Below are 71,466 nucleotides of genomic sequence, written 5' to 3'. Positions count from 1 at the left end.
TTTTTTTTTTTTTTTTATTAGTTGACTATCAGTTTCTTTTTGTTAACTTGCTTTTTGCACATCAGTGAGATTTCTGTAGTTCGAAGGTTCACTCTTGTTTCTTTTCTCCACCACAGTCTTCCTTGTTGCTTGTGTAAATCCATCTGTGTGCTCTTTAGTTTGATACAAACAGCTGAACGTGTCTGTGCATCAGATCTGCACCTGAAGAACTGACCCAATACAACACTGACTTTTGTTGAATATCGCGATCATATTCTCCAATCAGGAAATGTATCCAAGTGGAATCTTCTTGTAATCAGTACACCTTGTCTGAGATCAGCTTTTTTGTAGTTTGTGCATCTTCTCTTCAACATGACAACAACAATGTTGTGTGGTGTGAGCAGGTGTCAACTTTCTCAGATGTGAAAAGCTGTCTAGTCTGCACACAGAAATAACAATCAAATCAAATGAAATTTCAGATTGTATGTTGTGAAGTGATCAAGGTTCCCTTTTTGATCCCAAAACATTCTGTAGATTTGCAGATATTTCATAGTCCAGTTCAGTATCTTTCACCTAAATGATTAACAGACAATAAAATGATGACTTCTTGTAGTAATAGTAACCTGGTGTGCATGTAGTAGTTTTAAAATGTTCAGAAAGAAACAGGGGGCGATTCTACGATCCGACCTTTAGGGGGGGCTCAGCCCCTAATTAGAATGTGACACGGATACAGTGCCATGCAAAAGTGTTAACCCCCCCCCTGCTAAATCAGTAATTTCATTAGCCGATAATCTCTGAGCTAGCTACTGGAAAACATCAGCTAACAATTTTTGACACGATTAACACTATTATGGAAATAAACCTGGCACTGTATAAGTCACAGTAATAATGACCAGTTTGACACAATGATCTAACATTCAGCAATTTTTTATTAATTCTTTTGGGCATTTTAGGCCTTTATTTCTATAGGACAGCTTAGACATGAAAGGGGAGAGAGAGGGGGAATGACATGCAGCAAAGGGCCGCAGGTCGGAGTGGAACCCCGGCCGCTGCATTGAGGAGTAAACATCTATATATGGGCGCCCACTCTACCAGGTGAGCTAACCAGGCGCCCACATTCAGCAATTTGAGTTGCTTATGTTTTCAATTTTGGTTCTAATCTGCGGCATTAAATGACCAACTTCTTCTCAGTGGACTACCAATGTTAAACTTCACAACCACACTCCTGCTCTCCCTCTGACAGATCAGATAGAGACTCGGCCAAAAGCGGGAGTCTGGCACAACCATCTCCAATTGGCCAAAACTACGTTTCTGTTAACCCTTTCCTGGACTGGGTTACAGGTTCATAGCATTGGCGACAGCGACACAGGATATTAAACCTGTTTCAAGCCCTTTGAACCTGTAATTGTTTGTCTTCTGTCACTGACAGACAAGTTTGCAAACTCTAACTTGAAGCACTAAAATTGATAATAAAAATTAAATAAAATGAAATCACCAATGGAAAGAAATACAGTGCAATCAAACAGTTGTGTTGTTTGTTCATGTGTCAGGCACACAGTGTGTAGTGCAGGAGCAAAACAAATGCATTCATATGCATCACATAGTATAGTTCTTTAATGCAGCTGATGCACAGATCTGCTCCAGCAACCGGATATTAACAGTGAAATTGTGCAAAAGTCTGCTCTTATTTTTCTCTGATCTTTGTCTTCTGAAGCGTGAGCTGAGGGCTGAGAGACTGACACCGCAGCAGCAAGAACCAATCGGCTATACCTCAGCTGTTCTAGCTGTCCAATCGGCAACTCCCCACCCAGGCTTTCATAACCATATTGTGTGTACAGTGTATTATATATGTGTATTTCTTATACTTTCATTGGTAAAATCCCAACTTTATGTTCAGTGAAGTCACTCACAGTTGACCAAATTGCAGCAGTCAATTCTTGAATTATTAGAATGTCATGATAAGGTGACAGTGAATCATATATAAAATCCTCGTCTATAAAGCAAATGATAAACTAAAACAGGGTTTCTTAAACTTTCAACCTCATTTATAGGGTCAGGAATTCTCATTAGCACCTATTAAACAGATGTCAAGTTGTCATGTGGGATGGAGTCGGGTATTATTCAAGTGCATAGGGCATCAAGTTTTGTATTTCACTTTTGCATACAAATGATGCTAGCCAAATAAGAAGATATGAGTAAAAGAAATGACCAATCACCTGCCTGGACTGGATTTAAAGCAGCCCAAAATGGGCTCCAGACCCCAAAACTTAGATAAGCAGCAGCTCTTTTATGTTTTGTGGGAAACTGATGATTGTTTCCACCGTATTATCCACACTCCTCAAGATGAATTAAGATAGATGGAATAAGAGGTAAAACAATATGTATTTAATCCTCAGTGGACTCTGTTCTCATCTTTCATTATTGATTTAACATCTGACTAACTTTAGGGACTTGCGTTAAAGGCCGGCTAGTCTCGCTTTGCCAGACCTAGGGTTATTGTCATTTTTTTAAACCAATCACAATCGTCTTGGGCGGTACTAAGCGCCGGACAGAGCCACCGTGCCGCTGCAAAATAGCCTCGGGAGGGAACTTGTTTTGGTGGAACAGGTGTACGTTCAAAAGTTGTTTTAGTCGCGCGACAGAAAACTCAGATTGGACAGATAGTCTAGCTAGCTGTCTGGATTTACCCTGCAGAGATCTGAGGAGCAGTTAACCATAGTCCTCAGAAATTCACCAGTTTAAAATTCCAACAAAAAGAAAGCGGAAGGTGAAGGACATCTGGCTGAAAAGAGTGAAATCCGGCGGAATTTCCGGCCGGCAACAGAGCGATCCCGGAAGTGGAACGTCGTGGATATAGACTAAAGGCCGGCTAACCTAAGTCCCCTAAATGAATCAGCTGTTAAACCCACAATCAGGATGAGAGCGGAGTTCACCGATGATTTAAATACATATTGTTTTACCCCTTCATATTTCTTACGTACATCACCTTCATCGTCATATAAAATGTTTTCAAAAAGTGTTGAAGTTTAAAATGATGGGATTCAGAATCTGAATCCGAATCAGAAAGCAGTTTATTGCCACAGTAGTGGAACTACTTGGAATTTGCCTTGGTAATTGGGTGCATACATACAAACAAACAAATAAGCGTATTAAACATGAATAACAAACAATAAATACCAAAACAGAGACAAATATTTACAAAATAGTTGTTCCATTCCATTCTGCTCCATCATGGTTGTTGTTTCCAGTCTTTGTGCTAATGTAGCTAACTATGTCTTGGCTAAAGCTTCATATTAACCGTACAGACATGAGAGAGCTATATTAAATTTAGAGCTATAGGGGTGTGCATATATAAAGAAATTATTTATTTTAGCTTTATTTAAGAAAAGATGAACTCCTAAAAACACATCCTCTTTTACTGCAGTTGAGCTTCGGATAATATCCACCATAATGTAACCCTCGGACATATGTAGAAAAGTAGAAAAAAAAATCTCATTACTGGTTAAAATGTGGGTAGTCATTGGATTCACTAATTCTGTCTAAGCACCTGCAGTCCTCGCTGACTTCCACCAGGTGGAAACGCTGCACAGCATTTGGATGCTGACAGTGGACATTACGTAAGCTGAGATTTCCCCCAAAGTGCTCTGCACAGTCACTCTCTGACCTCTTTGTGGACTGTCACGTCCTTCCGGAGCCGCTGAGGCCATTAGCATCTGTCAGGATTAGACAGCAAAGACTCTGAAGCTTGTCACACACACACACACACACAAAAAAAAAACATACAAGGGAGTGTTTTCTGCTTGAGACACCCATCCCACTTTAAACTCAACATTGTGGCTGTCCGCATCCAGCCTGAGCAACTCATTCAATTCAATTCAATTTTATTTATAGTGTGAAATCATAACTGGAGTTATCCCAGGACACTTTACAGATAGAGTATGTCTACATCACACTATAATTTGCAAAGACCAAACCCCCCCACCCACACACACACACACACACACACACACACACCCCCAATCCACCCACTCACCCCAAGAGCAAGCATTTGTCCACGCAGCAACGTCTGTGTTAATGTCTTTTCCTGGATACTGTTTATTGTAAAGCCTATTGTTTTGCAGAATATGCTACCAATTTAGCATCATAACAGTGTGTTTTATATTAAGATAATAAAATATCATAAAGATCACTGTAAACTCATCGTTGACCTCCACTGATGTCTTTCTGAGAATGCTCCTTTTTTTCATTGTTATAGCCTATTTGTGATTATGAATCAATGTACTGACATAATCTATGAGGGCCACACCTTTCTCCTCATCCGCTTGGCACATTTTAGCCTATACCTGGAGGATTGCTATGGCAACAGGTTGCCAGTAGCGACTACATCCCTGCCTGTGTGTCTGCGGGGATGAGCGGCGCGTCAGGACGAGAAGAAAACAACAAGCGGAGCAGCAGAGGGTTTGGTCTGCGCGGGCTCAGTCAGCAAAAAAAAAACAGAAAAATAACCACTGTCAGGCTTTTTTTTCTGTCATAAAGTGAGGAGCCCCGCGGCCAGCAAGGACGGTCGTTGTTGTTGCTTCGAGTCTGGAAACAGAAAGGTCGGATGTGCCAGGATGGAGAGCCACCGCTGACGGAGATTCCCGAGCTCCACTGATAACAACAGGTTAGTGTTTACAGACTCGGGGACTTCCACCTGCAGCCGATGCTCTCACGACCAGGTCCCCCTTCACCTGGAAGCCTTTCCCCCCCTTAAATATGTGCTTTTTATGACTTGATTTAGCGCTGTGAAGGTGTGAAAGGTGTGTTCAGACGCACCGGAGAGGAACACGATAGTCTTTGGATGCGTTTTGATGCATCCACGTGTGCAGCGGGGAGTCCGACTGCCTGTGTGCGTGTGGCTCATCATGCAGCCTGCCGGCTAATTACAATGTAATGCTGACAACGTGCAGCTGGTTTGGGGCCAGTTTTTGACAGAAAATATGCAGGTTGTATTAGCCTACGTTCATTTAAATGGCGGCTCTTCATTTTTGCATTGTATTGTTCTTGAGCTTGAAGCCGCGCGGATATGTCTACCTTTAATCACAACTGGATAAGATGCTTTTGGATGGATCAGGCAAAAGAAAATAGCCCAAATTATTCATATTCTTATCAGCACTCTTTTTGCATTTATTTATCACATGCATATTTATGCAGGCTTACTTATGGCGTCATATGTATACCTCTTAAGTAATTTTGTAATGTTTAACCCCTTTTCCTCCTTTGCTTGCATTTCTTTACATACAAATGTATCTCCTAATAGAAAATGATAAAAAAGTGGATTTATCGCTTACTTTAATTAGGCTATAAGATAAATAGCCTATAATATGTTTAATGATTATTTAGACATTTTCATTAAAATTTGCAAATGTTTGCTGTTTCACTGGGTTTGTCACTGCATGTGTTGGTTTATTTGTCATATACACAGACAGCATGTGTAGTGAAATACAATGTGGCATTCTCTAAAGACTCTAAAAGATGTGTAGAAAAAAAACCTAACAAATCAAGATTAAAAACAAATATACTATATCTTCAAATGTTGGCTACATCTCTATATTATGTATATTGTAGGCTACATTGTAATATAGTATATATTGTATTATTTTTTGTAGTTAAGGGTTGTATTTTATGTATTTGTACATTGCACAACTCATAGTTGCCATTCAACGGTTGCCTGCAGTCCTTTATTAACACAGGACATTTTATATTGTGAAATGATTGAAAACATGCTGGAAAATAAAGTCCGATAATTCACCGAAACCACTTCATTTCACCTCCTCTAAAGCATTTTGAATTCTCCATTAGTCATAGTCACCTCTGACACACAAACACACACACACACACACACACACACACACACACACACACACACACAGCTGGCCTGCAGGTTAGATCAATTTTTCAACAAAATATGCTTCATTTCTAAATTTAGCTCGATGTCACACTCACTTCCTTGTCAATTTCACTCTCTGTTTCTGGCATTGTTTCATCTCCTCATCACAGCAACCGTCACTGATGCTCTACAGTTTGATTAAAATAACCCGTGCACTTATATAATGCTGGTCACTTTCTAAAATCAGACATCTGTATTTCTGTCATCTGGAGGCTTTTTCTGGGCTTCAGAAGTAATTATTTTTTCTTGAAATGCAGCTGCTGGTGATCAAAGTACGCAGATGGACGGATAATACGACATTCAAACAGCGGAGATCTCATTCTAAATTTGGGAATGTCTCTTTCCAAACTTGTCAAATGTTCAGCGTATCTCTCTGTAAGACTGTTAAGAAAAGCTCTGAACTCTGAGTACTTAGTCATAGAGCTTCTGATCATGTAACTGTTGGGAGTCTTTGATGTGCATTACATAACCTGCTAACCAATAGCAGAGGGGTTTCTGGCCCAAAAGTGCTAATACTAGTAACCTCACAGTGTCTTTGGAGGAAAGAAGACGAGATTATGATTTGACAGTAAACACTAATGGAAAAGCAGAGGAAAAAGATAAACGGCCCATTTCCTATCATTTCTCACGGCGATGGTAATGAATCACTGCTGTGAAACATCATATTTGAGTTTTAAGTGTAATGGATTACAGGCTGCTCAGCGAGGCAGGGTTGACGGCTGCTGCTTTTTTTCTGTCTCTCTCCTGGGAGATGCCTACAGAGATTTTTATTTTTTGTATTTTCTTTAGACAGAGAGAGACCGCTCTCTTGGCTGTCTTGTCACTTCAAGCAGCATCATAACATCCACCACCCCTCCCAAGTGATTGTCAGTCTCTCTGACGGCTCTTCACGCTTACTGGAGCGTGACCGAAGCACACAACCCGAAAAAGATTAGAGTTAAGGTTATGCAGAGGCAATTAATAATCTGGTGAGGATTTAATTGATCTTAACATGATTGGTGGAGCCAATTTAGCAAAGTCATTCAATTTTTCAATTCAATTTTATTTATAGTATCAAATCATAACAAGAGTTATCTCGAGACACTTTACAGATAAAGTAGGTCTAGACCACACTCTGTAATTTACAAAGACCCAACAATTCCAGTAATTCCGACAAGAGCAAGCATTTAGTGCGACAGTGGCGAGGAAAAACTCCCATTAAGGCAAAAACCTTGAGTGGTGAGGAAAACTTCCTTTTAGGGAGAAACCTTGGACAGACCCAGGCTCTTGGTAGGCGGTTGTCTGCCGGTGCCGGTTGTGGGTGTGATGAACAGTGGCAATAATAACACAATAAAGATAATGGAACTATGACTAGAAATTGTTGTTGTAGTAGTTACTGGCGTAGCAGGGCACTGCAGGGTGTAGCAGGGTGAAGCAGGGCATAGCATGATATAGCAAGGCGTAGCAGGGCGCCTAGCAGGACCATGGCGACAGCTACAACAAAATTCAGAGCACGAGTAAAGCCAGGGCCACACAACACAACACACTGGGTCTTTTTTTCCATCTTAATTTTGGTTGTATTTAGTTTTTGGTTATTTTACTTGACAACAAAACTCCTAAGATCTGGGGATGCAGCTCAGGGCTACAATGGAGTTTATGAGGACAAGCAACACAAGAAATCAGCCAATCAGAGTTTGGAGGGAAAAACAATGGTGAATAGTTACATTTCCTTAATTGTTCCTCTGTTGTAATGTGCACTCAGTTTACAGAGCTACTTTCTGCTTCAGCTTCAACTTAATGTACTTACTGCAGTTATGTGCACGCACATTTTGTCAATACAATGGACAATTGTAAAGGGCATTTGGGTATGTTTACTTGAACTTCATATCCAGATAGTTTGGTTGAGGTAAGTGTTTCCCCGACAGCCACAAAATCTGAGCAATCATGAGAAGATGAACAGGATAAGGAAAGCAGAAAAAAAGCTGTTTCTGCAACCTCATATTGTGTAAATTATTCAGATGTTCCTCTCGTCTTTTGCTTTTTTTTCTTGTTAATTTAATAATTCAAATGAAACAAGAAAAAGAAAAACTACTTTAGTTGAACTGGCCACTTTTAGTCGATATGCAACCATAGATGTTCATTTTAAGAGACCACAGGCCAAAACATTTGGGAAACTTTGGTTCATATAATTGCATCTGACTGCTCATGTTGCTTGCCCTGATAGAATTGTTGTGATGTAACGATGCCCTCAGAACTCGGCAATTAAGTTGGCGAACAAATAGGATTTATGTCCTGAGCTACAGAAATAACAAGCAAAAAACAACAACCCTTTAAGCAGGAAAAGCAACCTTAGAGCAGTCCACCTAAGGTTTAAATTAAACAGTGTTGCTCCTGCACTGTAGGATAAAAGAAAGACAAATTGTAAAACTGGTTTGCGGCAATCACTCTGAGAGTTTGCTCAGCAGGAGAAAAGACATAACGATGAACAGCGCTGGTGGCTCTTTTTGGATTAATGAATTTACCTCCAACTCTCTTTATAGAACAGACAAGCCAACGGTCTTCTCCAAATTGAATGTATTGGGCATCTTTTTGCCAGAACAAAGGATCCACACAGAAAGCTGCAAGCTGTTCTTCCTGTTCAAAGTCTTTCATGAGAAAATGGTGTCGGAAAAATGCTATGGGAGCAATTACTGTCACTCCTCAATCTCTGTTGTGCTGAGCCTCAACTAACTAAATGTAGTTTAACATATTATAAATCTGCATTGTATGAGCTGAGAATTGAACTCAAGTTGGTGGGTTTAAAAGTAATTTATTTCTTCCTTTTGCCCATTATGAGAAGCAAACTCATACTAGCACATTGCTATTTCAGGCCTGCGTAACCTGCTGGGGGCCCCAAGGGAAAATGAGATGCTGGGCCCCTGTTAAACCCCCATTTCCCCGACTCTTTGGGCATTGTGTAAGACTTAAATTATTGTATATTTTTCTTATTGTCAACAAATCCCATTGAAAAACTAAAAGCAATATTAGTCCATCTCTCAAAACTTTCCGAATTCCTAACCCTGTCTGTGGCAAACAAACAGGAATGAATAGTCCATTTGTTTGGGACTATTTTCAGCAGTGGATTAATTTGGTGCGCTAGGTAATATTTACGGCAGGCAGGGCTGTGTGTGTGTGTGGGATTGACTGAAGGAACTTGTCGCAACAGTGTGGCTCCCTGATGCGTTTTTAATAGTTTTTGGACAACAATGGAGCTCTGTGGCGCAGAGGGAGAAGATATATCAGGCTTTGATACACACACAACACTGGGAAGAAGAGAAATTCATTTGCTTGTGGTATTTTAATGGGATTGGTTGACAATAAGACAAATACAGAATATTACAAGCTTTATCCTTTGAACACACATTGATTTAGTAATACATGAATCTGCACCATTCAAGCACAAACTGTGTTTACGGTGCTCCACTACAAGACAGAACCTCAAGATTATAGGTAAAAAAGCAGGATCCACGTTAAGGCACACACATTAGTTCATACTGAACTATATTGATGTGTATTTCTAAACAAATGTTCAGTTTTATTAGCACAAACCATTTGACACAGCTTCTCTGGGGTCCTGGAACAGTTGCTACTCCAGACTTCATTGAGACTCATCAATCAATCAGACTTTATTTGTATAGCACTTTTTCTACATATAAAATGTAGCACAAAGTACTTCACAGAATCCAAACAAAGCAATAAGTGACTTTGTAAATAATAAAACACTCAATAATAACAGCATTCACTAAAAATAAAAACAGCAGCAGAGGAACTACTATCATAAATCTCATCAGTTTACGGTAAGGAAACACCATGAGTAAGGATTAGAAATAGATACAAACTCCAACTTGGTATATACCACCACACAAAAAAGTGAAACAGGCTAAAATGCATAGATAAATAGAACAGATACCCAAATGCCTCATTCAATGTTCAAAACTAAATAGTGACACTGAATATTAATTGCTGATGCGGACTGGTTGAATAGTAATATAGTAAATTTGAATTTAATTAAAATTGTTGATTAACAATAAATGTTGTATAACTAAAACTCCAAAGTGCCAATTCACACCCGATGATCTGCAGAAATTTAAGGCCAAAGGAGTCCCCTAAGCCATCTTTACTCACAGGGCGGGCTTTTTGCCTGATATTCCAAAAATAAACTCTGAGGGCCACTTTGTTCTGAAGTCACGTTTTGTTTAATTCCTCATTTCTCTTTAAAGTCTTTAGATTTGAGACTTTGTTTCTGTTTCTACAATTACATTAAAGAGACATTTTGCTGACTTAAATCCTGCTCTTTGTCATGGCAGTGTGGGCAGTGTGTGCAGATGAACAGTGTGTGTGGCTTCTCTCCGTGATCGCTGCGCATGGAGCTCCCAGGAGCAGAGCAGAGGAGGTCTGTTTAGACCCGTAGGATGACACAAAAACACGTCATGGAGGTCCTCTGAGATCCGCTAGAGGATGTGAAACATTTCGGCAGACCTCGGCTTCTCCAAGCTCTGTGCACTGGTGTCAACACACTGCCCACATAAAGTTGGCACAGAGGTGGATTGAAATCGGCAAAGCATCGCTTTAAATTGATATATTTGTTTGCGGTTTTATCTGTCATACCACAGAGGACACAATCTCCTGTGTAATCCATCTGTTTGGATTCTCTTACAGGTCTTATCCACTGAGCCCATCTTCCCCTCCCAAATCTTTAAGCAACCGACAAAGAGCTGGAGCCGAGACGGTCAAGCATGGATGTGCCCAGGATGGCTGAAGGCCTCTTCAGCAGCACGCTGTCCTCGTCAGGCGGCGGCCACCATGTGTCTTCCTACCTGACGCTGGAGCAAAAGGCCGCCTTCGTCTTTGTGCTGCTGCTCTTCATCTTCCTGGCCCTGCTCATCGTGCGCTGCTTCCGCATCCTGCTGGACCCGTACCGCAGCATGCCCTCGTCCAACTGGACGGACCACACCGAGAAGGACACGTTCGATTACCGCATCGTCTGAGGAGCCCTGAGCATGCATTACATTTACACAAATTAGAAGAAAAAAAAAGACTAATTTGATGTTTAAAGAGCACTTTGGCCCGAAGAACAGATGACTGCCGATTCACCAGGAAAACAACAGCTTTTAGAGAAATCTTCTGAAAGCTTGACAGAAAAGAATTTCGATGGCAGATTGTCGTCGAAATGAGCGCTAACCAGAGTTCAACTTCAGCTTCTCCCTGCCAAATCTGAAAATTCTGAACTGTCACAAGAAAACCAGAACTATGCTATGAAGATTAGCGATCAAACCCTCAGTCCAAGCGATGCACCAAAACCAGTTAGGGTTACCCATAACTTTCATTCCCTTCCATCAGTTCCCTTGTGGACTACCTCGTTCCTCCTCCTCCATCTCGTGTGTGGAAGACTTAGTGTTTTCTCACATGTCACACAGGGTCGAATATCTTATGAGGTCCAAGCAGTTTGATGATAACAGTGTTTACATCTAGTCATGTTTACGTCCTTAGATTTTTATTGATAATGTAGACAATCAGTGTTTAAAATAGTTGGTGAAAAAACGAGTTACTAGTTGAGGTTGTTGAGATCTTTCGTTTTTAGCGTATTTTGTCTTAATTTGTGGACAGACACGAGAGGTCCAAAAGACTGCTATGATTCAGGCGAAGAGGAATTTAATGCCTTATGTCTTTGTCAGATATATGGATGGTTGTTACCTTCTAGACAGTTGGGTAAAACTGGTATCAAGGTCCTAAAGCAGGTTAAATAATCACAAAGAAGGAAACTGTCGTGGAAAAAGTTCTCCCTTTAATGTTTTGGAAAGGTTTGGACCGATAGGTGCGAGCTGCCAGTATCTACAAGTGTTCTGTGTGTATGTGATACAAATCAATTTGTCCTTTAAGTCCTGGAGGGCCCTTCCGGTGTCCACGTCTTTTATAGCGTCGACAGCCAAAAGAGGTAGTGAAGAAAACAACGTTTACTGTGCTGTACCGTGTGCCTAATTTGAAAAAAAGTTGATGTTTTAGGAAAAAGAAAGAATGTGGGTTCAAATGTCTGTCTTTAAATGTAGTTTTTTTTTTTGTGTAGTGCCCGTTTAAAAAAAAACTGAAACAGCATTTTACTGCCTGCGGTTGGTATATTGACAGTTGGTGTGCCAGATCTGCAGAGTGTTGATGATGAAGATGACGAGGCATTTTCACATCAAACCCTTTACAAACTGATGTGGCTCTTTTGTCGGGCAATTTTTCAACTGTGCGCCTTATAGTGTAGACTGTTTACAGCATCGTAGGTAGCGGAGACGCTGGAAATCAGCCAACACTGATGCGACTGTGTCTTTGCACTTCACGGAGATGTCATACACCCTGCTAAAAAAATAAGAAGAAGGAAAAAAACATTCCCTGTTCTTGTTCCTGCCGGGACAGGAAGCGAACTCTGACCCTTTCGGCGACGTGTGATGTGCTTGTGATCTGCTGTGGCCTTTTCCTACCTATCGCAGATGTTGCGGTGTTGTGCTGAGGTGATGTGTCCCCCCCCCCTTCTCCCCCCGCGCATGTAGTATTCTCTCCGTGCATGATAAATGGTGAAGCGCTTTGATCCTGATGTTGTAGCTGTGGGTCAGTTGCTCAAACACCTATTTCCTTTCTGTACTGGGGCCTTTTGTTTCAATCAGTTTTTCGCCTGGAGCCACTGTTCTTTTTCTAATAAAAATGTTCAGAGTGCACAACTGCTTTTTGAAAGTGTTTTTTTTTTTTATTTCATTAGGTTCATTCACCAGGCGGTAAAAGTGGCAGGTGTTGAAGACAAACAAAGAATGGATGAGAAACACATTCTTCCAAGGCGCCTTGCCCTTTTCAAGGCGGCCCATATGTGCTGGAGGCCCAATACATTCTTTTCCCATTTTATCAGCAACTGGCAGTGGTAGCCGGCAGGTGTCTCGATTGGTTTTCTGTGGAGCCAGACACTTTGTCTGGCTACACACACACACACACACACACACACACACACACACACACACACACACACACACACACACACACACACACACACACAGCTCCAGGCCCAGTTTGCTCTTTGAGTTGAGACCCTCCGGAACGCCATGCAGAATAACAATCTTCTCTCTGACACCGACGCTGAATATGTCTATATGCAATCATCGGCTGCACGCCTCCCAGAAAAACCTGCATCATTTCTCACATTGAAGCAAGACGTGAATAGATTGACTCATGAATTTTGTTTGCGAGTGCATGTGTGCATTTGCTCTGTGTTACTTAACAATTCTGCTGATATCACACATCCACAGGTTTTATTTATATTTTTTTTTTTTTTGAAGGAGGGCCAGGGAGCTGAGCGGATCAGAATTTTAAATGTGAACTGATCCCACAGAGGAGAAATGTGCAGTCTCTGCTTTTTGGATTATTGTATAAGAGACAACCTACGTCTTTTCTGAAGCCTTTTCACTGTTTGCTCATTTTTAAAAGTCCAAATAGGGTTGGGAATGTCATCCTCAGCCGATTACGGCTGTAGTGTTAAAGCAGAACTAAACATGCCTTTGCATTTGTTCCTACAGAAATCTGCTCTTGCTTAATGCATGCTGGCAGGCAGGAGGAAGAAGCCAGCTTGTTACCCAAGCAGCTGTTAGTAGTGAAGACAATCTGCTGAGATGTAGAAAACACATCTGAGAATAAGGTAGCCTATATGGATTAGGTATCCATAGTTTGAAAAGAATCACACTTGAACTCAAAAAAAGTTTTATCAGCCCTCCTGAAAACTTTGCTTATACAAAAATACTTTTTGTTTTTACTACGAGTGTCACCCAAGGGGTTCGACATTCTGATAATTTTAGAAAATAGAAACAAATCCTCTTGGAATGAAAGCCTTCATTTTCTTTCCCCAAAATCTCATTAGTTCATGCCAAACAAAGATTATAATCCAATCTAAACACGCCCAGCAAGTGGCAGCGGCGGCGGCACAGAACATGAACCATAATGGATCAATATCACAGTCATGCTTTATGCAACATGACTCACATAGAAGAAAGCCTTTGATAATTGAATTATTTTCATTCTCTGTTGTGCGCGCTCAGACGCCTTCAGCTGAATTTATTCCCCTCCCAAGCGTCCCATTTCACTATTCAGTTCCTCCAGTTAATTTTCTGGTCTCTGAACAAGTTGGATGGAACTGTTCCCTTGTGAATGTGTGCAAGGGGACATAAGGAAGGGGACTACTGATATTAATTGATTTTGCAGCGATTCCTCTTATTCCTGAGAGCCGGTGACGTTTACAATAATCTGTCACCGATTTCACTGAATAGTGTGAGGCGTCAGGGAACATTGGCACCACAGAAAAGATGATCGTCAGCATTATTCAAAGATGATTCAGGTCTGCACCTTTCAGAGAAATATTGGAGAAAAAAAATAGTTAGATCCAAGCCAAAGTCTATTATCATGAAACCGGCCCCTAAAGATGGCACTATGTGGAAAGTTGAGCGATCAGCAAAGTGATTACAAACTGAAGTGGATGATTTTGGCAATCCATCCAATAGTTGTTTTCACTCAAAACCACTAATGCCGACCTTGTGGTGCCACTAAAGGAAAAGTCAGAGGATCACCAAAGCCAGTAGGATTCATCCTCTGAGGACCAGGAATGTCTAAACAAATTTGCATGGCAATCCATTGTGTAGTTTTCGAGATATTACAATGGTGGGCTGACAGATCAACATGGCCATCCCTGGAGCGCAGCATGGCTGGCTAAAAATAGAAATGACCACCTCGCTGTCACAGTCTCAACAACAGCTAAACAGTGTTAGGCTCAGAATGCAAGTATGTGTTCAAAATCTATTGCATTGAATTGTAGCCTAGAGCTGTCCAATTAAAGCCCCAAAAAAGGAAGATAAATGAAATTGTGTGCAACTGCATTATAAAAAGGTTCAAGGATTTTAAAAGGTGATTCTAAAAATGACAGCTCAAACTAGCCATTCTCCTCAGGCAGGTCGTTCTGAGCCTCGGGGCCCTGACAGATGAGCTGCTGTCAGTCCTGGTCTCTCTGGGACAGCCTGAGGCGCCCTGCCAGGTGATGTCAGGCTACAAGAGAGTGCTCATACAGCGTTCAAAGCTCTATAACGTAGCAAAGACTGGGACATGAAGTGCTTTTAGGGCTAGAATTTGTTCATCAGTTCTGAAAATGTACAGGCAGCCTGTGTGAGTAGGATATATATGGTTGCGATGTGATCCTGTCTCCTCTCTCCTACGTCTTGTTTTAATTCTGGAGCTGGTCTGTCAGATTTGTGTCAGCCAACATCTGCTTTAGCCCTTAAAGTATCTCAGAGGAAGACAGCCGTTCAAGAACGCACATCGAATGCAGCAACGCTCTCCCACTGTTTTTAAAGGGCTTTGCTAAGAGAGCCGAGTGCTACGATATTTTTCACCACAGCGTGGCCACTGGGCGCTGCCCAGTTTAATGACAGTCATTACTGGTGACCACCGAGAGCTACACTAGAGCAGCTGGAGGATAAATGCTTCCACTGGCTGCAGTGCAAAGTGAATTGGAACATTTACATAAATTCATAGATGTAATTTCCGGGGGGCGCTTTGCCAGACCATCCACATGCTGCGGAGTGGAGGAGGGTCTGGCTAAATTGTGTGAGAGAAAACTCAGATTGGACAGATAGTTTAGCTAGCTGTCTGGATTTACCCTGCAGAGATCTGAGGAGCAGTTAACCATAGTCCTCAGAAATCCACCAGAGTTTAGAATTACAACACAAAGAAAGACGAAGGAAACGTAAATCTGCAAAATGCATCTGGCGGAATTTCCTGCGGCACCGGAGCAATCCTGGAAGTGGAACGTCAAGGATATAGGCTACAACCCCCCAAATAATCAGAACTGGCCAGTGCACCCCCCCCCCTGCCAATATCTTACCATAATGATGCATGAAAACTAGTCTTTTGTCCATATTTTAGTCATTTTCAGTCCTTTGTCATTAGCTTTGATGCTAACACCTTTTATTTTTTCGCTTTCCCATAATGCTCTGGGAGAGTCTCTTTGACCAATCAGAGGCGTTGCTTTGCCCATTAAATAAAATTGGAATAATACAAATGTGACCGACCCACAATGCTGCAACACTTTTTACAGAATAATATGAAATTAAGTACAGTTTAATTGTAGCATGACCATCAAATGGCTGAAGATAAATATCCATTTTACTAACACTGGAACGACAAATAGGTTTTTATTCAAAAAGTGAATTATTTTATGCTATTCAACTGAACTAGTTGAGATATGTAGACCATGTTGTTTTGCTATGTCTCTTAAAATTAATGTTAAACAGCCTATTTGGGCAGACATGCCCCGGGACCTTCCTAGATAGTTGGAGATCTTAACCCCCCCAATGTTGAACCCAAAGTTACGCCCTTGCAAATTATAATTTTACATGCAAATAATGATGAGTGAGTGTTGGGATCTTTATATACATGAAGATACAATGCCACCTGGGAGTTTGCTTTTTTAAATATATTCCACATGTAAAACTATTCAACGTTATTAAATACTATTGTTTACATTTTAGTTTCCAAAACTAACTGTCCCTCTAATTATAAAGCAAAACAACCACAACAATTAATAAGTACACACTTTATTGCCTCAGTGACAAAAAACAGACACAAAAAGAATCACATAATTACGTTTTACAAACTTGTTGTGTCAAAAAATAAGAAGTTCTGATGAATAAAGCCCTGAAGTGCAAACATGTAAACAAACGTCCCCCGACAGTTTCAATAATGAGAAGATGGGCTGTGAATTGATGAAAAAAATCAAATTCAAAATCCCCAAACTGGCTCTGTAATTTGTCCTTGTGGGAAATGGCCCTAATGCTGCCTCGTTTAAAGTTAAACCATCCTTATCCCTGCACTCATGATTTTGGTCATGAACATCTCCCAACAGACGTGTGTGAAAACCGTCACGTAGACAAAGAATTAACATTAAAACGTAATTTTACATCTTGTCGTTACTCGTATTAAATCAATAATATTACGCAGTAAAATAACTGGGTGGACGGTGGCTGAGTGGCTAAAGACGCTGCTCTAAAAATAAAGCGGTCACAGGTTTGATTCCCATCAACTGCGGTGCATTCTGTTGAAGCTCCTATCTGCTCGCTGCAGGTCACCCTGGATAAGAGATCACCGAGTGCTCTCACTGTAATTGCTTCTTGATTATCTTTGACTGTACTGTGCGCCTCCACTGAGGCCCGTTCACCGAGTGACACATCACAGCCTGAGCGCCCTCGACACAAATCCTGTCATAAAAAAATAATGTAAACACAGAAATACGTTGAAATACAACACAGAATAATGAATGTACAAACTAATGGTACGCGTCCACTGTGGCGTTTTTTTTTTTTTTTGTCGCGGCAGGGATCGCCCCGCTTCGCCGCATTAGACGCTTATGTTGGGCTCGCCACTAGCAGCTATCAATTTCTCTATGATGACCACTGACGAGCAAAGAAAACACGCTACGCCCTCCTACAACCGCGATGGCTGCACCTGATTGGACAAACACTTCACGTGGGACAAATTTAAAAACAGAACAACATGGCGGCTCGTTTGTAAACTTTATGCAAGAATTAAGCTGCAGCTGCTGAATCTGTCTTCATTTTAGATCGACAACGGACAGTTTCAAAAATGTTTGTGGGTTTTTCGAGAGCAGCGAGTCGAGCTGGACTCCCCTGATTTGCATAAAGTAGCCTGGATTAGAGCTGGGCAATATATCGGTATTATATCGATATCGTGATATGAGACTAGATATCGTCTTAGATTTTGGATATCGTAATGTGGCATAAGTGTTGTCTTTTCCTGGATTTAAAGGCTGCATTACAGTAAAGTGATGTCATTTTCTGAACTTACCAGACTGTTGTTTGCCTTTACCCACTTAGTCATTATATCCACATTACTGATGATTATTTATCAAAAATCTCATTTCAACTTTATGCAAATGAAGAGCGGGCAACTCGTCGCCCCGCTTCTCGAAAGTGGCCGCGACGCTACCGGAATGCATTGCACGGCTGCTCGCATGGAAATGCCGTTTTCCGGTGGACACGTACCATTATAAAGGTGAATTCTTTAGCTAGTACTATACCTAGCTCAGCTACCATTCAGTTGGGAGGCTGGTCACGAAATTACAGGTGATCCCAGAGCTATGGAACACAAAGAGATAAAGTAGTGAAGAACTGAACATCATCCAAAGTCCATGACACCAACCATGTCCTCTCCAGGCTCAGTGTGTGCCTGATGTAAAGTCCTATAGACCTTTTTTAATGGAATCCCATTGCTAGGCAACAGCCTGGCCTCTTGCTGACTTCCTGTCAGTTGATGTCATTCACATACGGTACATTACCACCGGGGCCATTTAGAATGTTAATGTTTACAGCTGTGAAATGGTCTATAGAGTCATGTAAAGCTAAAGTCCTCTTGATGTTTGTGCCGCACGAAAACCTGGACATATTTACAAAAGTCTTTGTTTACAAAAGGTTATAAAATCAGTTAAATAGATGATCGCAAAACATGTCAGCTAGTGTCTGCGTCCACCTCTGCCTCTCCTTCTACCTTGGCCTCGCTGACGGGGGGGAGACTTATGTGTTTCCTCTGTACCATCGACCTCCACTTCCAGCTCGCGCTCGTTCACAAGAATCGCATCTTCTGGAAGGAAGATGACCTCTTCCCCCTCCTCCATGTTTTCCCTCTCCCCTTCTTCCACTTCTTTTGTTGCGGCTTCCTGTGTCGTCTCTAGCTGCTCCTCTACCATCATCTCCTCCTCCTCCTCCTCCTCCTCCTCCTCCTCCTGCTGCTTCACTGTAGCGCCGTTGTTTAAGGTAACGGTCGTCGCAGTGATGGTGTTGCTGATGCTGCTGTTACTGGTTGCTATGGCCTGCTCCAGTTTAAGGCGATACTGCTCGGCCTCCTGCTCCTTCTGTAGGAGCTGCTGCTGGTACCCCTCGGCTTTGAGATTGGCTTCCTGCAGCTGCCGCTGCAGCTGCTCTCGACTCTCTTTCACCTTCTGGAAATAAAAAAAAAACAAAAAAAGTCAAATATATGGGAAATTTCCTTAAGGAACACGCCACCGTTTTTTGAAATAGGGGTTATTCACCATCTCCCGTAGATGAAGATATGGGGGCAGACGCATTTTTGTCTCATTGTCACATTGTCTTAATCCGGCAGCGCCGCCGCTAGCTTAGCTTAGTCTAGTGAATGGAATCCTGTGTTGCCAGATAGTATGTCGTGAGTAAATATATGATATCTCTACGCCCAAGTAGCAGTGCTTCGGCTGTGCTTCGCCCCAATATAGTCCCAAGTCAATATCTGCCTAGGAAATCGTCTAGTCTTAATCTGCATTGCTATTTGTACTTCTGAATACGCAGGCCACACAATATGTTTATATTTTTTATTTTTGTTGGCTGCGGACTTTGAGAAGCGTGGCATTAGACTCAAAACTTTTCATTACAATTAATTTCAGGTTTAAATTTAAAACCTTATTGTATGACATACAATGTAAATGATGTGCAGACCACAATTACATATATACAATTACAAGCTAATTGTAATATTGACTTAATCAAAGAAACACTTGTATCCCAAGTTACCCTGTAAATCATAAGATAAGCTAGTAAACAACAGGTTTAAACTAGTCAGTCAGTTAAACGCGTTATTAACGGCGTTTACGGAAACCCATTTTAACGGCGTAAATTTTTTTATCGCGAGATAACCGTTCTTTGTAGTTTTTTTTTCACATGCTGTCACAACAACTAGTGACCATTAGAAAAACTACAACACCACACCGGATCTAGCTAGACCGCAAACTAAACAACAGGCACACCGCACACACTTCTTTGGGCTTGCGAGCCGGCCAAGGAGTAGTAGGCTAACGTTACGTTTTGAGTGGATGGCGAGCGCGAGACGCCGAAATGGATCCCAGTAAGATTCTGAATGGAAAGTTTACTTTTAAAAAGTTGCCAAATGGTTCCATTGACAAGACCAAAGTGATCTGTGTGTTTGGTCGTTGTGAACTGAGCTATCATCGCAGCACGTCCAGTCTGAAATACCACTTGATGGCCGAGAACACAGCTGATGCAAATTATCCGCCCCCCCCTCGTCAAAACCAGGCGACAAAAACACAAAGCAGGCGATCCACTTTTCCATGTTGATAAGAGCATTAAAATGAGAAAAAAATAATGGGAAAAAAAGAAATCAAGGGACATATAGAATAGATACAAATGTGCGATTAATTGCGAGTTAACTATGACATTAATGCGATTAATCGCGATTAAATATTTTAATCGTTTGACAGCACTAGTTTAAACAGTGTACATATTTACCTAGGCACTTCTGGCTTACCTTGTCTTTTTGGCCGACGTGATTGGCCGAGGGGTCTGTGTTTCTCTTGCGTTTCAGCGTGGCCTGCTGAGGATCCTCGACCACCACCTCCTCTGTGATTGTGCCGGCTGGCAAAGCCACCACTGCACCGCAGAACAGAAAAATGTCAGGGGAGGGTGAGTGCAGAGCTGTGAACAAATGTTTTTTTGTGTTGCGGTCTCAGACGGGGTGTGTGTGTGTGTGTGTGTGTGTGTGTGTGTGTGTGTGTGTGTGTGTGTGTGTGTGCTGGTAGTTCTGCAAGATATATTTTATCTATGTATGCAAAATGTCATTGTGTGTTTCCTTGTCTGTAGGATTGGGTTTTATTTCAGATAGGCGAGTGTAGTTTCTTTAAAAGCTCTGAGTTAGGAGTTCTCTTTTTCCTATACTTCTGTCTTTGATTTGGCAACACACACCTACCTGCACTTACAACAAACAACTTAACTGGTTTTAAATTGCTTCTTTTTCTCCTCGAGACCCGGCTTGTAATATAGTGTTTTACATATTCAGACATCATTTCTGAATGAACAATCCTTTACTTGACATATACAAAGATGTCAAATGGTCTCAAGATGCTGATTTTCCTGTTTTGTATTTTCTCCCATCACATATAAACCCATTTAATAAGCAGCTTTTCCCCATTTATTACTCCAAAAAAGTAACAGCAAACTGCAATCGTGCAATCGTGTCTGTACTAGTCCCAGGCGCTATACATGTGCCTCTGTTTTGTGTGAATTCTCCACAGCGTGTACAGAATTGTAACACTCTAACTAGCTGATTGCTAATGGGTGTATTTTTTTTTTTTTGTCGTTATAGTGCTGCTTTTTTGGAAACTATCTGCGTTTATGATGTCAATGCATCCCTGTTCTCAGTTAGGTCCTGCTCAGTTTTTCGAGAGCACCTTTGTGTTGCCCACTCACTCTGCTGCCCCTGCAGGGTGAAGATGTACTGCTGGCCCAGGGACGCTGGCTGCAGGTTGCCGTGTTGGTCCGTCACTATGGTAATGACCCTTTGCCCGCCGTCGCCCACCACATGCTGAAAGGTTGCTTCCACCGACTCGGCAGCCATGACGTCCTCTGACTTGCCTGCAGACAACAGTTGGCTTGTATTGTTAGATAACACGCGTAGGACCGCTCCCACATTATGATGCTGTTCAAAAATGAACCAAGGCCAGTACGTTACGCAACCACAAAGAAGAAGAGGGAAAGGATTCCAATTCACAGGTTTTCAAACTCTCGCTGGATGGTTAAAGACATTTCTAAATGAACACCGTTGCTACTGAGAAGCTAATGTTTGTTTGTTTTTTTTCTGTCAGGAATACGAGGATGGATCAAATAAAAAGAGGGAATGTGTCCCTTTTCCAGTTCCATTCATCGGTAATTCATTACTTTATTGTCTTTATCTCAGGCATTAGGGTTATTCTTTACAAAATAAGATTTTGGCAGTGGGGGAAGAAGTATTCAGTCTCTTTATTTACGTAAAAGCACTAATACCACTCTGTAAAAATACTCTTTTACGAGTAAAAGTCCTGCATTGAAAATGTTACTTAAGTGAAAGTATGTTAGTATCATCAGGACAATGTACTTAGAGTATTAAAAGAACTCAATGCAGAAAAATCCTCACATTTTAGAAACTGGAAACAATCCAAACAGTTCTGTCATCAACTTAGTGTTTAATGGTCTAATCATTTCAGCCGGACTTGTAGACCGTTATATTGTTGGGTAGTTTAATTTGTATTTAAAACATCATATTTTATAAACTACGTGTGTTTAGTATGCAAAAGTCTTAATGTGTAAAGTAACTAGTAGCTAAAACTGCCCGATGAATGTAGTGGAGTAGAAGTAGAAAGTAGATTGGGTAAACCCAGCCCGATCTGCCGGCGATTTGATTTCTCCCTCAGGCTGGAAACCTGTAAATATTTCTGTCCTGCTTCTGTTACAAATCTGCGAGGACCAATCACAAACTGGCTTATCCACCTGGCGCGCTATTGGCAGGTTTAACACGATGACGATAAAGAAGTGACCAAGCAGCTTTTTGTTTACGTTCAACATGGCGGCCACCGAAGTGCAGCAACCCGTTGATGCCGCTGTCGCTGCCACGTCACCCGGATAATTGGTCTGATTGGTTGAAGGACTATCCAAGTGCGTACAGAGTCATTTGAACTATGCCCGTTGATCACGCCTCTTGTGCAGTAGAAAATACAGAGCAGACTCCCCAGACTAATGTTCAATCTTAACAGATTGAGCTTGGTCTGGTGATAGCCAGACTAAGTAGAAAGTAGCTTTAATAGAAAATAGACCTCTAAATTGTACTTGAGTACAGCACTTAAGTGAATGTACTTAGTTACATTCCACCACTGGATTTTGGCAAATATTAACTGTTGTTCTAAAACGGTCCGCCATGTTGTTTCTATTCTACATCGTGGAGTCCAGTCCAGATTTTTCTTAATTTGTTGTCAAATATGATATGTCTCTTGAGATAACACAGTAAGTCTCCTGAGGTTTCTTCCCCACCTGCACAAGTTTGTATTTCACATCCTTTTCCATCTGCTGTTTATTCATCCTTTTTTTGTCACTTAATGTCCGTACTGTATCACTGCACCTAAACACAAGTGATGGATGCATGTGCGCTGCCTACCTGCACTGGTTTTGGTGGTGGTGACCAGGTCTGAGAGGTTGACCAGCCCACCAGCACGGATGATGTAGTGGGACTCTGGGTCCATGTTTACCTGGTTCTGCATGCCGTCCTGTGCACACACATATAACAGGAGCTGTGGTTACATTAAATCCTGTTGCAGCTTATGACAATTTGCATACTGATCTGTTGCATAAGAGGGTGAGAACATTTCAAATGAAATCATTTGGGATTATATTCAAGAAATATGAAGTCTGGCAAAACCTGGGACAAACTCAAAACCTGTGCTTAACCCCACAATAACTAATTATTTGGCTATTTGGGAGGAGTGGAAGGAAACACGCTGTAAACACAACAGTGACATATCATGACCTTCTAGGTTGATATGGCGATCATGTAAGTCCATTTACTCTCTTTTAGCTCTATTTTGCTCTCCACCAATTCTGATACATGGGCCAAAACCTCGCGGGGCATCAAATCAATCCAGAAGGTATTTAGAATTTTTTTAAACGGAAACTATATCCTAATGTCTGATTGATACTTGCATGCCCTTTTTGAGGGAGAAAGCGATATATGATACAATTTCTGATCTCTTATTCCATTTTAGATGAACGTGTAATCCAATTGACAAGTTACAGGCATAAAATGAAATACTGAAACACTTTGATGTATAAAAAAAGAAAAGAAAAAGACCCTACCAATTGTTTCAACTGTCTGAAACAACGATAAAAGGCTTAAAGACAAGATAAGAAAGTAGATAGCATCAGTACTCTGTAATTGAAACTGACACTTTAATCCACTAGTTTTATTCTATTAAAAAAGAGTCACAGTAGAGCAGTTTTTGGGGCCCTGAAGAATTGCAGTTGAAAGTGATCTGTCCTCTTGAAAGTGAAAATTACTTTGAGAATCACTTCATTGATCATATGACATTATTATTATTATTATTATTATTTTTTAATTGGCCCATTTTCCGAGCAAAGGTAATCATGCGGTTAATAGTGGATACGGTGTGATGGCTGCGATAGGTGTACGCTAAGGTTTAAAACCAATAGTTTGTTTTATTGTTTATCCACTGATGATTCATTTTCAGTGTGGCGGCGATGCGATTTCATCTGAAGGAGACATTTTATCTGCACAGACTTGATAAGAAAGAGAAACGATGGTCATTATTTTATGGATGGCACACTAACATTTTTGTGGCTTTATGGCTGTGTCTAAACCTAAAAATGTCCAGTAGTTTATTTGTCTTAGAAAGCTAAAGTGCTTTACTTCCTCAGAGCACAGCAGTACGTTCATTTCAGATAACAAACACATATAATGGTGCACTCACGGGGATTCAGCTAGGGCTGCTTGATTATGGAAAGAAATATAATCACGATTATTTCGGTCAATATTGAAATCACAATAATTTAACACGATTACTCAAAGATGATGCAATTATTGAACTTAAAAAAAAAGTGGAAAAAGCAACAAAAAAAAACACATGCAACTGTGAAATTTGCCTAAATACTTTTCCTATTTAAACTTGATTTTTTTCATTCAGAACACAAGAGAAAATAAGAGTTTACTTGCAAAACAGAATGAGCTAAATACATGTTTTTTCTCGATTATTCTGTTTTTGTGATCACTGGGAGCCAAACTCATAATCACGATTACATTTTGATTAATTGCACAGCCCTAGATTCAGCCCCTTTCAAACAATGACCACCGGGGTGGGGGAACATTTCTCACTCATGGCCACTTGTGGGTGTTTATGTTTCATAAACATGTGTCAGTGTCCTTCTGTGTGCAGCCATCTCGCAGCTGCTTTTGCTCGAGGCCCTACTATCTTGCATCCTGGCCGGTTGGGGAGTCCTGTCCGGGGAGAGGAGTTATCTCATGCTAACTAGAACCTCCTACGTACCACCTGAAGGCCCACACTCACCTCCGTTACATAAAGCCTTGGTAGGAGAGCATGTGGAGATTTTATAATCTAATTTTTCCAAATACTGTGTCCCCTAACTTCAATATCATCATTCACCACAATTCTGTTATTGTAATTATTAGTGTGGCTTCTTCATGCTTTTAAAGACAAGGTCTAATCCCATCTTGTGTGAAATGGTCTAAATGCGGGTGTTATTGTAAGAACTGTTTGTGCGAACATGGCTGTCTGACAGAGAGATGCTGCACGGCCACTGAAACCATAGCAACGGCGGTGAGAGTCCGACGGGAGCTTTGCTAGTCGCACTTAGAAAACATCGAACCTATTTCTGAAATCACAGGGGCACTGTGCAAACATGTCTGCGCCTGCAGTCTCACACTTTTGTCTTCTTATTTGTCTTTTTACTTTTCCTTTCCGTCTGTTTTTTTAATCTCCTTGGCTCCCCCATTTATCTTCTTCTACCCCCTCCTTTGTGTTTTCGCTCTCCCCCTAAGCTCTGTCCATCTCTCTCTATGCCTCTCTCACAAGCCCCTCATTTACCCATCATGTCTTCTTGTCTTCCCCGCCTTCGTCTATCTGTCCATCTCTCTCGCTGTTTCTCCTCTCGTCTTTATTTTTACCTGCCTCGGCTGAGATGTGCCTGGGCGTTTACTGTCTCCTCCCCCCCCCTGCCCCCCCCCACCCCCCCAGTGTCTCCTGCTCTGTTATCTTGTATTATAACCTTGCACAAAAGCGTTTAGCGTTTGAGACGCCGACAGACACAGAAATGACCTGCCTCCACTCATCTCTGCTTTCTGTGCTCCCTGCATGCCTCATCCTTCTTTTCTCTCTCAGTTGCCTGTCCTCATATCTATTTCTTTCCGCCCTACATCAATTTGTCTTCCCTTTCTTCCTCCCCCTCCCCTCATCATCTTCATCATGTCTCTTTTTCCTCTTTCCCTTCTGTTATCCCCATTTATATCTGTGTTCATCCAATCTCGTCTCCTTATTAGGGATGTCAAGAGAACCGATACTTCAGTATGTCAGTTGATGCCAAAATTCTGAAAACGTGAACGTACTGGTTTTTCTAGGTACCGGAGATGCAATTCTTCCAAACCGGCCGGGGGGCAGCACATACGCCTACAAGTTCTAGTCTAGCGCTAAATGCCGAAGACAAAGAAAATTGAATAGCGCATCATCTCTGTGCACGCTGCACACTGACTGCTGGAATGCGGTAAGCCTGAATTAAACTTATACCGTACGTATACGGCAATGGCTTTCACGAGTTCACCTGGAACTCTCAGGGCCCTGTTTTAACGATCTAGTGCATGGCGTGAAGCGCATGCTGCAGGTGCGTTTAGGGCGTGTCCAAATCCACTTTTGCTAGTTTGACGGCGGAAAAAAGGGTCCGTGCGCTGGGTGCATGGTTCAAAAGGGTTGTAGTTAGTGTCTTCATTAATTCATAGGTGTGTTTTGGGCGTAACATGCAATAAACCAATCAGAGATCATCTCCCGTTCCCTTTAAAAGCCAGGCGTGTTTGTACCTCGGCGCATTGCAATTATGACGGCGGATTTTCACCGTAATATTTTTATTTGTAATCTTTTGCATGTGTGTGTGCTGCTGCGCCTCACTGTGTGTGTAACAAGCATAGTGTGTGCGCTGTGCACGAGCCTAGGCGCATTTCACTAATTTGTTGTTAAATTAACAACGAAGTGCTGCGTTATTGACTTTAGACCAGGTTTTTGTTGGTCAATGGCACGATCACTTCCCGCTGCCTCAAGATAGCAATACGCCCAGAATGCACCTGAACACACCTCCCTGTAAGACCAGCACGCCCATGGGCGCAGGTGGATTTGCTATTTAAACGACGTGGGCACTGGACGGGAAACTGACAACTGCGTCGGTCTTAAACTAGCAAAGACTGGCGTCTGGCTTTGTGCTGCGCCGGGTGCAAGACAGGGCCCTCACACTGCAAGTAAGTCTGTTTTTCTCTGCTGTTGTTTTTCACATACAGCCAACGATAGCTGACACTAGCGCTGGTTCCAGTGGGCCGTCAGTTAAAAGTTAACTTTAACCAGCTTGGTTCCATGTGAAGAAACAACGGCACAGAGAAACAGACATAACATACTCGCTGTCTGGGAGTTCCAGGTGAACTCATGGAAGATGTTCCCGTATGCTAGCTGCGTGGCGATGCCAGGCTTCGGAGCACTGGGCCGTGAGTCCAGAAGACTGACGTTCTCTTCAGATTACATGGAAACCACGCTCTCCTTCCCCCCCTAAAATCCCTCTGCTCTACGCCAAAACAGTGAGAGAAAGCTGAAACTGAAAAAAAAATATTACACTAAAAAAGAGTGACATGACACCTTATCCTGTGATAATATATAGGATATTATAAGGAGTACATGGGATTTATTGTTTTGTGTTTGCTTGTTGTTACTGTGGTATCAATTTGGGTATCAAGAATCATGGAATTTCACTAGTATTGGTATCGTGACATCCCTACTCTCTGTCTCATCTGTTCGTCTGACTCAATGTCTTTGCCCATCCTGTTTTTCTCTCCTCAGCGCTATCAGACTGTCTCTCTCTCTCTCTCTCTCTTTCTTTCTCTCGCTTCCAGAATGTCTCTGTCTCTCCACATCCCCACCCTCCGTCCATCCACCTGTAGCAGTATCATCAGCTCCGTGTTGCTGGTATCCATGGCGATGTCGAAGGGCGTCTTGTCAAACTTGCTGAGGCAGTGGACGTCTGCGCCGTGCCTCAGCAGGAGCTCCGCCACCTCCCTGTGGCCGTGCTGAGCCGCCCAGTGCAGCGCAGTCATCTTCAGCATGTCTTTGGCGTTGATGTTGGCGCCGTTCTGCAAGGGTGCACGTCGCCCCCCGTTGGCGAGAAAAGGGAAGAAAACAATAAAAGAGAGGAAGACAAAAGGGACGTGATGAGAAAAGATGTCTGTGACTAGGCAGGGAGGAAAAGTACAGTGTACAGTCTAACAATGTTGAAAACATGTGTCACATGGTTGTAAAATGTCATTTAAAACACTGTTGAAGCCCCTGAAAATGCTTTTGTATCTTCCAAAGCAGAGATTAGAAAAGTGTTTGGCCATACACGTTGGCCATGCATTATCTACTATAATAATGTGAACATGTTGCATGCATAACCACACAGAAACAGACAAACGCACGGTAGATGGCTCTCCTCACCTGCGCTAACAGGTCCACTATGGTGGAGTGACCCTCTGAGGCGGCGATGTGAAGAGGCGTCTTGTCCACCTTTGTTCGGGCGTCCCTGCTGACCCCGGCACGCAGCAGCACCTCGGCGGTGGAATGATGACCGTACTGGGCTGCGAAATGCAGCGGCGATGAGCCCAGCTGGAGGAAAAAGAGAAGAGAGAGAGAGACCAAGATACAGTATGTGAAGAAGCAGCTGGAGGTGATTTTTTAATTATCTTTATGCAGGGAAAGTTCACTTAACATGAAGCGCCCCCCCCCCAACAGCGCCACGGTTTGTATTCACACAGTTGTACGCCATCACATCTGAGTTTAACCACAGCTAGGGCTGGGCGATACATATCAATAACGATATATGAGGCAAGGGCTGCACGATGTGAGGAAAATATCTAATTGAGATTATTTTGACTGAAATTGCGATTGTGATATGATTCATGATATTGGAGGGAATGATCATTTGCATCATAATTCTCATTTTCATTAAAAAATATATATATATATACACACAGTATAAAAAAAAATTGAAGTGTGATTTTTTGCAAGGATCTGTACCAAACAAAGATTTTTTCTTTAGTCTGTCGGATACCATTTGTAGGCCGGGACGTCTCTCCCAATACTCTCACCACAATACTTTATTTTATAATGATTTGACACAAATATTGCGCCCCCCCCTGCGATTTGGATATTGCACTAGTTTATATTGCGATTTCAATAAAATTGCGATTAATTGTGCAGGCCTATATGAGGTTAAATATTGTCTTAAATTTTGGACACAAGTGTTGTCTTTTCCTGGTTTTAAAGGCTGCATTACAGTACAGTGAACTTACCAGACTGTTCTAGCTGTTCTATTATGTGCCTTTACCCACTTAATCATTATATCTACATTACTGATGATTATTTATCAAAAATCTCATTGTGTAAATATTTTGTGAAAGCACCAAAAGCTCCAGGATTTCCATATACCCACTTAAAAATGCCCAATGACTTGCAACACCACACTTTCCATTATGTTTATATTTTGAATCATCTGTTTTTCTTATTCACATAGGCTAAATAAAGGTATTTCCCCCGTAAATTAGCGCATAAAAGTGTATCCAAATACAGGAAATGAAGTCGTTGATGCTCAAAACTTCCTGCTCAAAGGCAGATTCTGGCCAGTGTAAATGTAGCCTGAATTCCACAATCTGAGTAGTACTCAGATCTCATGATGTTACATTACTTTGACAAGTAATGAAACTTGGGGCTAAAAGTAAAACACCCCTCCACCTCTACTACATCTCTAGGTCTGCTCAAATGCAGTGCTCACGACAGATTTACAGACCAACTAATAATAACGTCTCACATTAGTTTTTCGGTGCAGTTACAACTGATGTAGGAGTTGAAAGGCTTGAAAGTCTCCCCCTGTGTATCATGCACTGCGGCACACAAGACAGCTAATCCACCAATGTTGACACTTCCACGGAATCTAAATTATCATCTGGTATATTCGCACAGCTCAGCTTTACTTGGGAAAAGCGTGACACATCTGTTTCATTTCATTAAGGATGGATTTTAATTTATACATTCTTCATTTATGAAAGCTGTTATTTCTCCCCTTATTTAAAAATGCAGACATCATGCGAACGTGGCATGAATCCACTAAACGATGTGCCCTTTAATACTGCAACTACTCTTCTGCGTACCTTTCTGAAATGTAGCACATCGTCACAGATGAATAATAGAACTCGAAAATCAATTCATTTTGACACACCGTTCAATGTTATCTGTTCTTGTAGTTTAGATAAAGGTGGCATTAGGGTAGAGAACGTTCAATAAAACCGCATTAGTGAAGTACACACTGCCTGTGAGCAATACATTATAAATGAATGCTATAGTGCCTGTGGATAATTTATGTAGGCTTGTAAGTTTCTCAAAAAAATCAAAATTATTTAAAACAATTGATCCGTCATTACTGTAATAAGTACATAGATACAATAATTTCATCAGTTTGCAGGCCGATTAAATTAATTTAAAATGCAAATTAGGATAAAATGATACAAAGACACTGAATGTTCTGTGCTTGTAGCAAAAGCTCATAGACGTACTTAACATTACGGCACAATGGGGATTTATCAAAACTACTGGTACCCCTTTTGCTATTTAGACTGAGTGCGTGTGTAAAATATGGATAATAGTTCAGCTCAAGCAATAAGTTAATTGTCAATTAGTCAATCGACAAAAAAAACCAATGGGCAACTATTTTGATAATCAATTCATTATTTATCGTTTGTGTCATCTTTCAGCTTCTTGGTTTTGAGGATTTGCTGCTTTTGTCGGTCTTATGTGACTGTAAATTGAATATATTTTAGGTTTTGGACTGGTGTTTGGACAAAATATCACCTGGAGCTTTAGAAAATTGTGAAGAACATTTTTCAGTACTTTGTGACTTTTTGTACACCGAACGATGAATGGATTAATCGTGAAAATAATCCTCAGATTAATAGTTAACCGGTTAGTTTCAGCCCTAAGGTATAGTTTAATAGGTTTCACAGATGTTATTATGCAAAGTATGGTCAGTTTATTTCATGTGCAAATTTGTAAAGTGTTGCACACTTATAGCACCGTAACTGAGGATTGCACATGTTAGTTGTTGGCCTGCACCTACATAGAATTTGTGTGTTTTTCCTTCTTTGAACAGAGATGAACGATGAACGATATGCATGTGCAGATGCAGGACAGAGTACAGCGAAGACAGAAATATAAGAGTATCTGAGTGTTGTTTTTTCCCTGCAGTAAGTGTCCGCTCAAGGTTTCTTTTACTTTTTCCTGTCCTTTGACATCGATATGAGGCCTCAGCATTACGGTCATTCAGCCACTGCATGGTGACAAAGTCCAAAACGACATTAGGAGCTGACAATCTCTGTTTCTTGGCAGCAGATGAGGGTTCACACACATCTCATTACAGATTAGCCTGAAGATTATTCCATAATTAAAGCATATCAGCCTCACCCAGTCCGTGGTGAACGGAGCACCATTGGCCATCAGAGCTTTGACATCATCATCCTGTCCACTCCGCACCGCCTCCAGCAGCTGCTGCCCAAGATGCACCAGTGACATCTGCTGACAGGTAGGAGAAACACTTTGATGCTATCACATCTAGACATAACAGTCAGGCAAGGAGAAACATTTCAACGGAGCGCACACTGACATACTTTAACTGTGTGTATTGTTTCTTTTGTGGGAAAGTATAATATCCAGAATGCACATTAATACTTGTTTGCCTTCTTTTAAGCCAATGTTTTGCAATTCAGAAAATCATGATCGTCACAAATGTTCCAATATTCCTTACATTTGATGACAAAATGTCCGACTTTTCACGAAAGTGCTGAGATGATCTAAATTAACAGTTTATATAAAATGTTACTACAGTAAAAATACATAAGTCTTATTAGTAAAATGTTATTTAAGTATCAAGCAAGTAAAATGACTCAATATGCAGTGAAATGGTGTTCTGTCAGTGTTGGAATATTATCAGTGATGCATTAATGTGAAGCAGCATTTTATGTTACAGCTGTTCGAGCTGGAGGTACTGTTGGGTTGATTTTATAAGATCATCATGTAGGCCTATTGTATGTTTTGTATATAATAACTTCAAAGTGCAAAGTGACTGGTATATTTAGTATTAGTATTTATTTTAATGTATTTATTATACTTTCCTCTGAAATACAGTGGAGCAGAAGTATAAAGCAGCAGAAAATGGAACAAATAAAAGTACAGTATAAGTACCTCAAATTTCTACTTATACTTTATTCTTATTATTGTTCTTTATGCTTTGTTCTCATGTTTATGCTTATATTTTGTCTTTCAATGTCAACTGCTTTGAGTTTCTTTCGTGTAATGAAAGGTGCTTTTTTTTTATATCTTTTTTTTTTTATAAATTGCCAATGCCACTGTTGTTAGTGTAATGTGTGAGTAATTACAGTGGAAGTAAACAAGTGCAATGATAAGCCATTACATAAGGAATGAAAGTTACAAACTAAATTTAATAGATCATTCATGCATTTCAAATCGTACTTATAATTCATTGGTATAATAAAGAGTGTGCTGCTATGACAGCATCGGTCAACTTGTTAAAATATAAGTTAACGATGTTGACACCGAAATGAAAGCTGGACTCCCCTGCCCACGGCTTATCGTTATTAGGTAGACAAGCTGTATCAATACACATCATATTTGTCACTTGATAAAATACAAAGAAGGTACATAAGCGATCATTTTTAAAATATAACAATATAGTTTGACACCCATTTAAGTTAGGTTTGTTCCGGTGGAAGTTGAAGCTAGCAAAGGAGCTATTTCCACATCCGCTAGTCAATTCTTCAAACATCAAGGGGGGGAAGACAACTCTGCTCGGATATTTACCAAAATAACTATAACTATTTCAGCTATAATAAGAGCCAGCAACCTGAATATCGACACACTTATAACTTAAAGCCTATTAATTCTGAAGTGACAATAAAAGCTAGCGGTTGACTTAACTTAACGTTACTGTTGCTATTCGTGTTTATCACTCTGCTAGCTCTTTGCAATTCTGTGTTTAACGTTACGTTAGCTATACAACCATTTTATTTGATCGTGGTATACTTGCCTCAAAATGAAGGTGTCAAAAAAAAAGGATCTATTATTTACGCTGGTTTCTGGTATACGTTAGCGTATTGTAACGGTTTCGGAACTTCTTCGCCAAAAATATCATTTGTGTTTTTATTATTTGTGGGTCAAAGATGGCGGCGACATGGCAAATGTAAAGTGAGGCAGATAATGGGTGTTCCGGATGGACTTTCCAAAATAAAGCGAACACTGAACGCGTGACTATTTGTTTTGGGTGGGGCAATGCAGTACATGCCACTAAAAATCTTTGTAGTAAAAATGACATTTTTGTTTTTGTCTAAAGACCCTCGCAGGATAAACGTATAATATCACGGCAAGAGAGGATGGAGGGCCGTGATGTGTTTCCAAGAAGTAAGTTTATTTTGAAGGTAAAATCTGGTTTCAGTTTTGTAGTTTTTAGTTAACTTCAGTCGATGTAAAGCAGCATAAAACGTCTGTGCAGAGCTGATTATAGTCCATTTATTAAAACGTTTAGGAAAATCTGAATTATTTTCAGTAAACTTTTTTCTATTGTGAAATGAATAAGAACATTTTACTGCCCATTAACTTGTTTCAATAAACATTCTGACTGTAAGTGTTTAATAAAGACTATTCAGTGACAAGAGTTTAGGGACCTGATTATTTTTATTCTTAAATGTATAAAGGACAACACACATTAATTAACATTTCTGTAAATGTGCCAATGTTACCCGGCCGGCTAATTTTCAACTGTAGTCCTTTGGCCAGATGATTTTAGACCAGAGTAACAGGAAACAGCAAAACATTAGTACATGTTAAACTATACAGACAGAAGTCAACAAGACACCATACAGACAGCTAGAGCAACAAATAAGCTTTCTCAGTAAGCCATGTAGAGCTACAGGAAGCAGCAAGACATTAGCACAGTTACATATCAACAGTATCCCAATTCAGTAGAAGAAGCCACGCAAGCATCAAAACACAGCCAAGCAACACAGACACCGTTCAAACATGCAAAGCAATAACAAGCAGTAGTAAAAAGATAAAATAGGCTACATCACTCATGAAATAGGCTATACATCACTCACATTATAGCCAACACGATGTCCCCTGTGGTGTCAAGGAAAGGCATAAATATTTGGTTCATTATTCCTGATTATAGTGTTATTATGGATAATTTTATGCCCCCAACAGTAAAAAAAGAAAGAAAAAAAAGGCAAATAAGCTCAAAATATTTAGCAAAATGAAAGCTGTGAATAAAAGCAATTGATTATAAATTTTAACTATTTCAGATTTAAATGCTCTAATATTATTAGCGTAATAAAGGCTAAAACATTTATTAGGCCTATTGGGATACAAGTTGATAAAAAAAAGCATAAAAAATAACCCCTTACCCCTTGTTTTGGTGGTATTACATTACTTATTAATTATTCACACTATACAGTGGTAAACTGAGAATGACTTTGTAACTGCGGTGATGGTGCACTGCATAAACCATTTTTGATTCTTCATGAATCTGCTTCTTTCATTTCTTGTACAGTGTTGAAATTAAAGAAAAACAAACAATCACCAAATTAGCTAAAAACACAAAAAGGAAAGTATTCAAGTTGCACCTAACTGCTGCTACATTAACACACATCCTGGTATTTTATCCCTGACCATCGCACATATTATATATACTGTGACCTTTTGCACATCCAGATTAATATTTTGCACACCCTGCACAAAACTGTAGGCCTACAGCCTTGAAACAGTTATTGCACATGCTTTTTTAATGTAATATTTCTATTCTATATTTATGTTCTTATCTGTTTCAGGACTTTGCACGATTGCTTGTTTATTCCATTTTAATATGTTTATTAACCAAACACACAAGGTAAATTCCATGCAAGTGAAACATACTTAATAAACAAAAAAATCTACTACTACTAAATAAATCTCATTCTGATTATGACGACATTTCCCACGAACCCACGCGGCGGGTGCTGTAGGTTAGGAGCTTACGTCACGTGTGCTCCCAGTTTCCGGTTGAAGTGTAAATGGATACATGACACAGTTGTTTGGAGGAAAAAGCTGCTTTTCTTCTTTTGGAAAACCGTTGACGTCCACAAAACTACCGACGTGGGATTGACATCGTAACGGCCGACAGTCCCGTGTAGACTCGGCCGCGATGGAGGCGGTTCCCCGAATGCCGATGATCTGGCTAGATCTGAAGGAGGCTGGGGAGTTCCAGTTCAGTCCGTGTGTCAGGCAGGTGAGCTGGGTGGGGAATGGAGCAACAGGGCTGAAGTCAAAAGTCAACCAAACAAGGATTGTGGACGACTGGATAACCCAACCAAGAAGTTAACGTTAGCCCCCGTTAAAACAGTTAGCCAGCTGTTACTCACTGTCGGAGATCGGATATTATTTTCAGACCTTCGCTAGCTAGCTTTCAGATTCTGGCAAATCTCCCTGACCACCGCCTTTTGTTTGCTAACGTTAGCTTCATGCTAGCTAATAATAAGCTAGCAGCTCAAGTCGAAGTTCATAATTACCTAGCCCTCAAGTAAGTGGCTAACTATCGTTACTTGTGAATAAACCGCGTTAAAGGCAGAGGCACACATTACCTCTTATTAGTAAAATAACGAGCCTGGCTTCTCACGGCCCAGTCAGACTAGCTACCGACATAGAAAATAGTAAACAGTGTTCTCATTGTCACATGCATCTGACATAGCAGGTTCGTCACAATGTCAAACCAACAGCCCGTCTACACATTAGGCACGGATACTATGTATTTTATTTGCATGTCACTCTTTACATGCATTATAAAAAAAGTATACACGAAGTTACACCTGTTACAATACCTTTCTGACCTAAATCAGTTAAAGCTAGTGATTAAAAATGCAAACTATGAATACAAAAATGACATCAGGAATACCCAGAACAAGGAAAGGTAATAAACTGAACACAAAAGGCAAGAGGAGATGTGGGTGTTGGATGATGTTTTAGATTTCATGACCTAACTCAGTGCTTTAAAATCAGTTGTTTTTGTGCGTCTTGGAAGCGTGTGAAAGATAATTTATAGGCTCTGAAATGTTGCTTCTTGTTACAAACTGTGTCTAACATGTATGTATTCTTATTATAATGGCATGACAACCTGAGGTATAGTCAGGTGTGATGTCAGTGTATGTGATATTAAAATGTGTTTCACAGTTGGACTGTTTTAATGCCCCCTGATTTTTGTTGTAATTGAGGTTACAATACTGAAAAGCACATCCTACTTCTCAAGCATCACAATATTTACAAGAAAAAAAAAAGGCAGATCATTATTGCGTTTTACTCTAATCTTTATCTGGTGACCCATTTTCCAGCACCTTCCTGGTGCAGTTAAAATAACCGATCTTTGCCCTCGTGGGTTACTGTAACTCCTGTCTGTAATACTCCTGTGAGATATTTTGCAATGGACTGCCCACACCAACACCTTCATTTAATAATGCTTCTTGTCTTGTGGGACTTGTGTAAAATGTATGGTAGTGGTAGTATTTCTTTTCTATTTTAAACGCTGGATCTCATTTTGGAACGAGTCAAACTATATTACGTAAGAGGTTAATGTTACGTTCCCTATAGGCATTAGTTCTATATCTAAATCAGCTACAGTTTAATCTGTTTAACCAAACAGAAGGCAGAATAGCACGTTTGGCTTGTAGAAGTCAGGACAATGCCTGCCTGTCTTGTCGCTGTGTCATGGTGGATCATTCAGGACACTTCAGGACTCTCCTGCTTCCATGATTTCATTATAAACAAAAAAACAGAAGCACTGGTAAACTAGTGAGCGTGTCTGCAGGGTTGTTCACCTCCTGACCTGTCATTAAGTGACTTGCTGCTTATTACTGTGGGTCATGGGGACAGGGAAAGTCTTGGCAAAGCATGATGGGAGAACTCCAAAGCCTATAGGAGAGTTCAAAATGTTTTGTTAGGGCCAAAGATTAGTACATTGATGAATAAGTTGCAGTCAAAAGACATTTGGAGTGAATGTTAAAAACATTTATTTCCTAAACAGTTATCCTGCATGTCCGATTTTTGTTGAATGTGATTCTATTGTTGAAGCCAAAGCCTTAAAAAACGTATTCCAGTCTGGAGTTGTTTTTTTTTCTCTCAAATCCACAACAGTCTTTTTTTTTTTTCAGAGTAGGAAAGGAAGGAACCTGTTTTTTTTTTTTATTTATTTTAAATGTGCCACTTTTACCTACCTGTTCTTTCTGTCTCTTCTCCTCCAGTTCATCTTGAAGAATTATGGAGAGAATCCAGACACCTACAACGAACAGCTGAAGAAACTGGAGACGCTGCGGCAGGTGGGGACTGTGTGAAACTTCTCCAGACACAGCAAAATAATTTTCTGTCAGACCTCTGTGACTCCATCTGTTGTGATACAGGTTCCTTTTACAGCTGCCGATGAACACAGTGAAACTTAGTCAGTTGTCGGTTACACTTTACTTGAAGGTATCTACGTGAGAGTGACATGACGCTGTCATGAACGTGTCATAAACATTATAAACAAGTCATAAACGTTGATGACATAACTCTTCTTTTAGTAAGTGTCATTCGGTTTTTGTCATGACAAGTTATGGATAGGGTTAGAGTTAGAGATAGGGTTAGGGTTCATGTGTCATGACTGTGTCATGTCACTCTTATGTAGATACCTTCAAGTAAAGTGTTTCCCAGTTGTCTACTACAAATTCCATTTAAATACAGCAAACAAGAAAAACAAGTGCTCCCTGGTTACAGCCTCAGTTCATTTCTATGTATGACAACTACAAGTCAAAAAATATAATAGGAAATGTCAGACTTATTAGTGCTATAAGTATCTGATGTTGCAGAAAACATACAAGGATCTCAAAAAACCAGTATGGTATAAGAAGGTCGCCGCAGCCTGCTATGATTAAATGATATCAAATATTTAGATAAACAGCACAAAGACAATATGGAGCTCGCCAGAAAGTTGTGGTTCTTATATAAAATGTTACCTGGCAGTGCCTGGTTTTCTCTTGGTGTGTTGCCATCTCTCCGGTACTTGATGGTTAGGTATATTGTTAGTTGAGATCAAGATTCAAGATTAACTTTATTGTCCCACATGGTGGGAAATTTGTCTTGGGCACTTAACCCATGCTGCAGCCATAGTAAAAACAAACCAACACAGACAGCATGTACAAACAACAAATACTGTACAATACCACACCACAGACCGTACTATGGTCCTGATGGTGTATAAAACCCAACATGGTGTTATGCAATGCATTAGTTAAACAACCCGGCCACAGTTATTTGTCCTTTTTGTGGCAAAATGAAATCTCTCTCTGCCATATCTGCAAATCTTTTGCAGAGATTCCACTTAAGATGGAAGGTAACCTATATCGCGTGCTTTACAACTACAGAACCCACTCTAAAATAAGTTGAGTTAGTGTTGAGGTCATCGTGATGAGAATGTAATCCTACTGAATGTGTGTGCAGTTTTTTTTTTTTTATTTCCTTGGGGAAACTTTAATGGCAGATGAGTGGAGTGAAATGCTCAATCTTACCACTAAGTGATATCTGCTGTGTTTTCCACTCTACTGATGTTTGCGTGCCAGGTTGCACATCCACCCCTGATCTGATCCCAGTCAGCATTCAAGTCCCAATAACACCTAAAAATGAGCTCTTTGGAAACGGCACCAAGATTCTGAAATTCTGAAACTTGTAGGGTTATATGATGTCGTTAGCTCACAGTGTGTTTGACACACGGTATTTTGTGTCCGTTTCACAGAGTGCGGTAAATGTGACGAGGGATTTCGAGGGATGCAGCACACTGAGGAAGTACTTTGGCCAGCTGCATTACCTCCAGAGCCGAGTACCCATGGGAACGGGCCAGGAGGCTGCTGTTCCCATCTCATGGTAGACACACACACACACACCCACACACAACCACACCACCAGCTAGTGGTCGGAAGCTTATTTTAGTGTCCTTTGGATAAAAATGTCAGCTCACTGGCCTGGATCCTTATGTACAGGAGTGAACAAAATAACAAGAACATTTTACAAAACAGTTGAATGCATGCAATGATCTCTTTCCGTTAAGCATGTGTCAGAGTAGTTTTTAATAAATGGTTTGGTTCTAGCAGATTTGATTATATGATTGTGCCTCCCTTTGTACAGAATGGGATCAGACTGATAGTGTATATTTATTTGCTGATATTAACCTTTTGTTAAATATTAAAAGTTCCAGTCATATTGTCCTGCTCTGATGTGAACTTCCTACTTTACTACAGCAGCATGACATTAATAAAGTTTATTTGTTTTACTTTAAATATTTTTTTTAATGGTTCCTTGAGCAAATGATTTGTAAGATAGCTTATAACTTGTGTGTCTATTTTTCTACTGTAGCTGTATAGTTTTTCAAATGAATTGCACTGTTCACAAAATCATATCAAATATACACATGTATACACACTCAACTCTGTTGTATTTTTGATGTATGCTCTGTAATATACCCTTTTCTATCTTTGTTTGTGTGCAGGACAGAAATTTTCTCTGGAAAAACAGTCACCCACGATGACATCAGCTATGAGCAAGCCTGCATTCTCTACAATCTTGGTGAGTTATGTCACGTAGAGCAATTTATGGTCATGTTTTAAAGTAAACCAGCGACAAAACCTTGGAATTTGAACAAATTTACTTTTGCAGGGACTGTAAACTTCTACAATTTTCTGTGTAAACTAGTTAAAACACAATTGGTCACTTAACAAATCTTAATCGTAAAAGACTTTTAGACTTTACTGTCCCCAAGGGGAAATTCTTATTCACAGCACGCTTACAGAAAAACACAAGTACAAACATAAACTGACATAAATTACACAAAAGAACACAGATATTAAGTTATTTTATTATTTGTGGTCAAAAGCCCTTGAACATAGCTAAAACTAGCTAAAACCATCCATTTTTTCTATATATGATTTTAGTTTTTGTAGCATAGATTTCACAATTTCAGTAGTAATTTTTGAGTAATTGAGTTGCATTTCACCTGCTGATTATTTTCTGGATTAATTAATTGTTTGATTAAACCTCAGAAAACAGTGAAAGGTGGCAAAGGTTAAGGGGCCCGAATTTAACGCATGGCGGGAGTGGCATGGCGCAGGTGCGTTTAGGGCATGTACAAATCCACTTTTGCTAGTTTAACGGTGGAAAAAAGTCTTTCATTAATTCATAGGTGTGTTTTGGGCGTAACATGCAATAAACCAACCAGAGTGTCATCTCCCATTCCCTTTAAAAGCCAGGCGCGTTTGGACATGGCACATTGCTATTATGATGGAGGATTTGCTGAGCAGGAAGGAGAGATTTTCAGGAGAAGAAACTGTATATATGGCACGAACACTATGCCACCAAAAATAACAATGAAATGCTGCGTTATTGACTTTAGACCGGGTTTTTGTTGGTAAATGGCGCGATCACTTTCCACTGCCTCAATTCACCTGAACACACCTCCCTGTAAGACCCGCATGCCCATGGGCGCACAGATGGGCGCCGGTGGATTTGGTATTTAAACGACGTGGGCGCTGGATGGGAAATTGACAACTGCCTTGGTCTTAAACTAGCAAAGACACTTGGGTCGGGCTTTGCGCTGCACCAGGTGCAAGACAGGGCCCAAGGTCTTCAAATTGCTTTTTTTTGGTCCAATTAACAGTAGAAAACCCAAAGATATTCAGTTTACTGTAAAGTAAGATAAGGAAAAACATTAAGTCCTCACACTTGAGAAGCTGGAACATGTTTGGCATTTTTGCTTGAAAAATGAGTTACAGTTAACAAACTGACAAACAAATTGACCATAAATAATAAAGATAGTTGCCGATTAATTTTCTGGCGATCGACTAATTGTTTCAGCTCTAGCTACATGGCTGCATCATGACTTTCTTTATGAACAGTCCCTGATCAGATTTCTGTTTCTCTCAACTGTGCGTCATCAAACCACAAAAACTCACTGAGATAACATTTTAAGGAAATCTGAAACTAACTGCAGAGAAATGCTGATCGTAGTCAACGTGTATGCCAAGCTGGCCAGTGTTTGCTGAATGTGTTAAGCAGAGTAGGGATTTCTGGCACACCTTCACCTACTTCCAAGTGGCATGGAAAAGGGAAAAGACTAAGGAGGTGATTTTTTTTTTTTTTTGCTGTAAAAAAGAAATTGCTGTAATTTTAAACTCTTCTCAATGTGAATCTTTACTCAATCTATCTTTTGATTCTCCGTAGGGGCCCTGCACTCCATGTTGGGAGCCATGGATAACAGGGTGTCTGAGGAGGTAAGACACACACACACACACACACACACACACTGTCTGTAGGATACCTTTTGTAGGCTGGGATGTCTCTGCAGCACCACAATACTTAATTCAGAATGGTTTGACACATATTTTGCCTTTCAAACAAGTTATGCACAAACTTGTATGCACACACAGTCCCACTGACTCTGTGCTCTCTTTCCAGGGGATGAAGGTGTCGTGCACGCACTTCCAGTGCTCGGCTGGGGCGTTCTCCTACCTGAGAGACCATTTCAGCCACAACTTCAGCGTGGACATGAGCCACCAGATTCTTAACCTCAACATCAACCTTATGCTGGTAGGTTACACACGTGCAAACAACACCCAAACGCAAACGCACAACCTTCGAAAAATGTGTCATCAACCCATGTGTGCCTCCCAGGGCCAGGCTCAGGAGTGTCTTCTGGAGAAGTCCATGTTGGACAACCGGAAGAGTTTCCTGGTTGCTCGCATCAGCGCTCAGGTCGACTTCTTACCATTGACTATTAATTACATTTAATTACATCATGTCCTATCCACCAATTATTACAATATTAGAGGTTAATAACTGGATGTGGTGCTGCAGGTGGTGGATTACTACAAAGAGGCCTGCAGGGCTCTGGAGAACTCGGAGACGGCGTCTATGCTGGGAAAGATTCAGAAAGACTGGAAGAAACTGGTTCAGATGAAGATCTACTACTTTGCTTCTATTGCACATGTGAGTCTAGTGTGTGTGTGTGTGTGTGTGTGTGTGTGTGTGTGTGTGTGTGTGTGTGTGTGTGTGTGTGTGTGTGTGTGTGTGTGTGTGTGTGTGTGTGTGTGTGTGTGTGTGTGTGTGTGTGTGTGTGTGTGTGTGTGTGTGTGTGTGTGTGTGTGTGTGTGTGTGAGTGAGGTAATTCAGTATTCAGTAGCATGTATGAACGTGCCTGTGTGTTGGCATTTGATGACAGTTTTTTTTTTCTCTAAACAGCTTCATATGGGAAAACAGGCCGAGGAGCAGCAGAAGTACGGAGAGCGGGTAGGACCAAAGTTCACATTAAAGATTTTTTTTTCCCCTTCACTGTCAGGGTGATGTGGCTTTGATACTGTCGGTCACTGCATTGTTCCAGACAGAAACTCCAGGCAGAATTAATGCATACTCAACCATTATTTGCAATATTTGTAAAGGTTTTGCAAGTAATTTAAAAAAAAGAAACTATGTCAGAAAAGCTGAAAGAAAGCTTGCATATTTTCCGGCAGCTTTCCATATGAAAATAATGAAATTCTTAACTCGCTTCAACAAGCCAATGTCAAATAAAAAGCAAGCCTCTATTTTGACAAACTTCTTTGTAACTACGATGGGATGGACTTTTCTTTCTTATCTTAAAGAAACACAGAAGTACTTGGAAATTCTAGCTATTATTATTATTATTATTATTTATTATTATTATTAGCTGTTATTTTGGGTCACAATAATCACTTAAACTTCTCCTAAGCTTTTTTAAAAAAAATTTTTTTTACTGTTGTAGTCATAGTAAGCTGCTTTTCCCTCTGCTAAATGTCTCAGTGTCTCACTCTGTCTTTCTTACTCCAGTTTTCCATTCCCTTGCATTTATTTCTGTTGCTTACTTAAAATGTTGTGTTTCCAACAGTTGGCGTACCTGCAGAGCTCCTTGGACAAACTCAGTGAAGCCATCAAGCTGGCCAAGGTAGAATGGCACTGTCTTCCCAGCAACACATAATCGGATCTTTTTTGTGTCACTGCAGCCGGTCTTTAGTTTTGTTAAACAGTGCCAACACTTACACACCAACTCTCCTTTGTCTCTTGTCTTGCTACAACCAGGGTCAACCTGACAGTGTGCAGGATGCCTTGAGATTCACCATGGACGTTATCGGGGGAAAGTGAGCAATAAATCTTGTGTCACAATTTTGGTATTTTCACGTAGTTTCACCGCTGTCCTGCTTTTGATCAAAACCTGTAGACATGCATGTAAAGATTTTGTCTTTTCACCTACAGGTTTAATTCAGCGAAAAAGGACAATGACTTCATCTATCATGAGACGGTTCCTTCTCTGGAGACTCTGGCCTCAGTCAAAGGTAACAGGAAGTAGCTTCAATGTGTTCACTCTCTGTGTACACAGCGCCTTTTATCACTGTGTGCATGCAAAGCTGCATTTGTATATAGATGTATTTTGTTAAATGTATGTATGCAGAGTGATAGGAACAGCCCTTCGTGTGTCTTTGGCTGTGTTTAACTGGGTGTGCCAGTGTACAGTATGTGACTCAATTCAAAATGTTGGACTTGTTACATTACTTTATAGATTATAAAGTGATTCTGTAGCTTCCGCCATAGCTGTTTTGCAATTGATGAGATTTCCTCTCTTGTCTTCTGTTGATCTATTGTATATAAAATGAAGCTTATGTGTTGCTGCGCCAGTAAAAGCAGCTACTCTGTGCCCTTCTAGGTGCCCCACTGGTGAAAGCGCTGCCAGTCAACCCCACAGACCCCAGTGTTACTGGACCAGACCTGTTTGCCAAGTTGGTGCCCATGGCTGCCCATGAAGCTTCTTCTCTGTACAGGTAGGCACCTTCAGTGGATGCTAAGTTGAAGATGAAAAAGAGTGTGTTTAGTCAGTCAAAAAAAAGCTTACTAATGTCTGTGGTTATGTTTCTGTTTTTCCAGTGAGGAGAAGGCCAAGCTGCTGAGGGACGTCATGATCAAGATTGAGAGCAAGAATGAAACACTAGAGTGAGTGTGTGTGTGTGTGTCTGTGTGTGTCTATGTGTGTGTGTGTCTGTAAATTTAAGTCAGGATGGTAAACGTAGTACTTCTGACATGCGTATGGACTGAGAATTGTCAGAAAGAATTACTTTAAATAACAGACACATGTAATTTTACCAATTTAAGTGCATTCCATAAAGTGATTGGGTAAATTCTTGTATGTGTAATTTTTGTATGTGTTCTCTATTCAAATTAACTAAAAATCCCACCACCCTCATCTGATTCCTCAAATCAATATGTCCATAAATCCAAAGATCAATTCCTACAAGAATCTATAATTTTTAAGAATTTTGGTACCTTTCATGGCCATTCCATACTCTGAACTTGATGCCTTAAAGTAATAGTGATTTACTGAAAGGAATAGATTTATTTTTTTACTACTGACTGTGTCAGTATGAGCTGACTGGTGTGGTCTCCTGCTGCAGGCAGTTCATGGACTCTCTGGGCTTGGAGCCAGAGTCGGTGGACAACCTGGACATGTACAGCCACATCCCTCCGGTCCTGATGGAGAAGTGTGCTGCTCTCAGTGTCCGACCCGACACCGTCAAGAGTCTCATCCAGTCCATGCAGGGTCAGTGGCAACACACACACACACCAGACTACTAATACACATATGACTACAAATTTTTAGCAATGCCAATAAATTCACGTTGATTTTACAAAAAAATCGAGATTTATTATATAATTGTCTCTAATTAGCTAAAACAAATTAACAAGCAGGCCGTATGAAGACAAACCTTGACAAAGAGAATTACTTTAACGTTTATTATGACAATTACTAAAATTCTATGGCTACTTTTTTAAGGTAATGTTTAACTTACTATGACTTTTTAACATTTAAGGATTTGAGATTTTTTTTTTTATATATGTGATGGAGCTTTAGAAGAATAGGCCCTATGATGTACACAGAGCTTATTCTACTTATCTTATCCATATGTAAATGAAATACCAATGAAATTTCATATCACAGCACCCAAACCATTTTGTACATAGTTTATAAACAAAAACTTCTCTTGCAGCCTTTTAACTATGTTAGCAAGTGCCCCCCTGTCTGCACCCATTAGGGATAACAGCCTTTTCGTGCCGCGCCTGCAATTTCTCAACTCTGTCGCATCTCTCTCACACACACACACACACACACACACACACACACACACACACACACACACAATAACACACACACACACACACACACACACTGCCCCGGCACCGCCCTTCCACTCACGTCACGTTTTTTAAATCCCCTACAGCGCGAAACAAGTCCCGCAAATGCGGCGCAGAGGAGCTTGTATGTAATCGGAGGACAAATGGCTCCTTAGTTTCGAAATTATGATTATGAAAAATTTTGCGTGAGGGATTATTTCACTTCACAGAAAAAAAAATATTGGAATGAGATGGCTAACTGTAGTAGCGTTTATTCCAATATCTATAATTGCCTAATTTAGAGATCACTTTTTTTTTTTTTTTTTACCAACTAACAATAACTTTGACCGGTTAACGTTGAAACGGTCAACCACCGGTCAAACGGTCATTGGTTAACATCCCTAGCACCCATTTCACTTTTATGATTGCTTGTGTGTTCTATACGGCACCTATTTGTGTGCTTCAGTATAAATGATGCCTGTCCCATTCCTTGGCTCTGTAGGACTCTCCGGTGTCTTCACCGATGTGGAGTCTTCACTGAGGGAGATCAGAGACGTTCTAGAGGCAGACGAGGCCGGCCTGCGAGCCCTCCAGGAGGCTGGCGGCCCTTCTGCAGCCGAGGCGCACCCAGCAGCGCAGGCCCAGGCTCTGGCTGAGATCCGCAGGGACCTGGAGAAGTACATGGAGGCCCATGAGAAGGCCAGTTTTACCAACACGGAGCTCCACCGGGCCATGAACCTGCACATCAGCAACCTTCGTCTGCTGGGTGGGCCACTGGAAAGTCTGAAAGAGGCCCTGCCCCGACCCCAGCTCAGCGAAGGTGAGGGGGTGTTGAGGGTGTGTGTGTGTGTGTGTGTGTGTGTGTGTGTGTGTGTGTGTGTGTGTGTGTGTGTGTGTGTGTGTGTGTGTGTGTGTGTGTGTGTGTGTGTGTGTGTGTTATTTAGCACAATGTGTTTATAGTAGCCTAAAGTGGGATTTATGCTTCTGCAGAGGCTCCAAGCAGAGCTTTCGCTGTAGCCTACGTAAGTGGACTGAAGTCTATACTTGTGCGTTGGTGTCTGCATCGATCTCTTTAAGAGAATAGCAGGGCCGGCATGTGTGTGTGCGTGGGGAGTATGTGGTAGAGCGAGTGAGAGAGTGACAGGGATTAGCGTCGGAGCGAATACCGACTCTAGAGGCATAGTGGGAGAAACAGTGTCTCCCTTGTGCTTTCTGACCACAGTCGGAAATCTGTAGCAAGTAAAAAATTTTAAATAAATAGTGTTATAATTTACCAGCTCACATGTCATCAAATTGTGTGTTTTGTCTGACCAACACTTTAAAACCTAAAGATATTATACAAAAAATCCTCACAAATGAGAAGCTGTAATGTTTGGCATTTCTGCTTGAAAAAAAAATTTAAATGATAAATTGATGATCAAAATTGGTAAACCTTTAATTAACCCTGGTGTTGTCTTCCTGTCGACCATTAACTTGTTGTCCTTCTGGGTCAAAATAAAAAATTAACTTGTTTTTTGGCGCTTTTTTCCGACGTTTATGTCACTTTTTTCAAAGCTTTCTTTAGTCATGGTCAATACACCTAATTTAAATGACATTATCGATAATGTTTTAGTTAAAAAAAAAGCAAGAAAAAAAAGCTGAAATTATGACTAATAGTTAAGATCAGAGGATGTTGATTGGATCACAGACTGGTCAAAGTTTAGTCAGGATGCTGTTTTGAAACTTTTTTTATTTTTCAAATGCTATAAAATTTAATAAAGCATCCAAAATCTAATGAAAGTAATCATTTATTTTACCTGCGAAGAACATTCTATTGGTTCTCTACAACGTAAATACACACATTCATGTTATTTGTGGGTAATTTGGTTGAAAGAAACCCATATTACAACTTGAAAACAGGTCAAATTTGACCCGAGGACAACACAAGGGTTAAGTGTTCAAGAGCTGAAAAGGTTTCAGATGTTTAATTGTGAAGGGAAGCAGTGTCTGCTACATTGTGTTGTGAAACATAGGTACAGTATGTAGCTTATCTTATGGATTTAGATATAAACTCAATGTAAGTAAATCTTTGAGTATACAGCACTTTTAAAAACCAGGATTACAAAATGCTTCACAATTACAAAGATGACATTTGCATGAGATTTAAAATGCTAAACGGATGTTTTAGATGTATCAGTCATGCTGAATTCTATCATATAATTTTATGAATCGTATTGTAACCCTCTGTGTGTGTACATGTATGCAGAGGAAGTCGCAGGGCTGCAGTGTATGAAGCGGATCCTGGGGAAGGTGCAGGAAATGAGGGAACAGAGAGGCTGTTTGGAGAAACAGCTCCGCGACCTCATCCAGCAGGACGACATCACCTCCACCCTCGTCACCACAGAAAGGGCAGACATGAAGGTATGACGTAAAGTCCACACAAAACATGCAGATTGTGACTTCAAGTAAGAGTTTGCACGTTTTTAAATTGCACCAGTCAGTGGGTTTTGTAATTTCTTGTGGCTTTTGTTTAGTACACAATCTTTCTTAAAGTATTATATGTGAGACCAACCTGTGTCCTCCTAAGCGAGATAGATGAGCACATAAGATGCTGGGTCCAAACTAGTTAAATGATAGCCAGACAGGTTCTGCTAAGAGTATGGAGGAACGAAGTGGTACCTTCAATCCAAGAATGGGCTTGTGAGATGGCTGGAGTGGCAGCATTTGAAAGAATGTCATACAAACGGTTTGCAAGACTAAGTGTTCACACCAAAAAATTGGGAAAGTACCTGAGCTTTTTGGAGGTCACCTAGGAGGCCATGTACTGTGGAGAGACCTATGCAATGTGCTTATGGGGTTATCATACATAATATGTTTATTTGGTTTACAATTTGTCGATTTTGTTTTTTATTTTATTGAATATTACTATTTCATCTTTTCCTTCCAATTTTGTATAGGGTGGCAGGGATGGCAAGTGTGGGGTTTAGACAGGGAGGTGATGTGTTAATGTTGAGTTTTGATGTTTTGTTTTTAAAAAAAAAAGTATAAAAAAATGTAGGGATCGACCGATGCTGGTTTTTCAAGGCCGATACCGATAACCAATATTTGCAACCGATATGCATTGGAAATGAAAATCTTTAAGTCAAAATTAAGATTTTGTAATGTTACAAACTCCAACACAAATCTTTGTTTAATGCTTTAAGCAATTATTTAATAAATGAGAAACTTTCAACATAATAACACAGTAAAAAATAGTCAGATAGTGTTGTGGGCGGGACATTAAGTTCAGAAAATGGCATCACTTTACTGCAATGCAGCCTTTAAAACCAGGAAAAGACAACTTATGCCATATTACGATATCCAGAATCTAAGATGATCTCTAGTCTCATGTCACGATGTCGATATATTGCCCAGCTCTAACATTAAGTCAGACTCAGTAGAGAGGGAAACTGAAGCGGAGGGACAGACAGAGCTGTAGCTGAGCCAAAGTAGCCCACTTTTTAATTAATTAACTTTATAGTTATTAGGCAAATAAAACACTGATACAGATAATCTGCAAACTGCCAAAAAACATCCCCAAAAATCGTCCAGGGCCGATAATCGGTCTAACCCTAAAAACAATATTAATCATAAAAATAAATAATAAACTAACCTGTGTCCTTCCAGCGTATATTTGAGGAGCAGCTGAAGAAGTACGAGCAGGTGAAGGTGTATATTGACCAGAATCTGGCAGCTCAGGAGAACATCCTGAAGGCCCTGACCGAGGCCAACGTCCAGTACGCCTCGGTCCGTAAAGGCCTGAGCCTGACTGAGCAGCAGTGGAACAGCACCGTGCAGGGACTGGTGGGCTCGTACGAAGCCTATGAGGACCTGATGAAGAAGTCTCAGGAGGGGAAGGAGTTCTACGAGGACCTGGAAGCCAAAGCATCACGTTTGCTGGAAAGAGCGAAGACCCTATGCCAGACCAGGGCAGAGGACAGGAAGCCCACCTTGGAAAAGTAAGGCAGACTTTGAAACAATAAGGTTTTAATACCAGGAGTGAGACTTTTGAAAGTTTAAAATACAAGAAACCTGTATTTTTGAGTTACAGTGGATTACTGTCATAATATGAGCTGCAAAGATTTATTGATTAGTCAACTATTAAAATAATCTGTTATTTTAAGTATTAATAAACTATTTTGATAATCGGTTTGAGAACAAATCCACTTAAATGGGGATATTTTTCTAGTTTCTTCACGTCGAGACACAAAACGAGACATTTGATGACATAATCTTGGGCTTTGGAACACACTGATCAACATTTTTCACCATTTTACAGTCCAAACAACTAATCGATTAAATGAACAAATAAAATCGACAGATTAATCGAGAATGAAAATACTGGTAATGGGTTAGTTGCAGTGCTAGTCACAGTGATGCTCTGGCTCGCAGTTAGACTCTTCCTGTTTTTTTATCCTGTTGGTATCCTCCACTCTACTTTCTTCTCTAAATGTACTCTTAAAAGTTTTGCTGCGATATTGGCTTAGTCACAAAGTGAAAACAAAAAAGCAATTTTCTATTTCACAACATTGACCCCCAGATAGAAAAAGCCATTTAAGGAAAAATGTGGCCTCATGGCAGAAGAGACAAATTTTGTAATTATTTGACTTCTCTCTGGTGAAACTTCTATTTAAAATCCTGAATTTCACTTGCTCTGTGTTTGTCTCCTCCTCAGAGAGACCCAAAAGAAGCCCCCAGCACGGCCTACAGCAGCCAAGCCCTCCTTAAATACCAAGGCTTCAGATGTCGACTCTGCCTGCTCCAGCCTGGAGGATCCAGAGTTGGCCGAGCTTAGTGCAGCCATCTTGGCCTTGGGGGGTGACCTACCCGAGGAGCTCCGTAGCCTCCCGCCGGACATTCCTTCCTTTTCCAACACTGCAGTTCGTCTCCCCGGGCATGAAGCCTTCATGCATCCTTCTGCCAACCTGAGCGGCAGCAGCTCTCTGCCTTGGCCGGGTGCTCCAGCTGCTGGTCTTCATCGCTTCCCTGCCAACCTGCCTCCTCCAGAGCTCCTGGCACGGATTGCTCAGTTTCCTACTTCTGGGCCTCTACATGGACCTATGCCACGCGGACCCCTTCCTCAGATGACTCCACAGATGCCTCCACAAATGCCGACTCAGGCAGCTGTGTCAGGTTATCGGCCACCGCCTCCTCAAGCCCCCCAACCTGGCCTTGTAGCCCCTGTCCCAGTTCGGCCCTCGACCACCACCGTGGATAGCATCCAGGGCCCTATCCCCAGCTACGCCTCTACACCACACCACCATGTCCCCCCTGCAGCCTCAACTGGCTACACTGTACCTCCACAAATGGGGGCCTACCCCCAGTTTGTGCCCCGACCAGGGATGCCCATTCAAGGCCCACCCCAACCACAGCAGCAGAAGCAGCTGCAGCCATACCCTCAGCCCACTGGGCAACCACTGCCTCAGGGGTACCAGCCTGGACCGAGGGCTATTCCTGGCCCTCACCCTCATCTCCAGGCTCAGCAAGCCTACCCACATGGATATATGCCCCCTCAGCCTGGTGTTCCCCCCCATTACCAGCAGGCATTCCCAGGTCAACTGCAGCCACATCAACAACAAAATGGCTATCAGCCCCAGCCTCAGATACCCCAAGGCTACCAGACTCCACAGGGCTACGTGCCCCAGCAGCACCCTCAGATGATACCAGGCTCCATGCCAAGGCCACCTCAGGGCCAGATGCCACACATACCCCCAACTTCTCAGACAGCACCTCCTGCATCTCAACCCTACCTGCCCCACCCCCACCAACAGATGCCCCCTGGACTCCCTCACCAACACATGTTGCCACATCAGCAACAAATCTCAATGCCCCCTAACGCCCAGCAGATTCCGCACCACCCACAGATGCAGATACCGGGTGGTCCCAGAGGACAAATGCCCCCCACAAGTCAACCAATGCCACCAGTCTCGCAGAACTACATGCCCCCCAGTAGCCAGCCACTTCACCCTACCCTGCACCCACAGATGTCCCCAGCCTCACAACCGCATATAGTCCCTGGTCCTCAGGTCCACCTGCCAAGGGGCCCTATGCCACAGATGCCACCCAGTGCACTACCCCAACAACATCACCCCCACCCCGGGCAGCCTCCTATACCAAACATGCCCCAACAGCCCATGCGGATGCCCAGCCAACCCCAGGCTCAGCCCCCTCATTCTGGGGGAGTGTGCTACCCTGGAGGGGCTCCAATGATGCCTCAGCAGCCCCTGGCACCACAGCCTGCAGCTTCCCAACAACCTCAGGCTCCCCTTCCCATGACCCATCCACAGCCCTCTACTATGTACCCTTCAGCTCCAGGAGTGAATGTACCTGCAAGTGCCCCCCAGCAAAACACTGCCATGGGCCCACATGGTCCACACGTTCCCCCAGCTCAGCACATGATCCAGCCCTCTCCTGGAGGTCCTTCAGTGGCTCAAGCACCCAACGCTGTCCCTCCTTCCCCTTCGCCTTCCCCCTCCCCATCTCCCTCTCCAGGTCCTACCTCTCTAAGTCTGAACCCCCAGCAGAGACCCACCCCAGCCCCCACCCCTGGAGGTACAGCTCTTCCCTCTCCTTCTGCTGTCTCTCCCTCCACATCGCAGTTTCAGCGCCAGAACTCAAGCACAGATGACCTCCTCTCTTCGAGCCCCGAGAGTCAACCTGGAGGCACCAAGGCCCCCACCAATGTCCTCCAACCCACCAAAGCTGACCCACAGGATGGGGAGCGACGCAAGAAGAGCTCCCAGGCAGTTCTCCTGATCCAGGGCGACCCTTACCAAACCCCAGAGCGTGTTGCCCGTCTTCACGGTGAACTTGAACGTTACAGAGCCCAGGTAGACTCCCTGGAGCACCCCTCAGAGAATGAGGGTGGCCTGTCGGTGCTGGATGCCCGCTGGAAAGAGCTCCAGGACCAGCAGGAGAAGGACGCCCGCCAACTCTCGATCGCAATCGCCCGCTGCTACACCATGAAGAACCGTCACCAGGATGTCATGCCCTACGACCTCAACCGCGTGGTGCTGCAATCAGGCAAAGACGACTACATCAACGCCAGCTATGTGGATGACTTGTCGCCATACTGCCCACGCCTTATTGCCACACAGGCTCCGCTCACCGGCACAGCGGCAGACTTCTGGCTGATGGTGTATGAGCAGAAGGTGTCAATGGTTGTCATGCTGGTTTCAGAGCAGGAGCTAGAAAAGGTACTGAGTTTAGTTTAGTTTTCGCTGTGTTTTAATATAGAAGTGATTAAAACAACATATGGTCTGCAGCTGCAGAAAATTTAAACAGATATTTTTTTAAATAATTTTTTTAGGAAGAGTTAACTTCTTTTTTTTTTTTTTCAAAAGAACAATTATATAATAATAAAAATAAATAAAAGTTTATTTTTGGAAACGGTTCATATAGATACAAATGTAATTTCCTTATTCATTAACTACCATATTCCTTTTATTTTTCGTCTGTTTTTAACGTTGTCTTCTGGATCTCTCCCAGGGAAAGGTTGTGCGCTACTTCCCAACCGAGCGCGGCCAGCAGGTCTCTCAGGGACCAATCACACTCATCCTGACCACGCAGAAGACCACACCGACACACGTCGAGCGCATGATCAGCCTGCAGTACCGCGACCAAAGCCTAAAACGCACTGTCGTCCATCTCCAGTTCACCTCCTGGCCGGAGCTGTGAGTCATATAGTTTTATTAACTCGTTTCTGTTGAAAATGCACGTTTCGAGGTTGTTGGTATTTATTACGCTGATTATTAATTTAATCAGAGGAGTCATCGTTTCTTCATATTTCTCATCAGGGGTCTCCCTGACAGCAAGAGCAACCTGCTGCGATTCATCCAGGAGGTTCATGGACACTACTTCCACCAGAGGCCCTTACACACACCTGTTGTGGTGCACTGCAGGTGAGTGTGTGTCAGGGTTTGTTGAAATCTCGCAGTATGATACAAGATTGCTGAACGATGTATACAATTGTAGCCGTTTATCCTGCAAGCTGCAATCCATTTCTATTTGATCCCGACCGATATTATCGGCGGGCCGATATTATCGGCCGATATTAGGCATTTTCCAAATTATTGGTACTGGCATTTATAACGGCAGATAAATGAATATATAAAAAATAAAATAAAAACGGACCCTTCAACCATGTTATGAGTGTTGGCGTTGCATAGTTTGTCCACCAGAGGGGGCTCTGCAACATGCCTGTTGGCAACACTCGTGTCTAACCCTTTAAGTTTCATATCTTAAAGGAACACGCCGACTTATTGGGAATTTAACTTATTCATCGTAACCCCCAGAGTAAGACAAGTCGATACATACCCTTCTCATCTCCGTGCGTGCTGTAACTCTGTCTGACGGCTCCAGCATTAGCTTAGCCCAGCACAGATCCTGCAGGTAACTGGTTCCAACTAGCCTACTGCTCCGAATTGTGACAAAAGTGCGAGCATATCACTCTGCCCAAGTACTATATTCTTCTGCCTGAGAATATAGTTCCCAGTTTGTTTACGGTTAGAAGATGGCTGTTCCTCATGTTACGTTGTTTTTTGTACACGCTACAAATCACAACATGTAAATAGGAACATGTTGGCGTTATTTTGTCACTTATTCGGAGCAGTAGGATTACTGGAACCATTCACCTGCCTGTTCTGTTATGGGCTGATGCCGCTGGAGCAGCTTTACAGCACGCACAGAGATGAGAAGGGTATGTATCGACTTGTCTTACTCTGGGGGTTACAGTGAATAAGCTAAATTCCCAATAAGTCGGCGGGTTCCTTTTAAGTTTGTATTTTTATACATTTTATTTATCAGAACTTTAATATATTTTGATGTTCTTCTGTTCTGTTGTGACAATAAAACAAACACATTTATTTTTAAACTGCATTATTATATTATTTTATGAGGACTCCTAAATAACTACAAATAACTAATGTTAGGGATATATATATATTTATATATATATATATATATTTTTTTTTTAATCGCCACATATTTGTATCGATATTGGCCTTAAAAATCCTTTATCGGTCGGACTCTAATTTCTATAGTGTCTTTAAAAGGGATTGGTACAGAGACCTACTTCACAAAGGCGATTTAAGAGAACTAGAGAAGTTAACACTCCCAATTGTAAATGGTGACAGCGTGAAGTTTATAAATAAGTGTTCTCTTCAAATTGCAGATAAATTGAGAATCCGAAAGAACTTTGCATGTTCATCCACATGTTTTTTCTTAATTAGTGAAACATGAACGAGAAGAAATTATCCCATGTTGCAAAAATGATCAAATGTGTCCCTAATCTTTGGCATTCTCAAACGCACGGGGCAGGGACCCAAAAGGGTTATTAAAAGGGTTAAAAGAGTCCCTCAGCAAAATAGAAGTTTGGTTTTTACTTTACAACGCCTGTGTACCCTTAAAAAAAAGCTCACATTTTCCCGGTAAAGTACCAAATTAACCTCTCAATTTCCAACACAGAAGTACTTTAATTGTTTTTAGTTTTTTTAAAGATTATTTTTGGGGCATTTTTAGGCCTTTATTGACAGGACAGCTGAAGAAATGGAAGGGGAGAGAGAGGGGGAATGACACGCCGCAAAGGGCCGCAGGTCAGAGTAGAACCCTGGCCCGCTGCGTTGACGAGTAAACCTCTATATATGGGCGCCCGCTCTACCAACTGAGCTATCTGGGCGCCTTTCTTTTTTTTAATGCACATTGAGTAGTTCAAACTTAATTCTTGTATAACACTGTTTTGTACCTTTTTTACTGTTTACCTTTTTCATTAATTTATACATTTTTAGCTAACCTTTACTTAACCAGAAAAGCCATGAAATTTAAAATGTCTAATTTAAAGAGTGTTCTGGCAAACAACATAAAGCACTTAAATAAATAAAAATATGCCACAAAGTCAAAACTAAACAGATACAAATTCTGAATAGAAAATAAGATTAGATAAGCCTTTATTGAACCACAGAGGAATGAAATGTGTTTGTTGCAGCAAGGAATAATTACAGATAAATAGTGAAAGTAAAAAAATAAACGAGGTATATAAAATTAAAATATGAAAAAAGAAATATGAACTATAAAGTAAAAGTGATAGTGCTGGGACGTGATTACTAGGTATTGTGTCCATCCTAAATAGCACCTGGAAACAATATACAAATTGTGTTGTTTTACAGGTTCCAAAAAACAGCACAGACACATCAGATGATCTAGTTCCTTGATCCACAGTCATTTGAACTCATCAGTGATGTGGTGAGAGTGTTGCTAATCAGCCTGTACTCTTGTCTGTGTGTCTCAGCTCGGGCGTGGGACGCACCGGCGTCTTCTGTCTGCTGTACGCTGCGCTGCAGGAGCTGGAGGCAGGAAACGGGATCCCAGACCTTCCAGTGCTGGTGAAGAAGATGAGACAACAGAGGAAGAACATGCTACAGGAGAAGGTCAGACACACCAAACGCTGAAGCTGTGTTTGGGATTTGTATTTGAAATCTGCAGTAGGCAGGATTAGACAGGTGGTAATTGTTAGGGACTTCATCTCCAAAATTAATTCAGCGTGACATCGGTAGACTGTGCGCTCCTTGGTCATAAATTTCCTCCTGGTGGCTGATGGGAGATCAGAGGTTCGATGGATAAAGTTTTCCTGATTCCAATCTGAGAAGAATAACAATTTTGTAAAAAGCAATTTCCTGGATAACTGTTATCCAGGAAATTAATTTTTACAAAATTGTTATTCTTCTCTTGTTAATAAGGTGACTGCATTGCACAGTGCTCAGCATAAGTGAATACACCCCTGCTAAAGTTGACTAAAAAGAGGAATAAAAACTCATCTTTTGGAAATTGATCTTAATGCCTTAATTAAAAAAATGAGGAAAAATCCAACCTTTAAGGACACCAATTTTCTTTGTGAATGAATAATGTATCGTAAATAAATAAATATTCTTCCTTAAGACATTGGCATGGGGTACTTTCCATAAGATCATATCTCAATGCAAATCAAACCAGCTATTAGGCTAACTGAAATAAAACCATGCCAATCTGTAGGTATGGTGAAGGCTATGTGATGATGTGGGGGGGGGGCTCTATTTTAATTCCAAAGGCCAAGGGAACTTTATCAGGATGCATAGTATCCTGGATCCATGAAATAACTGGTCTTTAAAAAAAAAAAATCTGCCTGCCTCTATGGGAATTTAACATAGGGGTGTGTATTTTAAGGAAGAACATTTATTTATTTACGATACATTATTCATTCACAAAGAAAATTGGTGTCTTTAAAGGTTGGATTTAATGGATTAATTAAGGCATTAAGATCAATTTCCAAAATATTAGTTTTTATTCCTCTTTTTAGTCAACTTTAGCATGGGTGTATTCACTTATGCTGAGCACTGGAGCTCCACTTTGTGGTTTCTTCTGATGTAATACTGTACACAGGTGCTGCTACATCCTGCATAGTGCAGCTGACTCAATAAGGGTTGTAAAAATAGCAGGATAAACTTTAAATTCATAACACAATAGGGTTGGGCGATATGGAGAAAATCAAATATCACGCTATCTTTTACCAAATACCTCGATATCGATACCGGAACAATATTGTAGTGTTGACTATTGGTGCTTTCACAAAATATTTCCACAATGAGATTTTTGATAAATAATCATCAGTAATGTGGATATAATGATGAAGTGGGTAAAGGCAAATAATAGAACAGTTACAACAGTCTGGTAAGTTCAGAAAATGACATCACTTTACTGTAATGCTGCCTTTAAAACCAGGAAAAGACACAACTTATGTCATATTACGATATCCAAAATCTAAGACAATATCTAGTCTCATATCATGATATCGATATAATATCGATATATTGCCCAGCTCTACAACACAAATATAGTACATGAAGTAGTCACTAAACCTCAGGGGGAAAAGATTTTTTGCATATAAAAAGGCTTTATTTTAATTGTCTCTTTTGCGCCGTCTCCAGCTCCACCTGAAGTTCTGCTATGAGGCCGTGTTGAAGCACGCTGAGCAGGTCCTTCAGAGACACGGGATCACTACCGCCACCTACAGCAAGAACACCAACTCTGCAGCCACAAAGGTTTGACACCGTCAAAGTCCAAAACTCTACTCAGGCGCACTAGATGGTAAAATGAGTAAACTGGCTTTGGGAGTTTTCGGATTCACCTGCCTCTGTGCCCAGACGATGTGACTACCTTTCAGTATGTAGTTTGAAAACTGACCTGGTTTTATTTTTTTTTGTTTAGTTTTAGAACCCGACTGACCCTCAGTATCCCATAGGAAACAAAACTCCATTCACTCATTATATTGCAGAAATCTGCAGGCAGAGCTACCAGACAATTATCTTAATACCTGGTCAAAAGAAAACCAGAACTATCTGCGTGAGAAAATGAAAAAATGTGAGAAAATGTCTTTTCTTTATAAATTGGGGGATCTGACTCTTCGGTGTTATTGATAACATGTCTTTGAAGTCAAAATGTTTCAATGTCATCAAAGGAGTAGAATAGAATTGCTTTTCCTCTAGTGAACTTATTGAATCTCATTCCCTGGTAGCTCCAACCTGTTTCATCATTCTTACTTTACTTATATTTTGCTCACCTGAATCGTTCCAAAGGATTTCTACGTGTTCTGTTCAGACGAGGTAACCCCTTTTATTGTCCGTAAAGCTGTCCGTAGTGCAACAGGAGTTATTCATTATAAATAAATTGTATTATTATAAGTAGGGTTGGGTATCGCTTGGGTTTTTTCTGATACCGGTGCTGAAATGATACTTTTAGAACTGTGCCGGTGCCTGAACTGGTAATTATAAAATAGGGTAATAGAGTATTTTACAATAACTTTGAATGCACCACGAGGCCTACTAATTTCAAGTGAACGCACTGGCTGTGTTGTTTTTCCGACAAAGGCAGCTGCACACTGCTTAATGTCCCGCTGTTGGAATCCTCTACAGTGAAATACAGACACACTTTTACACCGTTTAGCTGTCAGCATTTTAACCGTGTTTACTCCAGCTGCTAGCTAACGCTAGGCTAACGTTACCTGCTCCCAACCATAGACCGTATATAAACTGGACCAACAGATCCCGTTGCTCTGGACGGAGACCAGTGAAGGATATTAGAAGCACTTTTCCGGTGAGCGCTGAGAGTTACTGAGCAGCCTCCAACTGAGAGAGACGACGTAGATGTGACGTGAGCAACCCGTCAGAAAGTGTGAAGTCTTCTGGTAGCTGTGCCGAGAGAAATCTCAATCATTCCCAATCTTGGAGACGGAGAGCGTAGGTATATGTAAGGAGATAATATAGGCACAGGCTAATTATTGCTAACTAAAATGCTAGTTAACATTAGTAATTAATTAAACTTAAACTTAGTCGAAACTGCCTGCGAGCTTCTCATGTACTGTTCGGTAATTCCTCTACCAAAGAATTTCTAACATAGGAAGAAGTTCCACTCCCTCGTTACTTCCGGGTTCTGAACTGGTTGCAGTTCCACCAGAGTTCCATAAAGGAGCCGCTCACAGGCCAGTGCAGAATGAATGGGACTCTATGGAGCTATACCCCTTGAAATCCACTTTTCTCAGGATATAATTTTTTGTCTAGTAATTTGAATGTTGCATTCGAAAGGGGAGGCAAAGAAAATACACACTGCTGGGTGTTAGATTTCTTTAAAGTCTTTTTTTTTGTTCTAAAAAGCCTTTTAAAATGTCAGTGACGTCATACACATATACGGCCAGAGATACTGCTTTACGGCAAGCTCTGAGTCGCTTCCTTTTTTCTCTCGAGGCATCAACAACACAGCTGACAGGTTAGGCTCTCCCTGTTAATACACGTGCTAGGAAGAGGTTTGCTAATGTTTTAAAGACTACGCCGAAATATTCACTCTGACATTCAGGCTCTGCTTCGGATGCCGTCAAGCGGGATCTCCGATCGTAATCAGACCTTCACTGACCAATCAGCATTCATTAGCAGAATGCTAGCCTGTTATGGGCTACAACGACTCACCCTGTAAGAAATCAAAAGGACATAAGTACTCGTTCATTCAACTTTCAACCTATAACCCATGTTGAACTTGCAAAAACTACAATCAAATCTGAGGTTTCTCAACGACAATCAGGTGAAAGAGACAAATTTAGCCGTCTAGCTCCATAGAGTCCCATTCATTTTGCACTGGACCGCGATCACCCCCAGTGGAACTCTGGTGGAACTGCAACCAAATTCGGTACAATGGGGCTGAATAGGGAGTGGAACGGCTTTCCGTAGACCGGCTTTGCATCTACTATGCAACAGTAAGTCGCGTGGTTATGACACAATCGTTAGCCTATTTAAAAAAAAAAAGTCTGCTACGGAGCCATAACGTGAGGTACAAGGTAATGGAGCCTTTTATACATTGTCGTGTTTCTTTAGAAATAAACAATGGACAAATAGAGTCTTTAAACGCTTCAGATGTAAAGTTATTCACTGTCAAAGTGACGTCAAAATGAATGGCAGTCAATGGAATGACAACGGCGGGTGATTGCTTGGTACCATCAAAATGGCGCCATAGGAGCTACGCGTTGTTGACAGACGCTTACCCACTTGCTGCCAAGTGAAGTGTTAACTAGCGTCACATGCAGCGATGCTTCTGTTGCCTCTAATGTCTGTTTTGGAGCATCAGAGAAAAGGCACTTTTTTCGAAAATGAGCCGCCGAAATCTGTGTTGTGATTTGGTCCGGTAGATACCGACTGTTTAGGCACCGGTGCCGTATTAGCACCGGGTTTCCATACCTAACCCTAATTATAAGTTAGAAGCACTTTAGTTTCTTTGTGTCTCTTCTTATCTGAACATTTCTCTTTTCTGAACCTTCCCTCTGGTCAGCCTTACCCGAGACAGGAGTCCCAGCAGGACCTCGTCCTCGGTGGTGACATGCCTATCAGCTCCATCCAAGCCACCATCGCCAAGCTCAGCATCCGGCCGCCGAGCGCCACAGACCCAGCCATGGAGGCCACCTATGGCCTGGAGGAGCAGGTTGGCGCCATCTTAACCGGCCTCGACTCGCCAGGTGAAGTCCAGCTGCTCCAGGACCTCTATCCACCCACAGATCCCCAGCCCCCCTCCTCTTTCAGCCCGCCTCTCACCTGCCCTACCCACTCTCCACCACCACCCAACGGCCTGGACGCGGCCTCCCCCTCCACGCCCCCATCAGCCAACCATCAGCCGGCCCCAGAGGCTACGGCCAGCGTCAGCCCGCCTCCTCCTGCTTTCCCTGCTCCGGCTCCCTCGTCGCTGGAGCTGCTGGCCGCGATGACGCCCGAGGCCTTCTCCATGGAGGGAGGGGGCAAAGGGAAGCACAGGGTGACCAAGCAGAGCTTCCTGCAGCCAGCGGAGGGTCAGGGTCTCCACGGGACTCGAGGGGAGGAAGGCGACGACCCGCTCAGCAGCCTGGACCCGCTCTGGGGCCTCGGCAAGCGCTGAGACGAGTCCACGCGTCGCTGACATCTCTCACTTTACCACCAGGCGTTAGCGAAGGCCTCTAGCTCTTTCTAATCCTGCTTATAATAAGAAAACCAACCAAAACACTGAATCCTGAGAGCGTAAAGACATTTTTTGCGGTATCAGTTACCAAGACGTGCCTGGTGGCAAGACGGTAGGGGTTCAGTTTTGAAGTTTGGGCTTTAGCGGTGTGATACCTGAAACACAAACGCACTAGCTGCTCCTTCAATCACTGGCGGCTTCTGGGACCAGATCACTATGCACTTGTCTGTATTCCTTCTGTCGCTCTTTGCTGCTTTTCTTTCTACGTTTGGATGTTCTGCACTCCCAGCACCAGATCTGGGCCAACAAAAAAAAATCCCAGAATGCACTCCACTTTTCGTAGCCCCCCTTCACAGGGTGTGATGGTGTTCGGCTGCTCTAATCTTGCGATTGTTTTGAACTGGAATAACGGATGCATGGAGTTGCAGGCAGGCCGGAGGAGCTGGGTGGAGTTATCTTAAGGACACAAACACCTAACTCAATCAGTGTGTATAGCTCAGTTGTCATGGTAACACAGAGCAGCATACAAATCTGCACGTCTTAACAAGTTGATTATTTTTCTTCATCAGTAACACTGTAAATACCTTAAATAAAGTTAGACTACTCCAAATGTCCTGGTAAACTTTCACTAATCATTCATTATTGTAAACAAAAAAAAAATTAAATAAATCCAGTAGACAGACAACTGTTGTGGTATCAAAGCCTCTTTATTTGAAAATTAGTACAAAGTCTGCGCTTTTTTTGTGTGTTAAAAAATAGTAAATTAAATAACCTCCACTACTACAGCCTGTGTAGATTGTAGCCTGCCAATAAAGGGAGGAGACCTGGGGGTTAAATAAACCTAAATGTTAGTTGTTTTTTTCTGCCACACCTCTGATTTTCCTGACAGCTGTCTAAACAGAAAGAAATGAAATGATACATCTGATTTCTACTCGTTTAGGCAGGAGGTGGAGGATCAGATGTGGACCACAAAGCGTTCATTTCAGAGCTCTGCCGTTATTGTAAGGATGCAGCCATAGGACATGGTCCTTTACCAAGTCAAAAGGACAGGAGGATGTCACGGCTGCATCCACAGACTTTTGATATGGTACGCTGACAGCCGGGTGAAAGAAAGCAACAGGATGAAAAGGTATGTTTGGAAGCAGCAGTTAACGAGCATGGTTTACTCAAATAAATTGGGCAGAATCATATTAACTGACAAAGTAGTGTTGGAAATGGATTGTTACAAGGCCAAGTCCAAAAACATTCAAAAGAAGCTAAAATTCAAGTGAAATTGCCACACCACCCATCTTTAAAGGAATAGCTAGACATTTTGGGAAATACTTTTAATTAGCTGACTGGTGAACTGTTAGACGAGGAGATACCACGCTTATAAAAGATATAAAGTTACTGCCAGCAGCAGGTTAGTTTAGCACAAAGAGCGGAAACGGGAGAACAACCAGCCTGGCACAGTCACCAGCACTTCTTAAGCTAGCTAGCTAACTAATTAACACATTATATACGATAATAGATATGTGTATATATCTATGATATAAGATAAGATAAACTTTATTGATCCCACTCCGTGGAAATTCACTTGTTACAGCAGCTCATTAGTCAACAAAGCAAAGGAAATAAGTGATATTGTTTAATTAATTGGTAAAAAAATAAAATAAAGATACAACCAACGTGTTAATTAGTGAGCTGGTGAGCTTTGAGTTGCTGGTGAGTACATTTGGTTAGCATCTGAGAGAGCCAGGCTAACGTTAGCTAGCCGTTTCCCCATTTCCAGTCTTCGTGTAACCTAGCTAGCTAACGTTAGCTAAACGGATGCTAGCTTTAAGTTAACCGTTGGTTTAGCTAATATTAAACTGCGTGGCATCGACCTTCTTATTCAAATCTCCCTGCCAGAAAGCGAAAAACGTTAAGCAGATTTCCCAAAACGTCCACCTTTTGCTTTAAATCAAATTCACATTGCTAGAAAACATAAGTAAAAAACAACAACAAAAAAACTACAAATTTTCCTGTTTCTAAAGCGTTCTCGACTACCGTTTACAACAGAAAACAAGCTAATAAATTAACAGGCTACAATGCCAAGCAGGTCACAAGCCTGGTTTCTGTGACATGCAGTCCTAAGTAAATGACACTGAAAACCACCATTTCCAGATGCTTGTTTTGTGCACAATGGAAACCATTTGCTGAATTATAGATTTAAACAGTACCATACCAGTGTATTCTTTGGCTCTGCCCCCTGAATTTTAAACCAACCAATTTACTTTATATCAGCGTTTTGAAGCATAAATAAATAGAATCTGCTCTGTTCATGTGCAACATTTCAATCAAACATATCTATCAGGCGCAAAGCATTTCCACAAGCATACATATATACACAGATCTCAAAGCAATACAAAGATATATACAGATCTGAAAGCAATCACAATAAGCAACATATATCGCTTCACCCTCCAGTTGTTCGGAATAGAGTAAACAGTTTCCCTGGGGGTGTAGCAAACTGTCTATAAGACAGATACCTGCTGCTTATTGGCATCGTTTGGAGATATGTATATCATGTGAAATTAAATGTTTTATGCCTCATTAAGATGTATGATTAATCAAAACTGCACAGTAACGGTAGATAAAAAAATGATTGTGGGAGCACAGAAACTGTGTGCAAATTCTATTTCTTTCTGCCTTGATGTTTCTTGTTTGGTCCAGCACCTGTCGAAATTCAAATTGATTAATTTCTTTTCAGCCATTAGAATATAGATAGATAGATCTATCAGAAACATAATTCCTCGCACAGATATAATGTATTTGATTAGGATGGTAGCACTAAAGGACAGATGTCCCAGTTTGTGCCTGTTATAGAAAACCAATTGTTTCTGATGGACTTCTGGTGCCATTTTACCTTTTTTTAAATGCTACATTTTTTAAAACTTTTTTTAAATTATATATATATATATATATATATATATATATATATATATATATATATATATATATATATATATATATTCTAATGGCTGAAAAGAAATTAATCACAATGATATAAACTGTTTTAATTGGAGACTCTGCTTATGTATTATCAGCTCATAGGGGCATGTTTTAAAAAGAGTTTTGTCATTATTTGTGGCCAAAACAAAAATGCAGGAGTCAAAAGTTGAATCAGTTACAGTAAACGGTTATTTAAAAAGAAAAAATCTCTAAAAGGGCACAATTTATAAAAACAGCCAATGTAAACATGACGTCAGCTAATGACAGCCTGTGCAGAACAGAGTCAGTATTCTCATCCAAAATTCAAGCAGTTTGGAAAATGGAGGTAGCCCGATAAAGGTGTAGCACACATCAGTAACCCCAGAATCAGAGGCTGGGATAAAAGCAGGAACCTTTCCTACTACAGCCCCCGAAATTTCATAAAAACAAACACTTCAGTGTTTCCAAGTTCAATATCACAAATCGTTTTATAACCACAGCCCCAATCCTGCCAAAAAAAACAATCACCATTTACATTTTTGTCATTATTTCCACATTGTTATATTTATGTTAAAGAGCCGGGATTAGCCATTCATAAACAAACTGTTATTTAAAAAAAAAAATGTATCGCTAATAAATAATAGATTTATACATAAAAAAACAGCCCCCTATGGAGGTTTACTTTACACAGTAATCATCAGTTATCCCTCACACACACACACATTTCCAAACATTTTTTTTTCTCAGCAGTATTTTTGCCATAAAAAGGGCCTAGATTCATTCACTCACACACACACACACACACTCTCACACACACACACACACACACACACACACGTATGTACGTGTAACTGTGCAGCTCAGGCCATAGACCCATAGAGCTTGCTGTGGCTGCACTTTACTGTTGAGCGAAAGAGGCAGCAGGAATATTAAAATATAAGGTGACCGTTTTATCTTCCTCTCTGGGTGGGTGGGGGTCACAGTGAAGCCCCACCCGTACAAGCAGCATAGAGGGCAGAGCCACAAAACAAATTTTAAAAAAATAAAAAAAGCATTGACTGGTGGATCCTCTTTAAATGAGAAACATCCAGCTTTTCTTAAACAAACCTCATGACCCTTGTAAATGTCAACAGTTCAGTATCAAGGGTCTGTCACTCTCCTCCGATAAAATGCAGCAGGTTGCACAATCACTCCTCAGCTTTTTTCTCTCTCCATAATTACATCCAGGCTTGTACTTAAAACATCTAAATAAAAAAAATAAAAAAAAGAGTCTTGTGCGCAGATGGAAACCGGTCTAATGATCGGGTCTCCTTTGGGTGTCAGAAACAAAAAAAAGAAGTGATGGAGGTGGAAACGATGTTGCGAGTGCATGTTTTTCTTCCCACCACCATCAACGGCTGCCCTCCGTCTGTCTCTCCTCAGTCTAGTTTCTCGAGCACGGAGGGCACGTACACCAGGCTGAGCTCGCTGCCGAAGTCGCAGATGATGGCGGCGTTGTCGAGCACCAGCAGCTGCCGGACGCCCTGTCCGTCGCTGCTCTGGCCCAGGTAGACCGTCTGCAGCAGGTCACCGAAGTTCAGGTCCCAAAACGAGACGCAGCCCTGGCCCCCCGTCACCAGGAGAGACTCGGAGATCACTCCCAGACTGGCCCCACAACCCACCTCCTGGTGAGGAGAGAGGGGTAAGGTCGACTCACCAGGGAACAAACTGAGCGGTACATTTTGTTGTAGTATTGTGTGGCAAATTTAAGATTATTATTAATTCACAGACAAAAAGGGTTAAAATGGTCATACAAAAAACTGCTGCCAGTGTCGTACTTGAGAATATAAAAAGAGCCACAACGGTACCTGCTGTATCGAGTAGAGTTTGATCCCGGTGCTGCGGTCCCAGACACAGATGAGGTCATCCAGTCCCGAGCTAATGACACAAGAGGTGGTGCAGACCAGCGAGGTGACGTCCCCACGGTGACCGTAAACATGGCTGACACGACTCCCTGTCAGGACGTCCCACAGGCAGATGGCGCCGTCCTGCCCACCGCTCGCCAGAACCATAGTCTGAGGAGACCGAGACACAGTCACAGCAGGTACATTTTATATCTTTGATCATGAGTTTAATAGGTATTTATTATGCATGTTTGTATGTAACAACAACATCACATATGTCGTGAAAAAGTCAGGTGCCTTAACGACCGTTATCTACCGGACCGAATAGCAACGCAGATTTTGGTGCCTGTGCTTCTCTCAGATGCTCCTAAATGGACGTTAGAGTCAACGGAAACATCGCTGCATGATGTCTTTTTACGAAAGACAAAGGAGCTGTGTGCGTGCGGCGCAGTCTCTTTTATTTTTTTTCTCTCCCTTTTCCGCCGAGTGGTGCGTGTGCCCGCTCGCGGTGTGAAGCGCGTGTCCGCGCTATTCTCCGACACTCTAATGACTGTTGATAGACGGCCTTTTGTACAGTCGGGCTGTAAACGGACTCTGGCTTTTAAAAAGCTGTCAATCAAAATGTACTTGTCGGGCTCGGGCCTTACTTTTAAGGCCCGATTACAGCTCTATGCTGTGAGTGCTGTAAACTGACTCTACTTGCAAGTAAACAAACTTTAATACAACTTCAGTGGTTCCGTCTATCCTTTGATAATGTAAATTATTCTAACACACACATAAACAACAATGGCCCTGTTGATGCTGTACAGACCAGATGCCGGTGATTAACGGTGGGAAATAGACATAAATAGACAAATAGGCAACGTAAAGTAATTCCGCACATTGTAATCAAAACAATAAACATACGGTTGTGACGTGAAGCCAAAAATATGTCACAGACTAGAAATCGATAGTATCAGCTAGCGCTAGCTAACGTCAACAGTAGGTAGCCGCTAGCTAGAAGGGTTTGTGGTGACTTAATCAGTCCCTCCAGAAAAACGAGATTATGCGATCGCATAATTCAATGCATAATCAGCCAAAGTCCGCATATTTATGTAGGGGCTGCATTTTTTTTTTTAAGTACGCCGCACTTTCGCCACATAAATTTGCTGCTCATAAAAAGAGCAGCCATTTTCCCCTGTTGCCATGAGAACATCATCGGAAAGCAGGGTGTTGGGGGAATCACTTTTTTCCATCAAACCGCAGTTTTTGCAAGTTCCCGCAATTTCATTGCATAAAAATCCTGCATATTCTATTGCATTTTTTAAGAAAACGTGCTGCATAATCAAGGATTTTTGCCCGCAACAATCACAAAAAAACTCTGAATTTTTCTGGAAGGACTGAGTATAGTATGTCGAAAAGTCATAGTATGTCGAAAAAAGCCATAGTATAGTATGTTGAAAAAAAGTCAATGGTATTTTATGTCGAAAAAATTCACAAAAAAAGTCATAGTACAGTATTTTCCGCACTATAAGGCGCACTTAAAAGCCTTTAATTTTCTCAAAAAACGACAGTGTGCCTTATAATCTGGAGCGCCTTATATATGGATCAATTGGTTAATTGGTTGATCCATACTGGTTGTACACGGCGCTTAAGGCGCTCTGTCAAAATGTTTCAGTATGAAAAACCAATAAAAACTATTTAATAACAATAAAATGTTTCAGTACGACTGGTAATCTACAAAGCCGCACCGCTTGCAGCATTACGGCTACCCTAGTCACGAAGGCAGGAATAATCTCTGAACTGCCAGGCAACAGCAGCGACACTGACTCGGATAATGACGATAGGAAGCCGGGCAGGTTGGATGCCGTTAGGCCTGGGCGAAAAATCGATTAAATGAATTAATTCGAATTTTTAAGTAAATAGAGTTTTTGTGTAATGGCGCATTTTTGGCTCCCCGGAGCTTCCGTAGCATTACTTTCACATAGCAGTATGGCAAGCGACAACAACAACATCATAGCACACACGAAACAGCAACAGCAAGTGACAACATGGCTACCGGTGGGACTAACATTAATTATTTTCTTAACCAGTCGTTTCATTACTTACTTATCCGTAATCTCCGCCGAAATGACCGGCAGCTCGCGGTGCACTGTCCCCGGCTGACAGTCACCTATTCTGGGATAACCGAACCACCAGCTACAGCTGACCTGAAGGAGCACCATGCGGGGCACCAGAGGCGGTGTTGTGGCTCAACACATCTACTAAATGCTGCTGATACAACCGAGCTGTGACTGAGGTCTGTAGCGGCTTAAACAACTTGCAATCGCCGCTCTGTAGCACGGAGCGCCGCTTCGACGTTTGTTTTTATCGCTACGAAGGAGCTTGCTACAGGTATGCTACATTCAAGAGACCATGGGATGTTAACGTACGTTACTCAGCAACAGATGAAAATAGGGGCAAGGTTGCGCAATAACGTTAAAATGATTTGAACTTTTAGCGAGGAACGAGAAGTCAATTACCTGTGGGCCTATGTGTGAAAACAGCTTAATCTCACGCATCCGTTTTGTTGTTGTTGAATATATAGCCCCCCCCCCCCAAAAAAAAAAAAAAAACTGGTAGGGAAAACACTCAAACCAATTTATATTTCCACAAAATTGGCATGAATAATCATAATGGTATACATGCCCCGTGTGTGTGTATGAGTCAAAACAAAATAAAACTTGTTTTGAACAATTTATTTGTCATCTGCAGATTGATTTTAAGTAGAGGGAGAAAAAAAATCAATTTAAATCTTAAATCGGATTTTTTGTGAAAAAAATCGGGGATTTTATTTTTAGGCCATATCGCCCAACTGTTCAATTCGGACACTTTAGAAGAAGAATTCGAGGGATTCGTGGACGGGGAATGAACTGAAAAAGTGAGCTTTACGTGTTATACGTAACTGAACAATGTTGAGTTATGTACCAACGTTTGATTTAGTGGTATGAGACTGTTTCTTTTACTACGTGTTTACTGAATTAGGGAAAGGTTCCCCTCCACGTTTGGGAGAAGAGTGAGCAAGGCTGGGAGATATTGGTAATATGCACATCAACGTTTGAACAACGTTACCTTGGGAGTGAACGGAGTTGTCAGAACGTTTAATAAAGTTTGACTTTATCTGACTGTTTTGTTGACATTCCCTTTAGCACAGCTCCATCTAGTGGATGCATCACGCAACCCCAGTCAAACGTTTGATTGCAGTATCTGCTATTCTATGCGCCTTATAATCTGGTACGCCCTATATATGAAAACAGTTCTAAAATAGGCCATTCATTGAAGGTGTGCCTTATAGTGCGGAAAATACGGTATGTTGAAAAAAAGTCACAAAAAGTCATAGTATGTCGAAAAAAAGTCACTAAAAGTCATAGTATAGTATGTCGAAAAAAGCCATAGTACAGTATGTCCAAAAAAGTCATAGTATAGTATGTCGGAAAAAGCCATAGTATAGTATGTAAAAAAAAAAAAAAAAAGAAAAAGTCATAGTATGTTGGAAAACATCAGAAAAAGTCCTATTATACTATGTTGAAAAAAGTCATAGTATAGTATGTCGAAAAAAGCCATAGTAGTATGTCGAAAAAAGTCAGTATAGTATGTCGAAAAGTCACAAAAAATTCATAGTATAGTATGTCGAAAAAAGTCACTAAAAGTCATAGTATTTCGAAAAAAGTCAGTACAGTATGTCGAAAAAAGTCCTAGTATGTCAGAAAAAAAGTCACTGAAAGTCCTAGTATAGTATGTCGAAAAAAGCCATAGTAGTATGTCGAAAAAAGTCACTAAAAGTCATAGTACAGTATGTCGAAAAAAGTCATAGTACAGTATGTCGAAAAAAGTCATGTCGAAAAAAGTCATAGTACAGTATGTCGAAAAAAGTCATAGTACAGTATGTCGAAAAAAGTCATAGTATAGTATGTCGAAAAGTCACAAAAAAGTCATAGTACAGTATGTCGAAAAAAGTCATAGTATAGCATGTCGAAAAAAGTCACTAAAAGTCATAGTACGGTATGTCAAAAAAAGTCACTAAAAGTCATAGTACAGTATGTCGAAAAAAGTCATAGTATAGCATGTCGAAAAAAGTCACTAAAAGTCATAGTACAGTATGTTGAAAAAAGTCATAGTATAGCATGTCGAAAAGTCACTAAAAGTCATAGTATAGTATGTCGAAAAAAGTCACTAAAAGTCATAGTATAGTATGTTGAAAAAAAGTCATAGTACAAGTATGTCGAGAAAAAGTCATTATACGGTATGAATACGAGAAAAAAAGTCATAGTACAGTTATGTCGAAAAAAAAGTCAGCAAAATTAGGTATAGTATGTCGAAAAAAGGTCATAGTGATACAGTATCTTGAAAAAAGTCATAGTTACAGTTATGTCGAAAAAGTCACAAAAGTCATGACGTTAAGTATGTCGAAAAAAGTCCATAGTACAGTATGTTGAAAAAAGTCATAGTATAGTGTAATAGCCGAAAAAAGTCATAGTACAATTATGTCGAAAAAAGTCATAGTATAGTATGTCGAAAAAAAAGTCACTAAAAGTCATAGATATAGTATGTGAAAAAGCAAATAATTATAACTGTCGAAAAAAGTCACTAAAAGTCATAGTATAGTATGTCGAGAAAAAAGTCATAGTACAGTTATCGAAAAAAAGATCATAGTACATGGTATGCGAAAAAGGCCTAGTATAATTATGTCAGAGAAAAAAAAGTCATAGTTATAGCATGTCGAAAAAAGTCACTAAAAGTCATAGTACAGTATGTTCGAAAAAAAGTCATAGTATAGCGTATAGAAAAAAGTCACTAAAGTTCATAGTACAGTATGGAAAAAAAGTCATAGTACTGTGTGAAAAAGTCACTAAAAGTCATAGTACAGTATGTCGAAAAAAGTCATAGTATAATTATGTGAAAAAAAGGTCACTAAAAGTCATAGTACAGTATGTGAGAAAAAGTCACTAAAAGTCATAGATACAGTATGTCGAAAAAAGTCATAGTACAGTATGTGAGAAAAAAGTCATTGAGTATGCAAAAAAGTCATAGTACAGTAGTATAATATGTCGAAAAAAGTCATAGTACAGTTAGGTCGAAAAAAGTCACTAAAAGTCATAGTACAGTATGTCGAAAAAAAGTGTAGTACAGTGTTGAGAAAAAAAAGTACGTACATTGTGAGAAAAAGTCACTAAAGTCATAGTACAGTATGTCGAAAAAAGTCATAGTATAGCATGTTGAAAAAGTCACTAAAAGTCATAGTATAGTATGTCGAAAAAGTCATAGTACAGTATGTCGAAAAAGTCATAGTATAGTATGTCGAAAAAGTCACTAAAGGTCATAGTACAGTATGTCGAAAAAAGTCATAGTATAGTATGTCGAAAAAAAGTCACTAAAGTCATAGTAGTGAAAAAAGTCATAGTTACAGCTGTATCGAAAAAGTCATAGTATAGTATGTCGAAAAGAAAAAAAGTCATAGGTATAGTGTATGTCGAAAAAAGTCACTAAAAGTCATGAAAGTTATAGTATGTCGAAAAAAGTCACTAAAGAGTCATGAAGTTCAGTATGAAAAAAGGTCATAGTATAGTATGTCGAGAAAAAAGTCCTAAAAGTCATAGTACAGTATGTCGAAAAAAGTCATATGGTAAGTATTCGAGAAAAAAGTCATAGTATAGTATGTCGGAAAAAGTCACTAAAAGTCATAGAGTACAGTATGTCGAAAAAGTCACTAAAGTCACGTAATTACGGTATGTCGAAAAAAAAGTCATAGTATAGCATATCGAAAAAAAGTCACTAAAGTCATAGTTACAGTATGTGAAAAAAAGTCATAGTACAGTATGTCGAAAAAAGTCATAGTATAGTATGTCGAAAAAGTCACTAAAGACATAGTACGTATGTCGAAAAAAGTCACTAAAAGTCATAGTACAGTTATGTGAGAAAAAAGATAAAAGTCATATTTTATGTAGAAAAAATAGATCATAGTATGTGAAAAAAGTACTAAAAGTCATAGTACAATTGTAGCCGAAAAAAGTCATAGTACAGTGTATGGGAGAAAAAGTCATAGTATAATTATGTCGAAAAAGGCCCTTAAAGTCATATTGTTGTGAAAAAAGGTGCTTAGAAGTTTAGTATGTATGTAAAGAAAAAGCCATGGTAATAATAAAGTCACTAAAGTCATAGTACAGTATGTCGAAAAAGGTCATAGTACAATATGTCGAAAAAGTCATTAATTACAGTATGTCGAGAAA

The 71,466-nt window shown here is 40.9% G+C and overlaps 4 protein-coding genes across 9 annotated transcripts in view; 2 read left to right on the top strand and 2 right to left on the bottom strand.

The window, feature by feature from the left end:
• The first annotated feature begins 3,119 nt into the window (after positions 1–3,119).
• On the top strand, positions 3,120–12,622 carry LOC120561540 (cortexin-3). The gene is made up of 2 exons (XM_039804666.1): positions 3,120–4,642; positions 10,586–12,622. The coding sequence occupies exon 2, from the start codon at positions 10,663–10,665 to the stop codon at positions 10,912–10,914; it is 252 nt and encodes an 83-aa protein (XP_039660600.1). The 5' UTR covers positions 3,120–4,642; positions 10,586–10,662; the 3' UTR covers positions 10,915–12,622.
• Positions 12,623–16,514: 3,892 nt separating this feature from the next.
• Positions 16,515–32,854, bottom strand: LOC120561717 (GA-binding protein subunit beta-1-like). Of its 4 annotated transcripts, none has more exons than XR_005639639.1 (10): positions 32,686–32,854; positions 31,047–31,154; positions 28,032–28,199; positions 27,494–27,688; positions 22,937–23,045; positions 21,220–21,384; positions 20,282–20,403; positions 18,200–18,947; positions 18,030–18,087; positions 16,515–17,190 (listed from the first exon to the last, which is right to left on the bottom strand). XR_005639639.1 is itself a non-coding variant. In XM_039804931.1 (10 exons), the coding sequence occupies exons 2-9, from the start codon at positions 31,152–31,154 to the stop codon at positions 18,062–18,064; spliced, it is 1,344 nt and encodes a 447-aa protein (XP_039660865.1). In that variant the 5' UTR covers positions 32,686–32,854; the 3' UTR covers positions 16,515–17,190; positions 18,030–18,061. The 4 variants fall into 4 exon arrangements, 2 of the variants coding, with proteins under 2 accessions (XP_039660865.1, XP_039660864.1); XM_039804931.1 differs by having other exon boundaries at positions 18,497–18,947; XR_005639638.1 differs by having other exon boundaries at positions 18,030–18,947.
• A 1,710-nt stretch (positions 32,855–34,564) lies between these two features.
• Positions 34,565–61,071, top strand: ptpn23a (protein tyrosine phosphatase, non-receptor type 23, a). 2 transcript variants are annotated; one of them, XM_039804928.1, is made up of 25 exons: positions 34,565–34,917; positions 36,920–36,994; positions 38,443–38,570; positions 39,193–39,269; positions 40,920–40,969; positions 41,154–41,285; positions 41,370–41,450; positions 41,553–41,684; positions 41,937–41,984; positions 42,598–42,654; positions 42,789–42,847; positions 42,963–43,042; positions 43,411–43,525; positions 43,629–43,694; positions 44,153–44,298; positions 45,373–45,690; positions 47,116–47,270; positions 48,516–48,847; positions 49,564–52,084; positions 52,377–52,561; positions 52,685–52,789; positions 55,174–55,312; positions 56,846–56,959; positions 57,494–57,520; positions 59,730–61,071. In XM_039804928.1, exons 1-25 carry the CDS (start codon positions 34,834–34,836, stop codon positions 60,324–60,326), a joined length of 5,823 nt encoding a protein of 1,940 aa, XP_039660862.1. In that variant the 5' UTR covers positions 34,565–34,833; the 3' UTR covers positions 60,327–61,071. The 2 variants fall into 2 exon arrangements, with proteins under 2 accessions (XP_039660862.1, XP_039660863.1); XM_039804929.1 differs by lacking the exon at positions 57,494–57,520 and having other exon boundaries at positions 34,566–34,917; positions 59,730–60,326.
• Positions 61,072–63,799: 2,728 nt separating this feature from the next.
• The window catches only part of LOC120562270 (SREBF chaperone), a 59,166-nt gene continuing 51,499 nt past the window's right edge, over positions 63,800–71,466 (bottom strand). For both annotated transcript variants that reach the window (XM_039805906.1, XM_039805905.1), the window contains exons 22-23: positions 65,186–65,392; positions 63,800–65,002 (exon numbers count right to left, since the gene is read on the bottom strand). In XM_039805906.1, coding sequence (XP_039661840.1) covers positions 64,757–65,002; positions 65,186–65,392 — 453 coding nt within the window. In that variant the 3' untranslated portion in view covers positions 63,800–64,756. The remainder of the gene's footprint in view (positions 65,003–65,185; positions 65,393–71,466) is intronic.

The sequence above is a fragment of the Perca fluviatilis genome, chromosome 7 (assembly GCF_010015445.1).
Source record: "Perca fluviatilis chromosome 7, GENO_Pfluv_1.0, whole genome shotgun sequence".
NCBI lineage: Eukaryota > Metazoa > Chordata > Actinopteri > Perciformes > Percidae > Perca > Perca fluviatilis.
The sequence above is the reverse complement of the archived record's forward strand: the minus strand, read 5'-3'. Positions and strand labels throughout refer to the sequence as shown.

Coding starts and splice junctions, on each gene's coding strand:
- LOC120561540 (XM_039804666.1), top strand. CDS start 10,663: ATGGATGTGCCCAGGATGGCTGAAGGCCTCTTCAGCAGCACGCTGTCC.
- ptpn23a (XM_039804928.1), top strand. CDS start 34,834: ATGGAGGCGGTTCCCCGAATGCCGATGATCTGGCTAGATCTGAAGGAG. Junction 38,571..39,192: donor GCTGCTGTTCCCATCTCATG/GTAGACACACAC, acceptor GTTTGTGTGCAG/GACAGAAATTTTCTCTGGAA. Junction 42,655..42,788: donor AAGCCATCAAGCTGGCCAAG/GTAGAATGGCAC, acceptor TGCTACAACCAG/GGTCAACCTGACAGTGTGCA.
- LOC120561717 (XM_039804930.1), bottom strand. CDS start 31,154: ATGTCACTGGTGCATCTTGGGCAGCAGCTGCTGGAGGCGGTGCGGAGT. Junction 27,689..28,031: donor TAGTGGACCTGTTAGCGCAG/GTGAGGAGAGCC, acceptor GCACCCTTGCAG/AACGGCGCCAACATCAACGC. Junction 20,404..21,219: donor CACCCTGCAGGGGCAGCAGA/GTGAGTGGGCAA, acceptor TCTGCGGTGCAG/TGGTGGCTTTGCCAGCCGGC.